At 40.4% G+C, this 72089-nt stretch overlaps 1 protein-coding gene across 5 annotated transcripts; it reads right to left on the reverse strand.

The window, feature by feature from the left end:
- Positions 1-9529: 9529 nt before the first annotated feature.
- LOC136850174 (uncharacterized) lies at positions 9530-60395 on the reverse strand. Of its 5 annotated transcripts, none has more exons than XM_067123802.1 (11): positions 60279-60395; positions 47286-47491; positions 46749-47013; positions 45419-45834; positions 41633-41815; positions 39891-40016; positions 39585-39681; positions 39344-39477; positions 35684-35831; positions 35286-35490; positions 9530-12827 (listed from the first exon to the last, which is right to left on the reverse strand). In XM_067123802.1, exons 1-11 carry the CDS (start codon positions 60322-60324, stop codon positions 10463-10465), a joined length of 4191 nt encoding a protein of 1396 aa, XP_066979903.1. In that variant the 5' UTR covers positions 60325-60395; the 3' UTR covers positions 9530-10462. The 5 variants fall into 5 exon arrangements, with proteins under 5 accessions (XP_066979903.1, XP_066979904.1, XP_066979905.1 ...); XM_067123803.1 differs by lacking the exon at positions 60279-60395 and adding an exon at positions 59992-60141; XM_067123804.1 differs by lacking the exon at positions 60279-60395 and adding an exon at positions 59869-59918.
- Between the last annotated feature and the right edge of the window lie 11694 nt (positions 60396-72089).

The raw sequence follows: 72089 nt of genomic DNA on the forward strand, positions 1-72089 counted from the left end.
ATCCAGTCAAAAATCAGAACTAATTTATGCCCTTTTTCCTCTCACCTCTTCCTCAAGACTTGGTTAAAAGATTTCACATCCTTAGCTCACAAAAACCACACAAGATCTTATATCGAAACAGCAAAAAAGTAATACCAACGACTTTCATGACTAAAAGAATAAGGCTGAGGCTTCTTGTCAGGGATCTCAGCCCTTTCGTGGTCGCCCTCAGGTAGAGGTTCCAAGATCTGCGGGGAGAAGATCAGCAAGAAAAGTGCCTCAGACAGGGAAGAACAGAGTCTGACGTGGGAGTCCCCTTCAGGCAGCGGTAGGTGCCAGGCTGAACAATTTCTGGCAGGTGTGGGAAGAAAGAGGAGCGGATCCTTGGTCCATTCAACTGACTCAAGGATGGTTACAAAATCCCTTTCCTAAGAAAGCCCCCGTCTGGCAGACAAACCAATAGATCTGTCTCCCAGATACAGAAGAAAAGTCCAAGGCACAGGCGATTCAACAGCAAGTTTCTCTTCTGTTGCAAAAGAAAGCCATAGAGAAAATTCAAAATCTGGATTCCCCAGGATTTTACAACCGCTTTTTCCTGGTTCCCAAGAGCTCGGGGGGTTGGAGACCAGTGTTGGACGTGAGTGCCCTCAACGTTTTTATACAAAAGACAAAGTTTCACCATGGAAACAACAAAATCAGTGTTAGCAGCAGTCAGACAACACGACTGGATGGTTTCATTGGACCTTCAGGATGCATATCTCCACATCCCTATCCACCCGGGCTCCAAGAAATACCTGAGATTCGTCTTCGAGGAACAGTATTCCAGTTTCGAGCTCTTTGTTTCGGCCTAAGCACCGCGCCCCAAATATTCACCAGACTGATGTCAATGTAGCGGGAATGCTGCACACGAGAGGCATCAGGGCCTCTCTGTATCTGGACGACTGGCTTCTCAGAGCTCCTTCCTTCAATCGCTGTCTGGAGGATCTTCAAACGACAATCTGTTTATCAGAAGAACTAGGACTTCTGGTAAACAGGCAAAAATCACATCTGACCCCATCTCAAGAGATCCTGTATCTAGGGATGAGGATTCAGTCTCGGGATTTTCGGGTTTTTCCGTCACCATCAAGGATGGAACAGACCTTAGTAAAATTAAAGGACTTTCTGGGGAAAAGATGTGCTCGGTAAGGAATGGATGAGTCTGCTAGGGACCCTTTCCTCTCTAGAACAGTTTGTTTCCTTAGGAAGACTAAACCTTCGCCCACTCCAATTCCATCTCAATCGGTATTGGGCAAGGAAAAGGCTGGAGAGAAAGAGTGTATCCCCATTTCAGTCCCGATGAAACAATGCCTTCAGTGGTGGAACGACCCAGTCAAGCTTCAGGAGGGCCTTTCATTAAAACAGAAGAACCCAGACCTAGTGTTGTTCTCCGGCGCGTCGGACTCAGGATGGGGAGCAACATTGGGAAAGTTGGAAGTATCAGGATTCTGGACCAGAGAGCAAGAGTCTCCACATAAATCAAAAGGAACTGACTGCAATATTTTTAGCCCTCAAAAAGTTACAACACTCAGTCCAAGACAAAGTGGTTCAGGTCAACTCCGACAACACAACAGCGTTGGCCTACATCAGCAAACAAGGGGAACCCACTCCAGGTCACTCTAACGGGACAACAGGCAACTTCTTATCTGGGCCAAGGAAAAATGTGACATTGTTAACACGTTTCATTCAGGGGAAAAATGTGAGAGCAGACAGTCTGAGCAGGAAAGGTCAAGTCCTGGCAACAGAATGGATCTTCACCAGGATGTCTGCAGAGAATTGTGGGCGGATTTGGGGTCGTCCATGCATAGACCTCTTTTGCCACAGCTCAAACGAAAAGGATGGAAACTTACTGCTCTCCTGTGCCAGATCCAGAGGCTGCTTACATAGACGCGTTTCTTTTGGATTGGTCCAAACCTGGACGTTTACGCTTTCCCCCTTCAAGATCATAAACAGAGTCATTCAGAAGTTCGTGTCCCACGAGGGTACCAGGATGACTCTAGTGGTCCCCTACTGGCCAACAAGAGAATGGTTCACAGAGGTACTGGAATGGATGGTGGACACGCCGAGAGAACTGCCGCTAAGGCCAGATCTACTCAAACAACCCCACTTGGAAAGGTATCACCAAAACCTCCAAGGTCTACAGCATAACTGCCTTCAGACTATCGAAAAACTCGCAAGAGCTAGAGGGTTTTCGAAGGAGGCAGCTAGAGCGATCGCAAGAGCAAGGAGGTCATCTACCATCAAGGTATACCAATCCAAGTGGGATATTTTTAGAGGTTGGTGTAAAACAACTCCTGTGTCCTCTACCAGTACCTCTGTGACCCAGATAGCAGACTTTTCTTCATCTTACCTTAAGAGGAACGTAAATTTTCAGTCTCAACTATTAAGGGATACAGAAGCATGTTGGCAGCGGTCTTCAGACACAGAAACTTGGACCTTTGTCTGCCAATAAGGATCTCCAAGACCTTCTCAGATCATTCGAGACATCCAAGAGAAAAGTCAAGATCTCACCAGCGTGGAACCTAGATGTGGTCCTAAAGTTCCTCATGTGATAGGTTCGAACCTTTACAAAGAGATTTCCTTAAAAGATCTCACAATGAAGACTCTTTTTTAGTTTGTTTAGCTACAGCTAAAAGAGTCAGTGAAATTCATGCCTTCAATAAAACCGTATAGGTTTTAGACAAGGCAAAGCTATCTGCTCTCTACAACTGGGGTTTTTAGCAAAGAATGAACGTCCATCTCAACCATGGCCCAAAGCTTCGAGATTATGAATCTGGCAGAGATCGCAGGTGAGGAGTTAGAGAGAGTCCTCTGTCCAGTAAGAGCTCTAAAATATTACCTGCAAAGGACAAAAGATTTACGAGGCAGGTCAGAGGGCTTTGGTGTTCAGTTAAAAAAGCCCTCTGTACCAATGTCAAAGAATGCGTTATCCTTTTTATTAGACAGTTGATGAAAAGATGCTCATTCAGAATGCAAGGGAATCAGACTTAATATTCTAAAGGTTAAAACCCATGAGGTCAGAGCAGTTAGCAACCTCTGTAGCTTTTAAACAAAATAGGTCCCTACAAAGTATCATGGACTCTACCTTCTGGAGAAGCAAGTCAGTGTTTGCCTCACACTACCTTGAAACAAGTTCAGACTGTTTATGAAGACTGTTATACACTGGGACCATTTATAGCAGCTAACTCAGTAGTGGGAGAAGGGACTACCCCTGCAATCCCATAAATCAATGCCCCTTTTGATTTTTGCCTTGGAATAGTTGTAATTTTATGGTTGTTTGTGGAGATTGGACGCAATCTTCCGCAATCATTGATTTTAGTCATTTACTTCAGTTTGTTCCTTGGTAGCGCCGGAACAAGGGTATTAAAAGGTTGTCTGTCACATAGAGGTTGGTATACACGGTTGACAGCCCCTAGAGGTTTTCAGCCCCCTGGGTGGATCGCTGGATCTCTTAAGGAATGCAGACATAATGAGGGGAGTTCATTGAAGTCAGCTTCCTTAAACCAGGTAAGAACCTTTAGTTGGTTTTTAAGTTTTTAGCAAAATTCCAAAGATGTTGGCTGTCTCTGACCCTCCACCAAAGGTGTCAATCAGCTATATTTATAACTACCAGGTAAGTCAGATGTTTAAAAATGTTATTTTCATAATAAAATAAATTTTTGAACATACTTACCTGGTAGTTATATATGATTAAATTCCCACCCTCCTCCCCTCTAGAGACTAGGGGCATGGAAGATCTGAGGAATATGTAGAATGGTTCCAGTTACCTGGGTAGAGGGGCGCACTAGGTGGACCACCTGACTACCCATCGGCGATTGCCGCGAGTTTTGAAATTCTGCCGTCACGTCAGGGACTTAAGCTATATATATAACTACCAGGTAAGTATGTTCAAAAATTTATTTTATTATGAAAATAACATTTTTTTGCAGTGAGGCACTATGGAGTGACATTTAGATATTTTACTTCCCAAGTTTGTCTGTGATTGGCTTGTTCTGTCACAGTTCTCAGTCACATGTGCATACATCATGCACATCACCTGAAACTTGGTCTCAGTCACATACCCAATCAACCTACATATAACCACATTATCACCCTCATGACACCAAGACTCCTGCTTGTATTTTACCTTGTACTGGTGATCTCTTGGTGACTGTCAACTAAATACAGTATGGCCATTCCCTGTTAACCAAAGATTCACCAATGACCTAACTGTGGTGCTTAAGCTCAAGAGCACAAGGTCATCTTCCACTAAGTCAGTAGACACAGCATGGTTTTCAAGTTACCCCGGGCATTTGATGCATTAACTATAACCATGCCTCTCAAGATATACCGTAAACACTAATGGACTAATTATAGCAATTAAGCTCTGGCTAGCTCTCAGTAATTGTTAGTAGACTCAGCATGGTTTTCACAACCACCAAGCTGGTTATTGTGCTACAACAGCCATGCCTGCTGAGACAAAAGCCACTAATGGACTAAATGCAGTGCTCTCTCTTGAGAGCTTCTAAGATTATCCTAAACACCACAGTTCTCACACATAAATCTTGTCGACCAGCAGGCTAAATACGGCTGTGCTGAGTTTTATTGGCATGATTTGGTAGGGAGAAATACCACAGGATATCCATGAGCAAAGTAACAAAAAAGAACACAATCAATCTCTGCCTGCCCCTTTTCTTGTTAAGTGAACTATCTGTTTGGGTACAAAGAGCAGACATACAATTCCACCTCTGCAAGGTCATGAGTTCAGCAAAAAAACAGACCATGTCCTTGAGGATATCCCAGATGCCCTCTTCTCTGGCATTGCACTTGGTTGGATGCACAGGACAAAAGGTTTGCATACGTTCTTACCACCACCCGCCTATGCCTGAAAAGCCATCGACTTGCTGAACACTCCACTGGGAGACACTAGATCAAACTGAAGTGTCCACTGACAGTGCCACAACTAGACACCAAAAGGAATCCTAAGAAGGACAACCTGGATAGAGATATATGGTTAGCCACTGGCCAACCAACATCTGGGGTGCCCTCCCCAACACTGAGGGCACAACCGTGGTGTATCTGTTGAAGGAGGCTGGTAATGTGCTGAAGGTCTCTAGTCAAAACACTGCACATGCAGGCCAGCACTGTGCAATAGTGCCCTTACAGCTGTTATGTGCCTACATCATACATCACTTTAAATTTGGGAAGGCAGCCATGAACTGCACCCTTGGATGCAGCTGAAGAAAAAAATGAGCAAGGCAGCCAGACAAGAAAATTATAATTTCCACCACAGCCCAAATGGACACCTATTCCTGTGGCAGGAAGTTCCTGGTGGACACAGGTGCCTTCAAGTCTATACTACGTGTCAAAAATAGACTGCTGTTGCCCATTATTAACCAAGCAGTGGCCAGCGGCAGCCCCAAAGCATAATACATACACTGCCACCTCACCCTCCACCTAATGGAGAAAAAATACTGGTAGGATATTATCTTTCTTTTTTTAAATCTTCAGCTGAAAACCTTTAAGGAGAGAGTCGAGAGACTAAACTTAGGAGGGCTCCAAAGGGAAATCAGCCAGCAGAAAAGTTATAGGAATAGGTTGTAAATAAATATGAAATAGAAAATAGAACCAATATACCTGAAATCAGGGGACTTAAGCAGAAAGCAGGACTGAATTTGTTCCTTGCTTAAACATCAGAGATCAGAAGATTCTACAACTGTGCTAGGTAAACTATTCCACATTTTAGTAGTAGCCAAGATAATTAAAACTCCTAGCAAACAGAATTGAATATAGAATTTAGGCCAAAGGCCAAGCACTGGGACCTATGAGGTCATTCAGCGCTGAAATGGAAATTGACAGTAAAAGGTTTGAAAAGTATAACAGGAGGAAAACTTTACAGTGGCACTATGAATCAATTTTTAGGAGGGGCTGGAAAGTAAGATGGAAGAGAATATGAAAGGAGGTACAGTAAAAGGAACAAAAGGGGTTGCAGCTAGGGACCGAAGGCACATAGCAAAGAACCTTAAGTAATGCCTGCAGTGCATTGCATGAGGTGCATTGACGGCGCTACCCCCCTATGGGGTCCTATCAAACTAAGTACTATTATTAATCCTGATACGCATCCTGCCCATGTTGCAAGCAAAAACAGCCAGGTAAAGAAGAGTGCATATGATTTTTGTTTTTCAAGTACATTTTATGCAATAAACTTAATGAACTCAGTTTACATCTTACCACAAGTCAGTGTTAAGAGTTGAGCAAAATAAACTTTTGTAATGTGTTCTATGTTGAGGCATACCTTTTTCCATTACAGTTTTGCCCTATATAATGAGACTTATTCTACTCACTGAGAACATTCAGGATTCAAACTTGGGTTGAGCTTCATGATCACTGGACTATGAATATAAGTATAAATCAAAATAAGACTCAGGAAGCAAATATATTTTGGCAAATACAACATAATTACTGGTGAATGTGGAAAAGTTGGGGCCAAGATAATTACATATAGTGGTTGGAATAAATATATGATTATAAATAGCAGTTAGCTTGCTGGTTGTGTGATTTGAAAACTCCAACCGATTTAGCCCCATTCTTTTGCGTCTCAAGTCAGGTGGGAAAATCCATAGATTCCAGGGATCCACCCACCAAACATTTTGTGAACATAAATCTAGCTTTCATACCACAATCACAGTAATTTTAGCTCAATCTCGTATTTTAACAGATTCGACTTCTTGCTTTCACTGATTATAAATTAACCTGTTTGTTACATCCTCAAATGAAAAATGTGCAGGTAAAGAACACAACATATATGTATATCAATGTTTACTAAAGTATAAAAGAATATAAGTTTTATATAGAATGTATCATATGTAATGGTACAAAGATTCTATTATTGCTAAGCTATACATGCTTTATACTGACCCTCACAATGTATTAGCACACTTGTAGATCTGAGTGTACGAAGTACATTCATAATGCACTGTCCTACAGAATTTGGCTATTGTTTACACTGTTGTACTTTTTAATTCTTTCCCTCATGCAAAGTACTCTCACAAACACAAAGGCACTCAAACACACCAGCTGCTACACTAACAAAATAGAGCATTCAGTGTCACAAGAAAAACTGAGAACATTCTACCCAGTATCAATCATTTCAGAGTACGGTAACACAATTCATTACAAAATTATAGTTTAGTATATTTTTTGATACATGGTTTCTTCTCTGGAGAAACAACTTAGGCTTCTGTAAATATCCCTACATACAAATTATATAAAGTATTTATAAAAAAAAAATTCCAATTCACTTGCATCATTACAAAATGTACTTCAGCTTTTTAATGAAGGCACTTTAAAATAATTCAAAGGGTTTGGCACCTAATAAGGCACTTCTTGATCTTTGTACAATTTATTTAAGCTGCAAAAACCAACATTTTAAAATTTCAGTTCAACACACAAACACAACCAGGACCAAAATATCCCTTGGGAAGACATCAAGAGGAGTAGGAGGAGGGCCTAAAAGGATACAAGATTTTTATTAAAGAAAAATTGTACATACAGTACATGTGCAAATAACTATCAAAATTCAATTTCGTGGCTAGTCTTTGAAACCTATCATTAAATTATTTAAAACTGACAAGTTAAACAAGTAATCGCAAGTGTTTTCTTTATGTAGGCTAACACAGTAACTAAGTATCCTTTCAGTGTACTCTTCAGAAAATATATTGAAAATAAAATACAGTATCTAAAGTAAATTACAAAAATAAATCGATGAACAAGTGGCTGAAACCACAAAAACAAGTACAGCTGACATATATAACAAATTTCACAATATAAAAAATGCTCAACTTTCTTTCACTGTAAGGTAGAAGATTACACTTAGGCATTAAACTTCCAAATCTTATGAATATTGATGCCATAAATTACACTTGGTGAACTCAAAAGCTCAAGGAACACCACAAAAATTATGCAACATACTAAATCAACCATTAGGCTAATACAAATAACTAGATTACTATCCACAGGTACATCTTTCTCCTGTTTGTAAAACATACACATGCTTTCAATAAAATTGCTGCACTGCTCTTTGGTGTGCTAAGGTTATATAAAGTGAACTTTCCTATACAGGCACTGTTTACGACGGTTCTACTTTTCGACGCTTTTCAAATATATTCATCAGAAATTATTTTGGCTTACATGACCATGTTATGATCACGCCAACCGACGGAAGAAATATGGCCCTAAAACGGCAGAATAATCATAATTTGAAGGTTTTTGATGTAAAACTAATAATAATGCAGTTTACATCGTTTCACCGCACCCAGAGCATTAGTAAGGTTTTCTTATGATTTTTTGACAATTTTCGACGATTTTCCGGCTACGACGATTTTCGGTTCGACGGTTACAAGAACGGACCCCTCACAAAACCGGGACCGCCTGTACTGTTTTTCTACTTTTATTTCAGTTGGTAACATGACCATATTACATGTTAATCCAGCATATTAGAGTGATGAATTAACTATGACAGCATATGCTTTGTGTTGAAGTTTTCATATTTTGATGTCTCCAATAAGTATGCAATAAAGAATAGATTTATAGCTAACAAAAAATGACTTACAAAGCAAGCAGTCTCATTAATGAAGGGACTTTTTCTTTTTGCAGCAATGCAGTATAAAAAACTAAATTTTTGGTATTACACAACAGTACATTCTCATTTACCCAAACATCATCATTGGCATTTTCACAATGTACTGTGTTATGTGATAATAGTTTATGCAACATAAAAGATATAGACATCACAACCTAAGTTACTAAAGAAAAATAAACCAGCATACTGTTTGTCTGTGCACTACTCCATTGATGATTATAATGCAACTTGAGCTTATCTTCAACTTGTATTTATACAGATGTGAGAACTTTACATACTATAAAATTTTCATAAAAGCCTATGATAATTCATGATCACTGTTCACTATACAGTTATTAAGTGTCAAGCTGTACAGCCAACATCTCTAAATTAATCTTTTTATAAAGATATGCTCCAAGATTTTGATTGCATAATCTCCCTGTAAAGAACTGCTGCAATACAGTATTACTGTATATATCACAAGATAAGAATACCCATTATAACTCAAAACCATATAAATTATACCATAATTCCATGCTTCAGCTCACTGAGTACAGCATTACAGTTTTCTTCTGCAAAAACTACAATATATTATTATACCATTTGGACAATAAAAAGTCCCCAACTTGAATGCAGTAAATAAAAGCAATATCCATATACCACTGCTTTTAGTGCTTTTATCCTTATATCTCACATATGATCAGTCATGATTTTATTTGGACTTGAATAAGAAAATAGGTTAGTCTTCGACATTACAAAAGACTTTTGCCAACCTCCCTTACAATCTATTATCACAAGAATAGTACTGAAGATCACATTGACATTAAGAAGGAAATATTTACTTACATGTACATACACACATGAATGTACTGAATACAAGATAGATCTTGAGTCGAGTATATAAATGCAGTATAAAAATATACTTTTCATGTTTTTGCCTTATTATATTAGAAAGCTATGAATAACACGAATCCATTATAAAGGTACACTAAAACCTCCATTTCCTTCAGGGGAAACTAAAGAAAAATCTTTACTAAAATCTCATCAAAACTAACATTTGCCAGACTAGTCCTACAGCTAATAAAAATCACTCACTATAAACACACCATCCTAATGCTCATACATAAATCCTTATATACTTCAAAAATGCCCAACATTCATACATGTGGTAACAAAAAGTATTGTGAGATGATGTCATGCTATATTCAGCATCAAGCTTGAAGGTTCATAATACAAATAATATTTTCTGTTGATTAACTGTTTACAAAGAATACCTACTAGGTAATGTAGAGAGACAAAGGAGCTGCAATGTGAAGATATGACTGAAGCATTAACCTGAACCTTGGTAAATATTTGCAATTAAATGCAGAAAATACTCTGGATCCCAACAATTCCATTTCTACTCAAGAGTACCCACATTATAAAGTATGTAAAAATAAAAAAAAAAAGCTTATTAAACTAAGCCAGCTTTGTTAATATAACAATCATTTCTCAAATAATCATTGTATAATCTACCAAAATGAGCATGGTTGGTAGTATGAATTCAAAATTATTCTTACTGTAGAGTAATACCATGTATTTAGTATTTCTGCTTCACTTACCATACACTTCCCAAACATCAGTATTCCAAAGGACACAAAATTGATGATCAATACATTTTAAAGTTAATGTCATGGCATTGGCAAATACAAATCAGTAAGTATTTTAACTAAGTAATCACACCTTAATTACAAGCAAGTGCCTTAACTTAAACTGTGGCAGAGGGACCAGATATAATGGACAGATGATGTAAGGCATTGCTAGGACGTATCAGTCAATGGCAATAAATTTATTGATGAGGAATCTCAACTAACTGTTAGAAATGCCTGAAGCTACTTGAAGTGGTATCTCATCTTGTATTAAATGGTCCACATAAGGTACATTCGAGTTTAAACCCGGCTCCAGTTTCACGTCTGAACTAGAAAATGTAACAGTACCATCCTTCTGCACAATGCCATTTACTGTTACATTCATATGATGGTCACTATCAAGGTTGTCAATAATTTCTACATTTTCCAATAACAGTTCCTCTTTCACTGTAACAAATGGATCTTCATCAGTATACAAGATACCATTATCTAAATCTGCCTTGTGGTCATCATTAAGATTATTCTTCATCACTGTAGATGTGTCGTTCATACATTCTGTTATGAAATTCCCTGCAGATGGTTGACCCTGCCAAGTCAAAACTGCCTTCTGACTGGTTTCACCTGCTGACACCCTGGATGAAGTATTCCTTGGAAGATGTGTTACTGAGGTTACTATATCTGAACTTGATAAAATTACTGGTGTTTGATGAGTCTGCATTGCATTTAGTGACACTGAGCTGGGAGAAACTGATGTGTAAACAACACTGGATGGTGGTTCCACTACACTGGAAGTGCCTCCTACAGATGTTGCTATTACGGCGGGTAAACTGGCTGACTTGTTAAGAGAAGTTCCTGATGTAACTATTATTGGAGATGAATGTACAGCACTAGTCACAGGTACAACAGATACTATTGGTAAAGTTGATTTCATATGCAGAGATGCATCTCTCTCTTCACATTTCACTTTTACTAAACTTCCATTTTGCACAATGTGATTTTTCACCACAACATTATTCACAACCTGTTTATTGATGATTATCTTATTATCACTTGGACTTATACCTATATTTCTGCGAGTTAAAGTTTTGATTGGTTTATAAATTACCTTAGGTGAAACAACTGAAGGCTTTACAGACTGAGCAGTCACACATTCCCTTGTAATTTTGGGCTCTGATTTGGCAGGTTTCACTGTGGTTCTGTTTTTTGATGACAATGGCAGAGAATCATTAGAAGGCTTTGACTTGCAACCAGTTGACTGAACAGTTATCTGCTGACTGGGTTTGCTAACAGAGCCATTACTTTGATGAAATACCTTAGCCAACCTACCATCCTGACCTTGAACAATGAAATATACACCAGGACTCTGAGAATCAACTTGATTTGTGGTTATTGTTGCACCACTTGATGACAGAACACTATTACTATTATCTGTGGAGGTATACCCAGGACGGCCATAACATTTCACAGGTTTCTTGACAGTAAAGAAGTCAGGTTTTACTCCAGCACTGCTTGTATGTGTTTCCACTAGAGGAGACAATACTACATCTTTTCCTCCACTGTCCACACCAGCACATATTGTAATAACTTCTTCAGGATTTATATTATCTCCCAAATAATCAGCAGAATTATCAGTCAGAACAGTTGTTGCTGGTACTGGTCCCTTATTAGTGTGATCAGTTTCCAAAACAGTTTGCTTCTCACAGTACACAACACTTTCTGAGGGCGAGTTAGTGGCTCTCTCTAAACTCTTTAAGTCAATATTTACAGTATTCCACGAAGACTTAACATTAACTTTCGGCACAGAATTATTCTGAGACGTTGGATGGAAGACATATGTACGAACATCCTCCACTACATTCTCTACAGCACCAGGTACATCTTTAAACTCAACATCTTTCTCTTTAATGTCAACTGGTTTGCTCACACCATTGGGATCAACATAAATTCCAAGGTTAGGCATAACATTAAATTTTGTCACAGCATTATTTTGTGATGTTGAGTGGAAGACATAGGTGCGAACATCCTCAACTGTATTCTCAACTGCACCCTTCACTTCTTCATTAAACTCAACTTCTTCCTCTGTTATCTGAGCAGTTTTGCTCACATTATTAGGATCAACATAAATTCCAAGATTAGGCATCAGTTCATTCTTGCTCACACTCACTTTTGGCCTCAACAAGAAGCCTGTTTTGCCATTAGGCATCGCTTGCACTCCCATACTTTCGAAAATAGTTCCATTCAGCTGCGTCAGAGGGAGGGATTCGAATTTCCCCCGTCCAACTTTCTTGGTAAGATCTAAAGGTGACTGATCCTCTCCATCATCATCGTCTTCCTCTTCAAACTCAAATTCATCTTCGTGATCTCCTTCTTCAAAATCAGTCCAAATCTGCTCTTCTTCCATCTGGGCAGCAGTCTCAGGGCTAATGATCTGCAAAGGCTGGCGAGGACGGCGAGGTTTCCTTCCTTGAGTCTTCTTCATACGATCTGCTTCTTCTTGTGACAGAATGATAATGGCACCCTGAGTTGTTAACAGCTTCCCATGGCGTGTCCGCAAATGTCTTTTATATGTGTTGCGGGTCTTAAACCTAAAATACATAACACCACATTATGGCAATTGTAATAATAGTTATCAGTGAAGAGGTTAATGATTATCATCTTGTTTATAACAATACCTTACAAAAACCTGACTTGTAAAATAAGAGAAAAGTATGTACAACTCCAGACATGAATGAACTTCATCCATAAACAAGACAGCTACTGGAGATTTTGACAGACATCAATTAAGAGATCAGAAGGCAAAATAACAAACTGCCAATAAAAATTTACCAAAGGAGTTATGTGCAGCTAAGGAGGCACGCTTAGTTAACTTTTAGGCTGCCTTATTCTGTTTATAAAAAACCAAAGGTTTCTAAACTCCTCTTCCCCCAAATAATACAAAACATTAATTATTTTGAATAATTTGTATTTTTCTAAGGTATACAAACCAGAGTATCAGCGCAAGGGAGAAACCAATCGAAACTTCGTAACAAGGCACAAACAGGTGGAGATAGAAGGCGAGTGGGGGACTATCCCACACTCACAGACTGTTGCACTCACTTTCCTTTTGGCTGCTGAGACTGAGTGGGGCAGTTGAGATGGGACTAAAGATTAAAGACTCTAGGTTGTATATCTAGTAAATAGTAAATTGTTATTACTGTTTATTATTTGTTCGTAGAGGAATACAAACCTCTCCTATTATAGTACACTGGCTTCTTAGGTGGGAGGTCAGTTCCCATAGACTAACTGAAGTTGAAAACCACCACATAATTGCCAGGATACTTGTTGCCTTGCAAGCAAGGGAGGTCATGATTCCTGGTCAATTATTTTGTCAGTGACAAAATAACTGACCTGAGTAGTAGGGTCTTGGGACTGAGTGGCCTTCCTAAGGCAAGAGAAGGTTAGGCTACTCAAGAAAAGAACCATGAAGTCTCCCACAGGAAACTTTGTCAGTTGGCAAGTGCATCTTAATACTTGCTTTAAAAAGTGAAGCAGCAAGAAGTCCGAATCAGTACTTCAGAGCTGTATCAAACAGAAATGAATGCAAAGGTTTGCACAAGTGATACAAAATACCTCATGGCATCATGAGACCTAGGACTACCTACCAAGGTCAAGAAGGATGTTCCTGCTGGAACAGGAACTGCACCATTACCACCCTAATCTCATTAACAAAAGAGGCCATCTAAATGGCACCCTCTGCTGTTGTGTGTTAGTAAGCTCTGGTACTTTACCTGCTGCTTGGGGACAAGGTTGTTCACTTAATGATCACAACCCTCCATTTGTGACAAAGTAAGAAATCCATTGAGATCTGAAGGAGTTGTGCCCTTAAAGGCACTGTAACTTTGTAACTTACGGTTACAGTGATAAGTTAAAAAAGCCCAAGCTGAACATAAGGCAGAAAGTATGTAATACCCCTTGAAAACTGCTGCCAGTCAGAAACAGTACTGTGAACTGGTAGAAAATTCTGCTTCATGTAAAGTTGAGGTACTCTCAAAAGTACTTGTCCGTCAGTTTTCATGAAGTAAGAAGTCCCCTTTCTATGACAGGTACTTGAGCCATGCCCATCAAAAAGAGTAGTAAAAATGAGTCTGTAACACAAACGTGGAAAGGAAAAGAGGTCGAACTCTGTCTAACAGGAACTCAACCATTAGACTAGGGAACTAACAGGAACTCAACCATTAGACTAGGGAACCAGAGTTTTACACCTTCTTTTGACACTTTTTCCAAAACCCCCTTTGCCCCTATTGACAAGACAGATATGTGCAAACCTGGAGAAAAACTGAATTTGTTTGGTACATAATGGAGGGAAGGACAGAGCCCTATAGCAAAAGCCTCCAGCTGTTCCAAAGAACTACTACTGAAAATGTGGGTCTCCTCCCTGCAACTGCCACTACAGGCAAAGAGATATTACCCCCCCATCACTGCAGTGGAGGAGGGGAACAGCCACATTTTGTTACACCCCATCCTTTTCCTCTACTCTACAGCTGGCACTGCCAGAGGGAGAGGGTAAAAAGAGTTAATCGTATTTTACTTGAGGGAACAGGATGGGCTCTATGCGTGTCCAACACTGAACAATTCCTGAGGGAGAGGCAACTTGAAAGTGAATCTTGTTTAGAGAAAAGTTGAGAGAAAGACTTCTCTTTCTCAAGGAGAACCAAGTTTGCCCAGTTGAATGGTGCTTAGGAGTACAAATCCTACCCTATGACTCAAATCACCTCCTCCAAAGGTTTCGCCTCCAGTAAATATGCCTCCTCTAGTGTAAAATTAGTGAGGAAAAAGTTTGCATAATCTGCTGGAGACAAAGGCACTTCCTGACCCGTAAATCAGGGCATTAGCCTTCTACATACACCATGTGCTAACTGTGAATGTAGCAATGCACCCAAAAAAGTGCCTCTGGAGTATACCCGAGGTTCAGCTCTGAAAAAGAGACCAAGGGCCAAAACAAAGCCATGATTGCCTCCCTAGGATATTTTGCTAACTACAAGAGAAATAAACCAGGTAATTGCCACTCCAGCATGGTCTGCAAGAAAAACTGGAACACCCAATCCAATCTAGTCCTTGGAAGCCATCTTCGCTCCTCCCTCAGCCTCAGGAGACTGCCAGAACTCTGCTCTCTAGTACATTTCCAAACCCATATCAAACCAGATAGGTTTCTCGTCAGTAAGTGTACAAGCTGCGGCGGAGTCACTGTCAGAACCCCGGTCTGACTTAAACACTGCTGTCCTTTTGTCTCGCAATTCTGTGAAAACTGAAAAACGGGAGGAACAAGCCCTGGCACCGCTTCAACTCGCCATCCCACTGCACACATGAGAGGTGGAAGAGTTCAAAGAACTCAAACAACTCAAGTATGGAATCAATGCAGGTTTACCCTACAATCCTTCCAAAGAAGGCTGGAAAGAACATTCCATGCTGCCAGCAGAATACCTTTCCATAGACCAGGTATCCAACTAATGAACGGGCCACATGCACCCTATATTAAACAGGTTGTGCAAACCCTTCTCTTTGTGACTCTGATGAGTCATGGCAAGAAGATTAAATCTGCTCACCAACCTTCACCGAGTGGAATTCTTAATCCCTTCTCTGTGCAACTCGTAGGAGCTTCGATGAGAAGAGGCGTTCTGCTCATCTTTCCACCAAAATCATCTGGCCATGGATGGATAAGAGAGAGACACCATTGCTAGTGGTAAACCCCATTTGCAGACTGGGTACACAACTAGTGAACAGACTGCACAAACCCCTTAATAACTGGGTCGTACAAACCCTTCTCTGTGTGACTGAAGAGTCATGGTGATAGAGGGATGACTCATGCACCAGGCACATGAGCCAAACAACCCTTACTTGTTGAGAGCCCGAGAGTTCACTGAGAGACAAGACAGGAGCAGACCTAGAGTCTAAATGGGCTGGCACCATGATGCTGATCCTACCTGGGGAAAGCCAGTGAGACTTCTCTTTTCCTGATGCCCACTTGTGCAGGAAATAAGAATATGGGCAATGTGGAGGTAGACAACTAAGTAACAGAGGAAGAAGAGTGCTTATGGCTCTCCTACCCTTCCCTCACCTGTCCTTAATTCCCTTGCACTGTAGGGCTGGTCAAGTAAAACATGGAAGAATAAGTCACACTCATCAGAAGAATCTCTCCCAGAAGGGCTACTGCAACCAAAAACCCTTTTCCAATGCAGCATTCATTAAAGCCAAGACCACCAGTAACTATCGCAGATCATAAGACTTCCTCCTCTGCTAAATTAAATTAGGATGGCCTTGACAGAAGGCCTACCTAATCCTTGTTAGACCAAACTTGTGCAAGACCTTCCATATGACTAAGCCTTATGAACACCTGAAAGTCAATATTTTTAGTATACAGTAATACGTTGATCTTACGCGCTTCGAGTTGCGCAAATTCACAGACATGCAAACTTTTCATTTGAACTTAACTAACTGGCATACTCAATTTTTTCACAGAAGCAACATTTCCTCCATAAATCCTGTAGAAGTGGTTATGTTTAATTTTTGAAGTAATTTAAAATTAAGTTTTCATGCTTTTGTGTCTAAAACTACTATGAAAAATTTGTATTAATTTTTATTTTTGTATATAAATACTGTATGGTACTAGCATACTTCATGTTAAAATACAGTACAATCAATCAGAATCACAAAACAGCTATCAATGTAAACATCTCTCTCTCTCTCTCTCTCTCTCTTTTGGTAATTTAATATTTGGTTTGACGTACAAGTTGTATTTTTGTTTTCTCTCTCTCTCTCTCTCTCTCTCACTCACTGATATAAGAGAGATTTTTTATGCATATGTAACATGTATATTTGTTTTGTATACTGTAGTTTTATAGATAAATGTAATTTACTGTTATTAATTATTTCGTATTTTCCATACTATAATTAAAACTTTTGGACTTCTATAGTAATAAATTTTAAAAGAGTAAAATATATTCCCCAGTCTTTTCTCCAATCCTTCGGAGCGAGGGGGTCGGGTGTCACCAAACTGTCAATTATCTTGACATACTGACCGTGAAGGGTAGAAAATGTTGCCCACTGTTTGTCTCTCTCTTCTCTCTCTCATAAATCATGAATATCCATCTTTTGATATCTAATGTAAGAATAACTTCTCTCCCTCTCTCTCCAAAGTTATTCTTGTTATCACTGTCTCTGTGATAATTCGTGAATAATTAAACTCTCTTGATATTTAATGTAAGGACAACTCCCCAATCTCTCTCTCAATATTTAATGTAAGGACAACTCCCCAATCTCTCTCTCTCTGTACAGTACTGTAATGAAATATGAATTACATTACAGTATTAAGCTAACTTTTAAATGAAACTGAAGTGCTTTGGGACCATGATTTCATCATAATTAGGGTTTAAACTCTAGAAATAAGCATATACTGTATGTATTAGCATTTTTAGTGACCATACCAAACTTACGCGAATCCTCACCTTACACAAGGGGGTTCTGTAACCTGACCTTGTGTAAGTTCGAGGTATTACTGTATAAGTCAGAGAATGGCACAGCTGCTGATGAACCCTCATTACAAGCTGCTGTTACCAGCAAATCTCAGAGAACTTTTAGCAAACAGTCTGTAACAGGAAATCATATTTACTAGAGAAGTAAAATTACCATGTTGTGGTAACGATGGGTGGAAGTTTTTAATCCATATAACTCAGTAAGCCACAGTATAAATGTAATTAAACAAAAGAGACTGGCAATGCGAGAATATTCATCCAAAATCCAAGAAAAGAAAAGTCAGTGCAACAGTCAGTGAGCAAGGGATACTCCCCCACGCACCCGATCCCCACCTGTTTAAAAACCTTGTAACAAAGTTGCTACTAGCTTCCAGCATATGCTGAGATTTGATTAAAGCAAAGTAAACCCCCCGTATTCGCAGGATTTGTGTACCCCCACAAATAGCTAAAATCTGCAAATACTGTACATAAAACCCTCTAAAAACACTTGGAACTGCCTATTTTGATAGTTCAAACAAAAAAAAACTACAAATGCTTATACCAGAGTATTTTAGTTTTATTACAAAAAGTGCATTTAGTCATGAAAAATATATGAAAATTAAGTTATTAGTGAATATTTCTCAGTGAAAAATACTGCGAATGGGCAAATTTTCTAAGAATAATGTATATATATGTTCCATAGAGAAATCCATGAATACGTGAGTGCAAATCGTGAAAACGTGAATATGGGGGGTTTGCTGTAGTTTGTATTACCATAGGAAAATATCCATTTTAATCTCTTACCAAATCTAAAAACTAGATGTCTTAAAGATACTCGGCCACATGAACATACTTAATAAAAAAATAAAAACTATAAGTAGGGACCAGAGAGAGAGAAAGTAAGCTGAAAACAACACTGTATCTGCATGTATTTATACAATAACTAACACATATTTAGAAAGAATAAATCAGCACAAAATGGAAGAGGTAAGCTAGTCAACTTTATTCTAGTAAATTATGCCATTAGTGCACCTCACCTGGTACAATGTAGGCGTTACTTAAGGTTCTTTGCAGCATCCCTTCGGCCCCTAGCTGCAACCCCTTTCGTTCCTTTTATTGCGAGGTTTTCTTCCTGTTACACCTTTCAAACCTTTTTACTGTCAATTTTTTTTTCAGCACTGAATGAACTACAGTCATACCTCGAAATTACGCGAGGTTAGGTTCCGGAGCCCCTCGTGCAAGGTGAATTTTCGCGTAAGTTTGGCATGGTCTTTAAAAATGGTAATAAATGTTTATTTCCAGAGTTTAAGTACCAAATCTGACCCTAATCATGCTCCCAAATTATTAAGCTAACTTTTAAATGAACTAAAGTTAGTGTAATTTTATTTAAAATTTAGCTTATTACCCCTAAAAAAGGAATACAGTAAATGGTTGACATAAAAATTGAATACTGCACAGTTTCATAATAGCGCATTTACAGTAGGTGCGTACGTATACTAATGTTACCCCTAATTCATGGGATGCCGTTTTCTTTGTCACTTAGAGTAAAAGTCGTTTTCTTTGCGTCACTAGGCAAAACGTGTCAGTCAACAAAAGTACAATTCCATAAAATATTGAAAACATGTACATAATGTTCGTAGAAGGTAGTACAGTACAGGTAAAATTCAATCAGTTTAAAATTATATACTATACAGGTAATGACGTACAGAGAATAATAAGTTGTAAACGTATCTTTGAGCGCTAACTACAAGAGAGAGAGAGAGAGAGAGAGAGAGAGAGAGAGAGAGAGAGAGAGAGAGAGAGAGAGAGAGAGAGAGAGAGAGAGAGAGAGATACTGTAATAAAGTAACTGTACTGCTTTTGTATCGTATTTATGTGCAAATATATAAATACAAATTTTCCATTCTGATTTTACACCTAAAAACACGAAAACTTAAAAATTATACACACTTTCTACAGGGGTATCATCTTTGAAAAATGCAGGGTATCACATCTTGTAAAAGTACACCAACTGAACGTGCTGTAATTACATGCACATACAGATTGCACCAGCACTTTTCTCAAAGGTGAACAGAGTAATTTTCAAAGAATGACACTTATACAACTCTTAGTTACATCTCTGATATTACATTAAAGAATTCATTTTATCAAATGAGCACGGCTGAACAACCTCATCTCAAGGTCATGTAAAGTCCTTGTGACAAAGACTATGCAAATGGACATAATACTTGTATGATATTTATGTACAGAAATATAAATATAAATTTTCCATATCGATTTTACAGTTAAAAGCATGAAAACTTATAAATGTACTTCAAACATTAAACAAGCATTTTCTGCAGGGGTATCATCTTTGAAAAGTGCAGTAATTTTGCAAATGGGTATCACATCTTGTAAAAGTACACTAAGTGAATGTGCTGAAATTACCTTTGCATCATATTTATGCATGTACAAAAATAAAAATAATACATTTTCGATACATATTGTACACATGAAAGCATGAAATGCATTTTTCATAGAGATTTTACACATGAAAGCATGAAATGCATTTTTCATAGAGATTTTGCACATTAAAACATCAAATGCATTTTTCATACAGATTTTATACATAGAAGCATGAAATGCATTTTTCATACAGATTTTACACATAAAAAGAATGAAATGCATTTTTCATACAGATTTTACACATAAAAGCATGAAAACTTGTAAATTACTTAAAAATTAAACACCCACTTCTGCAGGGTTTCTTGAGAAGTGTGTCTGTGAAAAAATCGCGTATGCCCATAAGTTAGGTTCCAGTGAAAAGTTCGTGTGTGTGTGAATTCGGGCAACTCGAATCGTGTAAGATCGAAGTATTACTGTAATAGGTCCTAGTGTTTGGCCTCTGGCCTACATCTGATATATTCCAACTGATATTTACCAAGCAGCAGGAGTTTGCTTCTACATGCTTCATCTTCCAAGACAGTAACGACAGATAACCACCATCCTCTGAAGGGGGATCTTAAAGAAAATAACCAGAAAAAGCCCAACTGCTTATAGCAAACAGTGGTGTCATGGACAGATGCACCAACATGAGGAGGGCAGCCTACAGCCTCAGCATCATGCCAATCCTTTAAATAATTCCTCCAATGGATACCACAAGGAAAGAAAGAAAACTAAAGCCTCTTCATTTCACTATGAAAAGATTTCAATCTGCTTCACAATCTACAGAGTGGGTGAAGCCTAACAGCTAGAATAAACATTCATATGACAGAACCCCCCCTTCAATTTCATTACCATAAAAACCCACACCTCCCTCCAGCACTGCAGCCTCAGTAAGCTTCAGCCAATGAGGTGCTGCAACATCAACTTCTGCTAAACACCATCCAACCCTTAGCATAAAACACAAGGTTAACTGTTGAGAACAGATGTTACTGAAACACATATCAAACAAGAAATCCACAGAGGATCCAAGGGCCTTACAAGAGGAGCTTCCTTCAGGAAATTCCTGGAATGGGTTTGTGGCATTTTTGCCCTTCAACACTCTCCTAGCCATCCAAAGAATGTTGGCCAGAAGAGAAAGACTTGATGGAAAGGAACTCTGACCTTGACCTCCTTAGCAAAATCAATCTCAACAATCCTTAAGGACATCATGCTGAGGATGAAAGGCCAAGAAACTACAAGGTAAGTTTAATTCTACAGGATACAGAACAATAATGCTACCCCAAAAAATCTTTAATCGAAAGTGATTGGTCAGGGTGTTCCAGCCACCTTCCCATCAACCTGATCTGTTGGTTTCTGGTGAAATTTGGGAGTTTGAGCAATTTCGACAAGATTCTTATTAGAACCAGATCTCAGTACAATAAGGGACTTATCAAAACTGATACATCAATTCAGCCAGTCTTCCCTAAGATCAACAGTCAAATCCCCAAGCTGGACCTTGGCTTTGGTCTTGAAGAGTTTAACCAGACATCCTCTAGAGCCATTCAGCCAAGCCTTTCTCAGGGACCTAACAATAAAAACTGCATTCATAGTGTCTTAGCCTCATTGGAAAGGGTGAGCCCTGTCAGACATCATTACCCACACAGAGAACTGCTATGTGATCAGCTAATTTTTTAGGCATGGGGAAGACTCAATAGGCAAGCCAGAGTTAAAAGGACATGCTCCTCCTCTTCTATGCTGTTTCTGAGCACAGAAGAGAACAAGGCCCTAACTCAACAAACACAGTGTCCCTGACTTTAATTAAAGTCAAGGTACATAAAGTTTGAATAATCTCTACATCTGTGGTCTTCATCCATAATACTGAATTAGCAAGCAACCTCAGGCCGGTTATGCTGACATGCAGCTCCATGTTCTCATAGTTCTCCCTCAGAAATACCACTCAAATCATCACATTTTTTTTATTTGCTTTTCAGGTTCCATGTCTTGCTTGTTTGCCTATACTGATGGAACTGAGTTCACACAAACTAAACAATAAAGAATAAAAAGCACCAAACAATTCTGCATCAAACTGTTAAAATAAAGTTCAATTATTTTTTTTAAATTCCTCATAAAACTCTAGAAATGAAGCTCAAAGGAATGTTGAAGAATTAATACAGAAAAAGTGCATGGAACTGCAAATCTTAAACTAAATAACCAACCTCAATCACCATTCATAACAAAAATGATATTTTTATGATAAAATAAAGTTTTGTACATACTTATTTGTGGCAGATATATACTTAGCTATAGTCTTGACGGGCCCGACAGAATTTCAAAACCTTCATTTTGAACATGGTAGGTCAGAGTGATCAACCATACCCGCCAGCTGGGTGGCGGGAATAGGAAACCATTCCTGTTTTCTAATCAGATTTTCTCTTCCACCTGTCTCCTGGGGAGGCTACCGGGACCATCATCAGAATATATCTGTTGAGACGGAAGGTATGTACAAAACTTTATTTTATCATAAAAATATCATTTTTGTACATGGGAAGAAAGGGGTCAGATATATACTTAGCTGAATGGCACCCTTTGGCAGGAGGCAAGAGACAGAAAATAACTAAAAACGGGAAACAACATATGTTGTAGGATAAACAAAAACCATGGTTCTACTGATTGGGCAGAAGACTTCATGGATACTGTCTATGAGTCTGCTTGCCTCAGGAGCTTCATTCTTGAGGATGTGACCTGTGACTGACAGCCCTTCTGGATCGTGCCAATGGGGATGACCCACTAACATGGCCGGAGCCTATAGCGGATCGTGTCAAGGGGCTGACCCACTTACATGACCGAGCCTACACCTGAATTTTAGATTCAATGGGGGCTATCCCTCTTACATGACAGAGGAAGGTGTCCATACAAAATACAAGGAACATGACAACCAATCCCGACCACCTGACCAATCCTAACCTTGTTAGTGATAAGAATTGAAAGGGGAAGCATAATTCCATCACCCTCTTTCAACCAACCATAAAAAACACACACCACCAAGCCTTAAAAACAACTAAATTAACTAAACTAAATAGGATTGGATTCAGCTCCTGTCCCAGCAGATAATCCATGGCAGATATGACGCTCCCAGAGAGAAGCACTTATCATACATTACTCTAATATCTCGTAAGTAATGAGATGCGAACGTTGAATTACACCTCCAATAGGTTGCCTCTATAATAGACTGGAGAGACAACGTCTTGTGAAAAGCCAAGGATGTAGCAATGGCTCTCACTTCGTGTGCTTTCACTCTAAGGAGCTTAAAGTGCTCATCTTCACACGAGATATGATTACTTCCTTGATGACGTCCTTAATAAAAAAAGGAAAGCGATTCTTTGAGATCGTCGTGAAGGATTCCTGACAGAGCACCAAAGACTTTCAACCGATCCTCCCAGTAATTTCTTCTTTTCTAAGTAGAATTTAAGGCTCCTGACAGGGCATAGAGTCCTCTCCAACTCATGTCCCGTCACAGAAGAAAGACCTTTTAATTCAAAGGTTCTTGGCCACTGGTTTAGAAGGATTCTCATTGGTGAAAGCTAGGAAGAATGGTTTAAAGGAGCATATAGCCGAACCTTCCTTAAAAACCAACTTTGAGTCTAAGGCTTGTATTTCACTTATTCTCTTAGCTGGAGGCAAGGGCAAAGAGGAAAAGTGGGCTGTGAGATCCCTGAAGGAAGCTTGATGAGGAGGTTCCAATTTTTAGACATTAAGAATTTCAAAACTATGTCTAGATTCCAACTGGGAGGTTTCAGTCATGAATTTTGACGTTTCAAAAAGACCTTATAAGGTCATGAAGGCCTCTGTTCTCCGAGATATTCAGATCTCTGTGTCTGAAAACTGAAGATAACATACTCCTGTAATCCTTTAATTGTGGATACAGCGAGGTTGCAATGTTCCCTCAGGAAGATAAGGAAATCAGCAATGTTTGTCACAGAGGTACTGGAAGAGGATATCTTATTGGTCCTGCACCATCTTCTAAAGACCTCCACTTTCGACTGGTAGACGAAGGGTTGAGGATCTCCTGGCTCTTGCAATAGCAGCAAGATTTTGTGCATGAAAAAACCCTTCGCTCTGACCAGACCTTCTGATAGTCTGAAGGCAGTTAGACTGCTGGGAGATTCTTGTGGAATCTGTTAAAGTGGGGCTGTTTGAGAAGTTCCTGTGTGGAAGCCGATCTTGAAAATCTACTATCCATTCCAGTACCTCTGTGAACCAATCTTGAGCTGGCCAAAACGAGTTACATGGGGTCAGTCTGCCTTCCGATGACTTTAAACTTTCTTACCACTTCTCCCAGGATCTTGAATGGGGAAAAGCATACCCGTCTAATCCTGTCCAATCTAGAGAAGAATCTATTGCAACCGCTCTCGGTCCGAAATCGGAGAGCAGTAGTTTTCAGCCTTGCATTCCAGTGGGTTGCAAATGGAGTCGAAATTCGGCCTTCCCCACAGGTTCCACAGTCTTTTGCAGACTTCTGAATGGAGAGTCCACTCTGTGGGAAGGACCTGATCCTTCCTGCTGAGAAGGTCGGCCCTCACATTCCTCTCTCCCTGTACAAATCTGGTGAGGAGTCTGATCCTCCTCTCCTGAGCCCATAACAGCAACGTTTTGCCGTTGAGTAAAAGGAGAAGGAGTGTGTTCTCCCCTGTTTTCTTATATAAGCCAGGGCAGTAGTGTTGTCTGGAGTTCACTTGGACCACTTGTCCTAAGAAAAGGAACTCGAACCTGATGAGAGCCAAATGTACTGCTGATAGCTCTTTCTTGTTGATGTGCCAGTTCACCTGGTCTCCTCCCAGGTGCCTGACATTTTTCTCGACCCTAGTGTTGCCCCCATCCCGACTCCGAGGCATCTGAGAACAACACTAGGGTAGGGCTTGCAAAAACTGAAGAGACAGTCCTTTGATAATTTTTGAGGGTCTAACCACCAGTTGAGATCCTCTTTTATCTTGTCCGAAATTTGGAACAAAGTTGCTAAGTCCTGAGACTTCTGGTCCCATCTCTCCTTTAGGTAAAACTGAAGAGGTCTCAGATGAAGTTTTCCCAAGGAGACGAACTGTTCCAGCGAGGAAATGGTCCCCAGCAGACTCATCCACTCCTCGCCGAACAATGTTTTCTCCTTAGAAAAACTGTCACCTTTTCTATGCACAGATCTATTCTCTCTTGGGATGGAAAGGCTAGAAAATCCCGAGAATCCATCAGAATCCCCAGGTAAACAATGCTCTGCTGCGGAACAACCTGGGATTTCTGTAGGTTTACTAATAGTCCAAGGGACTGTGTCATATTTAGGTGATCGACAAGTACTCCAGACAACTGTCCTTTGATTGAGCAAAATCAGCCAATCGTCGAGATACATTGATATCCTCACTCCCTCTGTGAAGCCAGCGTGCCACATTCCTTAAGATGCCCGTGGAACACTTGTGGGGCCGCTAAAGACCGCACAGGGACCTGAATTGAAAAACTTTTTCCCGAATCATAACCTCAGGAACTTTCTTGATTTAGGGATGAATGGGAATGTGGAACAAAAGCGTCCTGCAGGTCCAGGAGACCATCCAATCCCCTGACGAAGAGCTGCAAGAACCAAGAGGTAGTTTCCATTTTGAATTTGTCTTGATTACGTAAGAAATTCAGGCGCTTACATCCAGAACCGGTCCCAACCCCCAGGATTTCGGAACCAGAAAAAGACGGTTGTAAAACCCGGGGAATGGAGTCTTGAAGGTTCTATTACAATTTTCTAACATTTGTTCCACTAATATAGAAAAAATGATATTTTAATGATAAAATAAGGTTTGTTCATACTTACCTGGCAGATATATATATAGCTGTATTCTCCGAAGGTCCGACAGAATTTCAAATTTCGCGGCACACGCAGTGGCCGGTCAGGTGGTTAGTACCCATTCCCGCCGCTGGGAGGCGGGTATCAGGAACCATTCCCATTTTCCATTCAGATTTTCATAGTGCCGTTGTCTCCTGAGGGGAGGAGGGTGGGCACTATGAATATATATATCTGCCAGGTAAGTATGAACAAACCTTATTTTATCATTAAAATATCATTTTGTTCATGAAACTTACCTGTCAGATATATATATAGCTGAATCGCACCATTGGAGGTGGGCAGAGACAGCATAGGATTGAGAAACAAAACAATGTAGATGATTACACATCTTGGTTCCTTACCTTTTAGCATAGCTGACTTTCGTGATTACTGTCACCCAAGTCTGCGTCTGCTTTACTGGAGTTTCCAACGAGGTAGAGACCTATAAGGTTGGAGAGTTCCAGACGATCTGTCAACGGGACGTGACCACTATGTGCCCAGATCGTAGCCCTCAAGAAGGAAGCAAAGAGACAAAATAACCACCTGACCTACCAAACATCTTGACTAGTAAAAACTAAGGAAAGGGAAGACTGCCCCCACAGTCTACCCACAACCATAAAAACACAACCAAAAATTTTTAAAAACTATTCCTAACCATACATTAAAGGATAGGATGGGTACTGCCTCCTTCTCCCAAGATCGTACCAGCCGAAACGTAAGGTCCCAATGAACAGCAAGACTCATACACTGTTCTTACGTCCTTTAGGTAATGAGAGGCGAACACAGAATGACTTCTCCAAAAAGTGGCATTCATAATCTCGCTCAGAGCCATGTTCTTTTGAAAGGCTACTGACGTTGCCACAGCCCGAACCTCATGCGCTTTAACCTTCAAAAGTTCGAAGTCACTCTCCTGACAACTTTTATGCGCTTCCAGAATAGTGGACCTCAAGAAGAAAGCCAGCGCATTCTTTGACATGGGGACGTCAGGTCTTCTCACCGAGCACCATAACCTGTCTGCAAGACCTCTCGACTCTTTAGTCTTGTTCAAGTAGAATTTTAGAGCCCGAACAGGGCAAAGCAGTCTTTCTGGTTCCTGGCCCAGAATACCCGCCAAACCTTTCAATTCAAAGGACTTGGGCCAGGGGTGAGACGGGTTCTCATTCTTGGCAAGAAACGACGGTTGGAGAGAACACACCGCATCGTCTCCTTTAAAACCAACTGACTTAGATATTGCATGAATCTCACTGATTCTCTTTGCAGTAGCGAGAGCCACTAAAAATAAAGTCTTCTTTGTTAAGTCCCTCAAAGAAGCAGCATGAAGGGGTTCAAAAGGGCTTTGCATCAGGAACTTAAGAACCACGTCCAAGTTCCAAGATGGAACCAAAAACTGAGGCACCTTAGTCGTCTCGAACGACCTAATGAGGTCATGGAGGTCCGTATTGTTGGCGATATCTAATCCTCTGTGTCGAAAGACCGCCGACAACATACTCTTATATCCCTTAATAGTAGAGACTGCCAGCTTCGAACTTCCCTAAGGAAAAGAAGGAAGTCTGCAATCTGGCTCACAGTGGTCGAGGAAGAGGAAATCCCTCTGCGAGTACACCACTGCCGAAATACGCCCACCGATTGGTAAACTGCGATCGAGGATGTTCTCCTGGCTCGCGATCGCTCTTGCCACCTGCTTGAAAAACCCTCGCTCTCGCCAGCATTTCGATAGTCTGAACGCAGTCAGACCGAGAGCGGAGAGGTTTTGATGGTATCGTTCGAAGTGGGGCTGTCTGAGTAGATCTGGACGAAGAGGTAACACCCTTGGAAAGTCTACCAGAAGCGACATTACCTCCGGAAACCACTCCTTGTAAGGCCAAAACGGGCGATCAGAGTCATCCTCGTATCTTGCGACGACGCTAACTTCCTGACCACTTCTCCCAGGATCTTGAAGGGAGGGAAAGCGAAAAGGTCCAGACGAGACCAGTCCCAAAGAAGGGCGTCTATTGACACTGCTCCTGGATCCAGGACAGGAGAGCAGCAGCGGAAGCCTGTTGTTCTTTGACGTTGCAAACAGGTCCACTAAGGGACGACCCCATAAACCCCACAGTTTTTGGCACACCTCCTGGTTCAGAGTCCACTCTGTCGGGAGCAGTTGATGACGACGACTTAGCAGGTCCGCTCTCACGTTCTGAACGCCTGCTACAAACCTCGTCAAGATCGTAACGTTCCTGGAACTCGCCCACAACAGGATCTCTTTTCAAGAAGAACGAACAGGAACGAGAATGAGTGCCTCCCTGTTTTTTCAGGTAAGATAGAGCAGTGGTATTGTCCACGTTTACCTGGACTGTACGACCGGACACTTGATCTTGGAAGAATCGAAGGGCTAGAAAAATCGCCCCTAATTCCTTCATATTGATATGCCAGGCCACCTGTTCCCCTCTCCAGATGCCTGACACTTCTCTCTTGCCCAGTGTTGCTCCCCACCCCGACATTGACGCTGCCGGAGAACAACACTAGGTCGGGTTCGGAAGGCTGAGAGACACGCCTTCTGAAAGCCTCGAGGATCCAACCACCACCTGAGATGCTCCTTCACTTGAGGGAAAGTTTGAGAGACAACTCTGAGATTTTCCTTGTCTTCCCAGTTGTCTTGCAGGAAGAACTGAAGAGGCCTGAGATGTAGTCTCCCTAGAAAACAAACTTTTCCAGTGAGGAAATGGTCCCCAGCAGACTCATCCACTCCCTCACCGAACAGGTTTCTTTCCCTAGGAAGGCCAGGACTTTTTCGTAGCACAGCTGTTGACGTTCCGGGACGGAAAAGCCCGAAAAGCCACTGAGTCCATCTGAATCCCCAGATACACGATGGACTGCGTTAGGGGTCAGGTGTGACTTTTCGAGTTGACCAGCAGGCCGAGTTCTTTTCGTCAGGTTTAAAGTTGCTTGAAGATCCTCCAGACACCTCTCCCTCGATGACGCTCGAATCAGCCAGTCGTCCAAGTAGAGCGACACACGACGCCTGCCAGATGCAGCCACCTTGCTACATTCCGCATGATGACGGTGAAAATCATGGGAGCTGTGGACAGGCCAAAGCAAAGAGCTCTGAATTGATACACCTTTCCCCTCAAGACGAACCTCAGGAACTTCCTTGACTGAGGATGTATCGGCACGTGGAAGCACGCGTCCTTGAAGGTCGAGGATACCATCCAATCCCCAGGTCTTAAGGCTCCTAGAACAGACTGCGCCGTTTCCATCTTGAAAGTTTCTTTCACGAGAAGCGGTTCAGGCTGCTGACATCAGCACAGGTCTCCAACTTCCCGACTGTTTCGGGACCAGGAACAGCCTGTTGTAGAAGCCCGGGAATTCAGGTCTAAGACCTGTTCTATTGCTCTCTTGACGAGCATTTGCCGCAGCAGGTCGTATAGGATCTCTTGTTTTCCTGGACCGCACGACTTGGAGAGAGGTCCAAGGGCTTAAAGGCTTAAGGGAGGGGAGAAAGGAAAGGGATCTTGTATCCTTTCTCTAAAACCGAAAGGGACCAACTGTCTGCCCCTCTCACTTTCCAGACTTGAAAACGCAAGAAGCCTGGCACCCACCGGTATCTGGAGGAGAATCACATCACTTTTTGCCCTACCTCTAGCAAGGGCTTTACCTCTCGAGAGGATCTTTCCTCGAGAAGAAGGCTTCGAGGATGCTCCGCACGAAAGGGCTTCTTCATCTTGGGAGAAAGTTGACGGTTTGACGCGTCGCCGAGGTCACAGGAACCGCAGGGCGCTTCGATGACTGAGCCAACAGGTCCTGTGTGGTCTTCTCTTGCAGGCTTGCAGCGATGTCCTTTACCAACGGCCGGGAAAAGATGATTGGAAAGGGAGCAAACAACAGTTCTCCTTTCTGTGCCAAGGAGACGGACTTCGACTGAGCGAAAGCCGAGCAGAATAGAGACCTCTTCTTGAGCACTCCAGTCGCAAAGTGCGAGGCCAATTCGTCAGAACCATCTCGGACCGCCTTGTCCATACAAGACAAGACGCTCAAAAAGGTCCGACAAGGAGATCGAGTCCTGACTCCGAGACTTAATGTCCAAAGCTCCAAGACACCAGTCAAGGAAGTTGAAGACTTCTAACGTCTTGAAAAGGCCCTTCAAAAAGATGGTCCATCTCCGTAAGAGTCCAGGGAATCTTGGCCGTCGACAGATGAGCCCTCCTACTCGAATCAACGAACAAGAGGCGAAGTCTCCCTTAGATGAGGAAGGAAGACGAAGCCCAAGTCTTCTCCGGTCTCATACCACACGCCGCTTTTCCCGAGAGTCTTGAAGGGGGAAGGGCTTAAAGAAGACTTTCCTTGAGCCTTTCATGGGAGTCCATCCACAAATGGACTTTCTTGAAGGCCCGCTTAGTGGAGAGCGATTTAGTCATTTTCAGAAATCCCGAGCTTTCCTAGACTTAGAAGAAGTCAGTTGAGAAGGAGGGGAGAGAGGAACTGCGGCAGAAACTTGTCAGGAAACAATTCCTTCAACAGCTTGACGAGGATCTGTAGTCCGACGACGAGGACTGATCCTTCAACTCATCTTCAGACTCCGAGACCCTGAGTCTATCTCCAACATCGGGCGGGAAGAGCCGAGAGAAGTTGGAGAGGAAACACGCCGCAGGGACCTCTGCTTGGAAGAGGAACTGGCGTGCAAAGCAGCTGGAGAACCAGGAACCACACGAGCCGACAGCAACGGCAGGTGGAGCGTCTTGAAGGGAGTCAAAAACGTCCATCGGGCGTCACGTCTGGCAGCATGACGAGCTTGAGCGTCGCCCAGCCGGGCGTCCACGCCTGGCAGCATGACGAACGTCATAAGCAAACGTCAGGAGCCTGGACGAGCGTCATCAACAAAATGGAGAACATGACGTCTAGAACGAAGGGGGAGGACGTCCTGGGGTGACGTCAAGACGATCCTCCCCAACACCCTCTGGGGGACGAGTCTAGGGTTCCTTCCACGACGAGTGGGCGAAGCAGACGAAGGTGACGAACGAGGAGCAGGAGAAGGAGACCGCCTAGATCTCTTCACTGGAAGTCTAACATCCTTCCGACGAGGACGGGACCTGGACTCTCTCTCTGCAATGAACGAGGAGAGTTGCTGCTGCATGGAGGCAATAAGGGTCCTCGTTGGTGACGCCTCTCTCTGGAGAATCACGGAACCTAGAGGCAGAAGGACGAGGGGGCGTCCTAATCCTCTTCTCTTGAGGAGGGAGAGCTCTTGGGCGCTCAAAAACGTCTTCTTGGGATGACGTCCGGTACTTTTTTGGGGGAACGATCCACAAACTCTGGCGAGGAGCACAGAGTAGGAGAGAGAGGACGTGAAGCGCCCTCCTCCCTAAAGCTTCTCTTAAGAGGGCGAGAGTCTATCTGACGGTTCCAACCCTGCGTGGGGAGGACGTGTCAGAAGACGAAGCAGTCCTTCAGGACCCGAACACGAGATCGAGCCTGGGCAGCCTGGGAAACGTCTTTCAGGACCTGCCGAAGGGACGCCAGACCGGTGGGGTTCCCCGTCACCCTCCTTCGGCTTTTCGACATGCTCTCTCCCTGAGTCCTGGGAGTCCAGCAGAGGTCCAGGCCTAGAGGCATGATGGGGCCGGTCTGACGCCCCCTCCACTGCACTGGGGGCACTAGTCACTTCACAACACTTATCTTGGAGAGCTGACACTTTAGATTCTAAAGCACGAATCGATTCCATCATAGCGGAAAGCATATTAGTCTCCACTGGCACGATCTCAGGGGCAGGAGACAAAACCACAGGGTTAGGATCTAAAGGTACAGGGAGTTAGGGCCGACATCAACACTTCCCAAAGAGAAGCACTCCTGGAGGAAGACCTCCTCAGTCGATCACGCCCAACTTCCTCACATATTTATCATACGCTCTCCATTCATTTTCAGACAAAGAAGCACATTCATCACACCTATCATTCAACATGCATATATGCTTCCTACAGTTAGAACAAATAGTGTGAGGGTCAACCGCAGCTTTCGGCAACCTCACCTTACATTCAGACATCACACACGCACGGTAACTAGCAGAGCTAGACCCAGACATAATGATAATCTAAATCAAAACCCAAAGAAAAGTCAAAAGCGTATGCCGATCTACCGATCCAAAGTCAAAATACCAAAAGACAATGAGATACTCAGTAATTTAGAAAAAGCAAATCCTATGACGGAGGTGCAGACAACAGTTGTTGACAACACCGGCGACAGAGAAAATCTGAATGGAAAATGGGAATGGTTCCTGATACCGCCTCCCAGCGCGGGGAATGGGTACTAACCACCTGACCGGCCACGCGTGCAGCCGCGAAATTTGAAATTCTGTCGGACCTTCGGAGAATACAGCTATATATATATCTGACGGTAAGTTTCATGAACAAAGAGCCTGGTTCTTGATGGATCCTGTAGCTGGCGGATAACTCCCTGGGAGTTGATGTTAAGGAGGACTTTCCCTGAAGGGGATAAGGTAGCCTCTTCTTAAATGGAGGGGACCAGTCGTCCGCCCTCTCTGTGCCCAGACCTCGCGAATTGTAGCAGTCTGGCACCCACTGTCGTCTGGAGTACTCGTTCTTCATTTGGTCCTTCTGATAGACGAGAGGAAGACCTTCCTCTTCTCTCTGGTCTTTTGCTCCTGAAGGAGGATCTGGGAAGGACCACCTTAAAGGGCTCCTGAAAGGGAGCCTTCTCCTTCTTGGCGAAAGGGACGGCAGGTCTGACCCTCTTCGATGACTGGGCCAAAAGGTCCTGTGTCGCCTTTTCAGATAACGAGCGAGAAATCTCCTTCACCAAATTTTGAGGAAAAGGTGAGGAGAAAATGGAGCAAACAGAAGAGAGGATCTCTGAAGAGGAGACACAGACTTGTGGAGGAAAGAGCTGAATACTGACCTCTTCTTCAGAATAGCAGCTCCGGATAAGGCAGCGACTTCCAGCTGGAACCGTCCTCACTGCTTTGTCCAAGCAAGACAAACACTCATCAAAGTCATCCATACACAGGAATTCGGGATCCCGAGTCCTGTTGGCCAAAGCTCCAAGAGACCAATCCATAAAGTTGAAGACCTCCACAACTCTAAAAAGACCCTTGAGGAGATGATCCATTTCACTCATTCCCCAAGTCGCCTTCGCTGAAGAAAGGGAAAGTCTCCTGGAGGAGTCAACCAGATTAGAGAAATCTGCGCTCAGCAGATGGGAGCCCCAACCCCATAGGCTCCTTGGTCTCATACCACATTCCTGATTTTCCCAAAAGTTTCAAAAGGAGGGAAAGAGAAACCGTCTTGCTTGCATCCTTCTTAGATTGCATCCACTCCCGACTCCTTTAAAGGCCTTCCTCATCGAAATCGAGGGCATCTTGACAAACGAAGAGGGGTCTAGTTGACTTGGTGCTGTCCCACAAAGATCCCGGAGAAGGAGGGGCAGCATGACAAAGAGAATCTCCAAACTCCTGAATTAGAACCGAAGCCAACCGTTTGTAATCCGAAACTCCAGCGATCCTTAGGAGAATCCTCTTCTGAAACTTCCTCCAAAGCAGCAGGCGGAGAGGAAGGTTTAAGAGAAGAAGAGGGCCTATCAGGCTAAGCGAGCCTGGAAGGAGAAGCACTCCCTGTCCAACGTAAGAGCGCCTACCAGGAGAATGGCGCTGACCCCGGAGGCGCCTGACAGGAGAGGGGTCCTGTCCACTGATGAGAGCCTTCCAGGAGAGGAGGCCCTAAAACGAGGGCGCTTGGAAGGAGAGCGGCGTCTGCCGGAAGGAGGGAGCTTGGAAGACCACGAGCGCCTGCCCAAAGGGAGAAGTATGGGTGAGGAAGTGCGCCTGGCAGGAGAGGCGCTTCTCTCCGATGACGAGCGCCTGGAAGAAGTGCGCCTGCTGGGAGACTGGCGCCTGTTTGCGAAAGAGCGTCTACGAGGCGAAGAAAACTTGCTGGAAGAAGGAAGCTTGGCAGGAGAAGAGCGGCGAGTTGAAGACGAGAGCTTCCTGGAACTCTTGACAGGAAGAAAGTCATCCTTCCTACGAGAAGAGGAGTCCTTAGCAAGAGATCCAACAAGCGCGATAACTGCTCCTGGAGGCCGATCAAAATCTTCTTCGTCGAATCCTTCACCCCTGCTGGAGAGGAGGAGGGGATCTCACGAGCTCTCTTCCTGACAATAGGAGAATCCTCCGGGAAGCGCTCAGGGCTCGAGAGTCCAAACGCTCTACTCTAGGAGCCTTCCAAGATCTCTTCAGAGGGCGCGACTCCTCAGCCGAACTCCAACCACGCCTCGGAGAAGACGCGTCAGACGACGCAGAAACACTTTTTCAGGATGCCTTTCTATGGCGATCCAAGGCAGCCTGGGACGCAACAACAGGATCTGCCCGAAGGGACGCCTGATCGTTGGGGATGCTCTACATCCTCCCTGCGGCTTTCGACATTCCTCCTCCACTGGTCCTGGGAGTTTGGAAGAGGTCTAGGCCTAGGAGCAATGCGGAGCCGATCAGACGCCCCCTCCACTACACTGGGGACACTGCACATATCACTGTCACTCTTACCTTCCTTCATCGCACGCAGTTGCGATTTCATACTGAAGAAGTTCCTTTCATCGCAGCCATTTCAGAGGGCTAATCCACAGGTTCGATGAAGGGAGAAGGGGCTGAAACCAAAGGATTAGGAGAGTCTACTGGGTTAATCTCTAAATCGTGCTCAGCAGAGCGAGACCTACTCGAGCTTCTGGAGGAAGCCTTCCTAACTCTATCCTTTTCAAGCTTCTTCAGATAAGAAGACAAAACCTTCCATTCTTGATCAGACAATTCTCACACTCCTTGCACCTATTGTCCAAAGAACAATCATTCCCCTACACCTCATACATACAGTGTGAGGGTCTACAGCTTTCGGCAACCTCACCTTACATTCTTGCCTAGCACACACACGGAACACAGGCGAAACATTAACGTCAGACATCTTAATGAACAATCCAAAAGCAAATCCAAAAACAGTCCACAATAGCGTATGCCAAACCAAAAGATCCAATACGTCACCAAAATCAGGCCAAATAGATCCTCAGCAAGCGAGAAAACGAAAATCAAAGCAGGAGGAACCAACAACAGATGTTGCCGGAACCAGCGACAGAGAAAATCTGATTAGAAAACGGGAATGGTTCCTATTCCCGCCACCCAGCGGCGGGTATGGTTGATCACCTGACCTACCTGTGCGTGTGCCGCGAGTTTTGAAATTCTGTCGGGAACGTCGGAGACTATAGCTAAGTATATATCTGACGGGTAAGTTGCATGTACAAAAACAGAAAATAATTTTGCAGGACATAACCTACCTCATTAAACAATCGGAACATTCATATGGAGATTCTCCGGTGTGCCTTCTGCGATGCTCCTTGAAGTGTGAGGGGTGGCGAAACTTGCGATCACAGTCCACACAAGTAAAGCGTGTCTGATTTGTATGGATGAGCATATGGTAGTTGAGAGAATGCTGTCTAGTAAATACAGCTTCACAAATGCGACATTCATAAGGCCTTATCCCTGAAAAGTTTCATAAAGGAAATATTACCTTTGGAAAGAAAGTCTTTATCAACAAAAGTTTTCTTCAGGAAGAATTTTGTGTCACCAACATTATAGGATTTTTTAAAAATAAATATGACATAGAAAGCCTATGAACACTAAAGGATAAACTTGAAAGGCCAAAATTTTCTTAAAACTACACTACACAATTCACCTGCATGACTGCGATAATGTGACAGCAACGTTGAAAGGGCTGTGAAAAGTCGTGAAGGGTGACAGATCTTGCATTCCAACGGATCTAACGACATGACTGACTGTGACCTAATTTCCGTGATAAGCTTTAAAGCCATCTCTTTCTCAGCCTGAAATAAAAGTCTCATTCAGGTACCATGCCAAAGTCAAGGATAAATATCAACCCATTGAGATTCTGAGGTCTTCATATCCTCAACTATTGTTTGGCTGAGAAAAGTAATTTTACAGCAAGCAATAAAAGAAAAATAATACTCTCATAAGGCGCCTGTGATTTTGCCTGTGACTGTCTACAGAAATTTTACGGGGGCCCTTTGAATCTCAAAAGGTTAATTATAAAATCAGTAAGTCCTGCAACATGGTTAACATTAATGGACAGCAATATAAACTGTAGTTCTAAAATGAATAACAAATTTAGTGAGAAACTACTGATCAAAAGTGTACTACATATGGTATGCAACTAAATTCTATGATAACAAATATTCATTTTAGCCCTTCAACTTGTCATGCTTCAGAGCCCCTAGAATTTTGATAGTGACAAAATCTAAGTAATGAAAACCTTATAGTATAGCTTACACTGGCACATTTCATGATAACCCACAGGTAGTAGTAATCTTAAATATTTTTACACTAAAGTAAAATGTATCTTTACAGTTAACAACCAAATTAAGATTTATCCAAAATTAAATTGCACATTGCAAAAGGTAGATCAGCAAAAAATCATCATACTGCTGCTAAGAAGTGAAGAGGTCTGATGGTTTGTAAAGCTGATATGTTATTTTTAGAGAGTGCCTATGAAACTAGTGTTTGGACTCATGGTCTGGTCATTACTACTACTAACAATATCCATTAAGCTTTAAAATAAAAAATATAATTTTTAAAAAATTAATTTGTATTTTTCCTAGGTATATAATCCAAGGGGAGATGGGGCGAATGGGGAGTATACCTCACTCTCCAACTGTTACACTTACTTTTTCTTTGAATGTAGGGACTGAGTAGGGCAGCTGTGGTGGCTTCAAAGTATACTAGACCATCTGTGACCCGTTGGGTCACTTAATGTTGAAAAATTGGGGAGGAGGGGAAGGGAGTAGGAGGGAGGGTGGAAGGATAGGGGATGATTGAAAGGGAGGGGGAGGGGAGGGGGGGGAAAGTCTCTGCACAAAAGACCAAGAGAGAGAGCAGATTGGGATCCCACTCGCCATACTACTAATAAGGTGACAAACACTCTTTATCACCCTGCCAAGAAGCTTGAAAGTTTGAAATGTATTTATGTCCACATTGTCCCAGGGGTGCTAAAATTTATCTTTCATCACCACCCAGGGAACTGAAACTGAACAAAAAAACATATAGTTTTCAAGCATAGAACCCCCAAAACCCGAACAACTTATCCACTACTCACATATGTAGGGACCATTCCATCCCCACAATCTGACCCTGACAACAGAGATGATCTTCAATATCATTCCGCCTTCCCAGAATGTATCTTGCAGACAATGCAACAAACCATCCACCCATTCATTAAAACTGCCAACTGACACGAGTGCATGACACCCTTCCCCTCTGCCTGCTGACGTAGGCCAAGACAGTCCTGTTTTGTCATCAACACTACCAAGTGATCTTTCAACCATTTTCAGACTCGAGATGTGGAGGGCTTTGTCAGACCCATAGGTTCAGCCGACACTACCTTCATACCCGTGGATGATGGAATCTCTGGAGTCCGCAACCCTGTGGTCCACTGCAGCCTACGCACTATTCTTGGGAAAGAATAGCAAAGAGCCCAACAATGAACTGTCTGTGGCAAGAGGCTACTATTGTGCAAATCTTGCCTCAAGAAATGAGAGGCAATCATGTTTCTCCTGAGAACTCGTTATGCGGGCTGGCTAACTCTGGTGTCTCTGGTGTGCAAGGAAGGTCAGAGCCCAACCTCCTGAATACTGCCTTCTTGCTTACATGACATGACTGACACAGGGTAGACCATTAATTTGTTTAACCCGAGGTTGAGCCACAAAACAGTCTGGATGGGCATCATGGACACTGTCTCCAACAAAGCACCCTTGTTGTGGTGAACAAAACACCTTCCTAACAAAGCCTATCCATTGGGAGGTCGTTCATCAGCCTGTACACTGATGTATCCAGCACCAAAGGAGTATCCTCCACATCCTTCAGCACATAATATTTCTGGTATGAAAGTGATGGGGGGAAGGACTTTGCACAATCAGCTAGGGGCAAGGGAAATTCCTGACCCACATATCAAGGTCTTAACCTCTTCAAAAACACTAAGTGCTAACTGTGACCATGGCAACCAGCACAAAACTGCAGTCACCTCCCCCGATGTGCAAAATCATTGATGTGAAGTGCTGCTCTACCTCAGCCTGCAGGGGGTTCAAGAGGATTGGAATCGTCCGGTCCCAATAGATCCCCTGGGACATGAGTTGCCTCTACTTCAGCCAAAGATAGAGTCGTACCAGAAGTCCACTCCCTAGGGCATTCCTGATCCCATTCAGAACCAGATGAAGCGCAGCTACATGAAAGGTAAGCCACACAGCAAAGTCACTATCAAAACCTAATTCTGATTTAGACACTGCTGCCTCTATACTCCAAAATTCAGTAGCCACTGAACTAGGGGGCTGAGGTGAAGCAACAGCCCTTGCACCACCCCTTCTACTCCCCTCTCACCCATACAGCACAATCCCCTCTCTGTGCGACTCCCAAGCTGCAGGAGAAGGCTTGTCCCATGCTTGTCTTTCCACAAACATCTGATTGTGGTTGGGCAGAGCAAATGAGACAGCCTCATCCCAAAGTGAGCCAGAGCACTTAAGGTGGGAAGAAATGAGCTAGCATTGGGCACCAGCCCTACTCAGGGAGACAGATCACAAAACAATGATCATGCACCTCCACTCTCCCCTAAGCAGGGAAAAGGCGTTAAAGAAGCCCTCCTGGACTTCTTACACAAGGCCTTAGATTTCCCCCCCCCCCGACAGAGCTGGGGAGTGCCTTTCCTCCTCCTCCACCTTCCCCAACCTAATTCACTGGGGTGAGTCCCAAACAACACAGTCTTTGATAGAAGCCCTATAAAAGGGTTCCCTCGTAGACAGCACAAAAGTAGTGAGGACTAGTTGTTACAGGTGACATGAACTGCCCATGAGGGCGATCATGTCCCTTGTAATAACACTTCATTTTCATCTCCATCCACATAAAAAAAAAAAAAAAAAGATGAAAGGCAACAAAAAGCACACACAAACAGAATTCAATGGCAATGAGCAAATTTTCATCCACACGCTCGCAAGTTCTCAACCACCATGCATGGAAAGGAGAGAGCAACATGTCTGTTCTCTACTGTGGCCAAAAAAAAAAAAGTTAGCAGGACAGCCAGAGAGAGAGAGAGGGATATCCCTCTCACTCCCCATCTCCACTTGTTAACTACTGTACTTTGTTACTAAGTTTTCAAAAACCCAATTCCAGCTTGAGCTGAAGGATACTCACCCTATACAAAAGGCAACATTTTGTATTTCCACAGGAACAAATTAACTTGATTTTAAGGAGCTCAACTGTAATAACTGATGATAATGTAGTCATGATTTCATAACTATCTTACAAGGCTACTAAAGTCAACTGAAACACTTACCTTACTCTGACCAATAAACTTGGCTCGACCCTTTGGTTTTTTGCGCACTTTGTATTCATCTCTCTCTATGACTCTGGACACTGCTTGGAATTTTGTCAGAGGATTGTTATGGTCATAAACAACTGGAAGATCAGCTGTAAATCAAAATATTGGACATAAAGAACTTGGTATATCAACTGAAAGTATGAAAGATGTTATTTTAAAAAGTAAGCATAAAAAATTTAAGGATTCTTAAACATACCAGAACGCATAACTTTGTACTGCTGGTCTGGAGTGAATTCAACTTCGCTTCCTACCACAGGCAGTGGGGTGGCATCACAGCTCGAGTCCTGGGCCATCTGTGTCAGTCAAAGATTTGTCACTTGAGTAGATAACAATATAATACTAAAAATAATACATTACTTTATTATTTTCCAACCTATTGTTTTCTACTGATTAGCTACAATTCTTGAATTGTGTCTACCAACTACATAGTAGTTTCCTAAATATTATAGAAAGCCTAGCTCTATTTATAACAGTCAGGAAAACAAAAAGGATAGTTACTCACAATTTCACCTTCCAATTCCTGATTCATATGTTGATGAAGAAGTGTATTTTTATCTTCCTCTGGAGTCTCTTTAACACAAACACTAATGCAGCTTCCTATACCACTGTCATTTCCAACTGTTGTAACCTACAATTGGGGAACATGAATATTGAAAGTGAAACAAAATAAAACTAAAAAAAACATTAAAAATTTAAGTTTCTAGACTCTATTAGGCACCGTAAAACTGGAAATTTGTTAAATATAATGCAATCAGTTCAAAAGTACAGTATATTCAAATTTTTATTTGAAAATGTAAAATTCAAGTTCTGACTTTCCTTACAATTGATGCAATAAAACCTTTCTCAAACAATGACTCTGTAACACAGTAATGGATCACAAATACTTGTTACACTGGAACCATTACTTTCAAGTATCAATTTCTTGTATGGATAAATAACTACCAGGTGGCTTCAACCAACCACTAAACACAAAGCTGGCTTAAAGGGTTCAAAATTAATGACATGGAAATCTTGAATGGGCAGATTTTCTACCAAGTACTATTATCTGACAAAACTTTTTCATGTACAAAGAAATACATCAGACCTGACAGTGCTTTCTTAGTTGAATAAAAAAATTCTGTCTAAACTCAAGTTATAAGATAACAAAAATGTCTTCTAAACACAAGCCCTCATATCTGACTGAAAGATTCAGTATATGACTTTTTACATAACATTTGATAACTCTAAATTCCCAATCACCAAAATAGTGCTAAGCATAAACCTAACAAAATTATTTAACATTTAATTTTCAGTTACAAAATCTTAAAACTAAGAGTAACAAAAGGATTAATACTTTATTTAATTAATCACAAGCTATAACAATCATAAATCTATATTCTGCATATCTATGGTTATTGATTGACTGATTTATGAAAATTTAGCTATAAAACAAAGCACTGGGGCACTTTTGACTATTCAGTGCTTTAGACAGTGAAACGAGGGAACTAGGATGATTGGACAGCAAGACTGAAGGGAGGAAGCACCATGAGGTGAAGTAAGAGGGGAAAAAAGAGAGTGGGTGCGGTAGGGGGCCAGAGGGCTGCCACTAACCATAGGTGATATCTACAGCCCATCACATGAGATACACTGAATACATTGTTTGGCTAAGTTAACTTAAAGAAAAACAAACATTTGGAAAAATTCCACATTATGGAAAAGGATTTCTTGGGAAGGATTCTGGAAAAATTCTGAATAAAGTCAAGTTTACATTCTTTTATGATTACATCATCAAATCAATGTAATGAGATTTAATTGGATCTACAAGCATGATGAATAAACAAATCAAGAAATGCCGATAGAAGAAAAAGTATATCAACTTCAAAACGTGAAGTCAATTTTAGTCATAAAATTTCAAGGGAAGTGTTATCCCTAAGTAGGCTTTAGTGTAATCAAGTCTACAAAATTGGTAATTTTCACTGTAACAAATTAATCTGGTTACAATACACACTACACTGTTAAGGCAAGCATGTCACTGAAAGCAATAAGTAGGTAAATCTACTGTGTATTAAGAATGTTTTCTAAGAAACAATAACAGTTTATTTGACACCCACTTTCCCTGAATTCTTTGGACATTGTAAAGGTTAACCATTATGAATGTTAAAATAGAAACATACGTAACATAAGACAATAAAGCTTTGATTCATAAAAGGTCTTTGCTATATACATGCACCACTGAAAAACAAGCAAAACAAAAACCAAAACTACCTGATTTAGGTGGGATTTGGTACGAGGAGGGGGAGGCTCTTTGTAAATTAAGGTTGATCCTTGGATGACATGATCCTTTGATCCTAAGGAGTCGGTCTTAATGGACGTTGAAGCTTTTAGGTATCCATGATCATGAGACACTATTTCTTGCATAGGCGGAGTGGAGCTAGGTTCAATTACATCCTTTGAAAAACAAAAAACCAAACAAAACTGTGTAATTCTAAAAGGACAACAATGATAACAAAAATTCAGCAATGCTGTCTCCTACTAAGGCAACTTAGCAAATAAAAGTGACTGTATAACAGTGTAGTATACATAAAAAAGCTATATCTAAATCTTTTAAGCCATGTGCAAACTTTTACTCAACAACCATGCATTGCATAGAGGGAAAACTGCTTAACACGTTTAGTGGTACAATTACTATACTATGAATATGAATAACTTCATTAGCAACCATGCAATTGGCCAAACAATTGCCAGACTAAAAAAAAATAACTGACAGCTGCACAAGTAAATTTATACCCCTTTCCAAGGTTCATCTGAAGGCAGTCTTCCAAAATTACCCCCTTCCTTTTCATTCATTAGATGGCTCTATCAATAACTGACTAAGCATACAAATTAATTTGACATGGCTTACACTGCATTTCAAAAAGAAAAAATGCAATAGTTTAAATATGCTTTGCATCTGGTATTGTGTGCACGAAATAACAGCAGATAAGAATAATAACTTTACAACTAATTTAAGCAACAGCAAAAAGATTAAATTCCTATGCTGGAGAGTTAATCCCTGTCAGGTTTTTATTTGCCTCCCAGATTTTGTACAAGCCTTTACGACATCTTGTGAATTTTTTTTTACATGTTCAGTAGTTTACAAGTCTGAAACAAAAATTTTTTAAGTAAAGTACACATGCAAACAATATGTCTAACTATTATTTGCCTCTGATGCATCAAGAACATATTATATTGTATGGTAACTCTGATAAAATCCATAGACAACTTAAATAGCAGAATATCACAGTGAATATTAACACCAAGGTTCCCCTTAAACAAATATATCAAGGCATACCATATGTGCAAACACACTAACATGACTGTCCTATATAGTTAAATAATTGGTATAAAACAATGCAGCCAAGTCTTAAAATTCATAACTTTCATAGGGCTGGCCCACAGGGTTTGTTCTTTTAACAAAGGTTCTATTGTGGTTTCATAACTACTGTTCAGTTGCCTGTTGTTTGAAATTTGACTACATTATTCACACAAAATGTCTTTCAAATAATTATGCATGGCATTCTTTATATATGATAACTGGGTTATGAGGGAAGGCCCTTAAGTGAACACATGTTAAAACTGGTGTGTCCAAGTTCTCAAACAGATAAGATACGATCCCTGTAGGGGTTACCACTTACAAAGTGGTACTCTAAGCTCTTAGCAGTGGCTTCACCCACATTTGCATTGATGTCCAACTCAATATTCTTTTATTTCCAATGGTGTATTCCTGCTTAGCGTTAACTTTTTTAACCCCTTCCCCATATTTTAATTTTTCTCTCCTATTGATGTACAAAATTGTTTTAACAAGATGTGTAAAAGAAAACTCTAAGAGGAAAAACTTATCAAACTGATTTAGCTAAAGATCATAAGTCTTTATGTAAATCAGTTTAATAATTTTTTCCTGGGAGTATTTTTATATATCTAACCACAGCACAATTTTGTACCTCTCTATAAGAGATGGGAGTTTAGCACCCAAGTTCACCAATATATTTGGCATTGGTAATTTTGTTTATAGAGGACAGCTGTTACTCACATAGGGCAACTGGATTTGATATTTTTCCTTCACTAGTTCACTTATAGTATTTATTGAATAACGATGATTAATACAAAACTGACAACTTAGAAGATAGTCAGGAATGCTGTCCATGATAATTCAAGAGAAGAGAGCATGCCACACACAATGAGTTTAGAAAGTAACTTATGGGATTTAACTAGTCTTCATTTTCATAAATACAGTAATTGTTATTTTCAATTTTGATACTGTAAGTGACAACTACAGTACAAGTATTTTGAAAGATTGTGGAAGATTATGTTTTGGACTAAACAGTTATGGAGACTAACAGTAATACTGAACAGAAACTAAGGGGGAAAAGGTATGAAGCAAAAACTAAAAATGAAACTGTACCCAATAACAAATGACAAAATGAGTTTCCTTGTGGATTATAATACTGTACAGTACTTTGGAGTATAAAAAAAAATAAAAGCAACTAGATTGGACTAAACATCAACAATGTCTTGGAAATATTTCATAGTGTAGGTCAAGTAATATATAGCAATAATCACACTTTACTGATAAACTTATCTGCCACTCATCAAAACTTTAAATGGCCGTAGCTTAACGGAACACACTACACTTGAGTAAGATGTTACCATTGATGAGAGCTACATGCTTTATAAAGGAACACTGCAATCCAACTAAAAAATTTTTAAACACCAAGTTATGCTGCAATAGTAATACCTACCTATTTTGACAAACAAAAACCCAAAAGTATACCACTTATAACAAAATGTTATTTAGAAAGGTATTTCCAAAACTATAATTACATGCAATTAAATGTTATTTAGAAAGGTATTTCCAAAACTATAATTACATGCCATTAAATAATGTTTTTTTAGTGAGCAAAAATGTGTAAGGAAGGAGTTAACTTCATCTTGTTCCAATTTGGAACTCTCATTTCAGAATAAATTCTTCAAGCAAACCTATTGTCTCAAAATGAGACTCTGGGGTGTTGTTGAAATAATTCACAGCACAATGATATTGCAATCTCAATTTTGTCATTTATACTGTAAATTCTCTTTGATCTAGCATAAACAGCTGCAGATCTGGCTATTCTATATGCTTTCTCACCTTCTTTACTACCTACAAGAACAGAGATCAAGCACAGTTCAAGATCACTGCCAATGATATACAGGTAATTTATAGAAAGATGATCTGATCTATCAGGCAAGAATTTTTAAAGCAACTTTTTACTATATTATGGCACAGTTAGAATAAAAAAAAATCCTAAATTCTCAACAGCAGATAAGACCTCACAGCTCTGCTGTGAAAACAGCCAAAATTGGGCAGTGAGCACCAAGATTTCATATCAGAAGATACTGCAGCAAAAACTTGTCTTGTAGTTACTAAATGACTCCATCTGTGGTATTCCAAGGACAATACTTATTGACTTTGTATGTAGTGTATTTTACACCAGTTACCTCTTTCAACTGAGATCAAAATTTCAGAAAAACAAAATATTTTAGTAAAAAAAATGCAGAATACAAAACTAAAAATATGCAGAAAAAATAAAGTGAAACTAGATTTTAATATATGGTTAATTTAAATTGCACAAATACCAATCACTTTACTAAGAGGCATATTATATCTATGGCAAGGCCTGACCCATGATCTCAATCTCTGTAACTTGTCAAAATTACAGGAAAATACCCTGCTAACCTAAAATTACATTTAGCTACCACTGACTGTAAACTGCAATGAGGTTAATAAAAGGGAAAAAGATGTCTTTCAGATCACATCTTCCATCACCTATACTAAAAGAAGAGATGTGACAAACCATAGGTACTAAAGATGAGCCTACAAAATCATGCTAATGAAAAAAGATGAATTCACACCTAAAAAACCATGCTAATGGAAGAGAACATGCTACAAAAAATGTGACGACACCTAAGGAACATCCTTTAACTAAAATAAAGATGCAGTGCACAAACAGATTAGAATAATAAAAGTAAACTTACATTAGCATCAGATTTGGCTTCATTATTATTATTAGTATTGTTGTTGTTGTCATTAAAGTCATTGGTTATTATAGGTCTTGCATCAGAGTTCTTTGGTTTCTTAATCCTAACTCTTCCTTCACGATTTTCCGACTTTCTCTTCATTTTCACTTCCATTGCAGGTATTTGTACAGTGATATTTACAGGTGATGTTTCCATTCCCTCATCTACAGTTTGAACCTTTGGATTGTCTATTACTCCTTTCTTGGTCTTAGAGGTTCCCTCAAGGTTTGGCGGCTTTGGTGAACTAGCAGTTTTTGTATTGCGACTTGCAGATGGCACTGTCCTTTTCTTGCCACCTGGAGTGTCCTGTTCAACTAAACGTCTATTTCTGGCAGGAATTGATTCAAGAATGTAGGCTTGCCTACTCTCCTGACCTGTATCAAGTATATCATAGCAAGATATCAGAAAAGAGTTGTTACAAATAATTACTTTTAATAGAAAAATGCTAACAAAATGACAGATGATACCCTTGATTTTAGTACCATATGAAAATAACTTGCAAAAGTTCAGTACCAAACACTTTCACACATCATTGAGTCCCAAGTGAGACATTAAAAGAACAGTAAAAGTAAACAAAAGGAACAAGAACCACCACATGATTAACTGTCCAAGGAAATTCAGTCACAAAATGAAACATACTTAAGGACTTAAGGCTAAGCACTACAGGAAGGTTAACATACAAACATACAAAGCATGTATAAAACTACATAATTTCTGTGTATATTTATCAATAACAATATTACCGTAATTAAAAAACCATCAAATTTAAGCAGCCCAGGGCTCAAGTTTAAACATTACCAATCACTGACATGATAAAACAAAATTCAAGGATATTCCTTTTAACCATGTTGTTTCACAGATCAATGGGCCTTAAAATCTCTCTTATGTACAAATATGCAGTTGATGTTTGACCAGTTCTTAAAGAATTTATTGATACTTGAATTTAAGTGCTGGTGATTTTCCAGTTTTTCCACAATATTTTTTAATCACAGTTTTTTCAATGAACTCCATAAATGCAACCTGAGACATGATTTTGGAGAATTTCTTAATACCAAACACTTACCAATAAAATAATTGAAAACAATATTTATGTTGAAAAACTTCTAAAAGCCTTGGAATCTAAAAACTTTTCATCATCAAGTATTCCATTAGGGGTACAATACCTATCATAAGATTAAGATAAATGTTTAAGCCAATCCTCTCACTAATAATTCAAAACCAGAACTTGTAATATAATTTACATATAATTTATACCCTACTTATAAATGAAATCTGACAGGTGACTTACTTGTATGAACTTCCAGAAGGTTTTTCAGATGACTCTGCAAGTGAGCCTTCATGTCGGCTCTTGCTTTATGCTCGCTTCCAAAGCTCTGGAAACACTTGGAGCAAGCTGCTGGCAGCATACGGCAGGAGTATGTGAATCTCTTCCACATTTCATTTGATTCAAACTCAGCAAATAATTTAACTAACAAATTATCAGTCATCCCCGATACTTGGTCCAAGGTCAAAATTTCACAGTCGCTTGGCTTTCGACTCCCAGGAGGGCTTGCCTAGAATATAAAATTAAGGTATCTCAAAAGACAACTTAGTAAGACAAATTCCTGATAGAACATCAATAAGGTTCAGTCTCCTTACTGTTGTGTAGAAAATACATTGGATTTCATATGCAAACTTGAACAAGTACTTGTTCACTTGACAAGTGAACATAATCTAATTTTACAAGAGCTGCAACACTTCAAAAACTTTTAAAGCTATTGGCTCTCACACATTTGTTGTCTTCCATACTTCATACTTGAAAAACTAAAAATAAATGCAGTCTTACTTTTGATTTGTGGTTGGTATTTGTATCTGTTACTGAAGGGTCAGTATGGAGAGTCACAGAAGCAACTTCAGCAAGCATTGTCAACATTGACATTGAATTAGAAGCAGCACAGCTAGTGCTGCCTGCCCGTGCCCCCTTAACAGGAGAGCGTGTGCGGGGACTTGAAACTGGAGAATCTTCCGGCCGAGGCACCATTGTGTTGTCCTCTGAAAAGTTTAAAAAAACTCGGACTTAGCAGTGAAAATAAAAATAACTTCATAACTGAATTACCGTACTCTCCTAAAAGTGCAGTACATGTACAAATCAATATGAAAAAAAGGACTATGATTATAGTATTAATCTTTTTTGTGATACATTTCATTATCTTTCACAGACATTCTCTAGTAAAATAACACTCGTGTGAATTCTGAGATATTGTATTTACAAGGAGTGAGTTTTAGTGTAAATGATTTAAAATTCATGAAGACCTACTTGAAACATATTTATAACTTTTATCTCACGGAGGAAAAAATACGCTGATCCAGTTCCATGAGATATGATGGTCTCATTTAGCCAGTCATTTTTAAATAATTCAGTAGTATTGTTAAAGTAATAAATGTCCCCTACCTATCCCTAACCATCTTTTATCTAAATCATTACAACCTATGAAATGTTAAAGACACCATTATAGCTCTTGCAAAGGCAGATAACTCCTAGTTCTCTTCCAAGATGATGAGGTTGTGAAACACAAATACCCCAGATGCTGCTGTTAAATGGAACTCTAGCCTTATGCGTAAAATGAACCCAGCTACAATGACCTTAAACATTGAAAACGGTTTCATCGAGCATGCACACCCAACATTTCACCATCTGCCACCATCATCTCTCATTCTTGTGTGTAGCTGACTACAACAGATGTGTGTGGTGATTAATAGACTCTGCACAGCTCTTTCTCTATTGTGCTGCTACATCCTTTTTTTATTACAGTATGTGCTTTTTCACATTCTCTTTTTTGTAGTAGACTAGAGCACCCATCTTCACATGATGCTTCCAGTGCAAACTCATTACACTTGGAAGCACTCCTTTTTGCCTTTTCCTTGTAACCCCATCATTTTCCTGGACAGGACTTACAGCAGCTATATGTTCCCTCCTGGGCTACATCCTCCTCCTAAATTTTGATTAAAGTTGCATTAAACCGTTTTTTAACAAATCTAATCTTTTCAGGGGGAGCTTACATTAGTAGAATATTTGCAAGGATTATGACATCAGCTAGACATGTGCTGAAATAATTTTCTTTGAAATACTGTAGTACAGTTTAAGGCTATTTTACAATTACTATAATAGGTTTGTATAAAAATGACATTTTTATAATAAAATAAAGTTTTATATTTACTTACCCAGTAATTACATAGCTATTAGTTTCTTTTACCTGGCAGCTTAAAATTTTGAAATTGCGGGTCACGCTAGTATGTTTTGGTTATGGAGATATGCCCCGCCCACTTTCGGGTGGAAGAAGAGGCACAACATAGCAAAGAGCTTCAATTTGTTTAAGCCCTTATGTCCAAGTGAGGGGAGGCGTGCGGGCTTCAATCATGTAATTACTGGGTAAGTTTATATAAAACTTTATTTTATTATAAAAATGTCATTTTTATATAAGTAACTTACCCAGTAATTACATAGCTGGTTCCCACATTGAATGGAGGTGGGAAGGTTGGACGTATCTACCTAAAAAAAACATTATTAATAGTAATGAGTTTGAGAATAGAAATTTGCTAACATTGAATCAATGTTGTTGAACCTTACCTGATAAGAGAGCTGCTACAGGTAGATACTGCCTCTGGTTGGCGCTCATCCTATCCAGTAGAGGTGAGGCAGTAAAGCCTTGAGGGCCTACTTCTACAGTGGGTGCTTTGTAGCGATGAACTAATTTCCGAGGGCTAGCAAAGTAAAGCAAGATGCCCCTGTCCAGGGTGGAGTACCACACAAAATAACCAGAGCAAATAGTCACCACAACCACCAAAAACCATACATGTATTAAAAACACCAATACCCAACCATTAAAACCAGAAGACTGGAGGGTACTCCAAGTAGGCTATGTAGTACTCCAAGGCTCCCCAAAAACTCAACACCCTAAGCAAGGCAAATAGATAAAAGAAAGGACATTGCTTTCTATGTTTCCTCCCCCAACACCATGCCAGCTGCGTAAAACGGACCCAAGGTACTGCACTGATTGTAAGTAGTTTCGATATCCCTTAAGTGATGCAATGCAAACACCGACTTGCACTTCCAAAACATCGCTTGCACAATCGACATAAGGGATAAATTGCGCTGAAACGCCAACGACGTAGCGACCGCTCTTATCTCATGGGCTTTTACCTTGCAAGAGAAGAGTCTTCGCTTACCATGGAATGTGCTTCTGAAATCAAGTTCCTGAGAAAGAATGCCAGGGCATTCTTAGACAAGGGTTGAGAGGGATATTTCACAAAACACCAAAGTTCCTTGAAGTACTGTACCACGAATATTCTTCGCTCTGTGAAGATAAAACTTAAGGGCCCTTACCGAACAGAGAGCTCTTTCTTCTTCAGATGGGCCTACTATCTCGGACAAGCTCTTGATCGTAAAAGAATGAGACCATGGATTCGATGGCGATTCGTTCTTAGGTAAAAGTCTAGGGAAAAAGAGCAAACTGCATTCCCCTGAGGAAATCTGATATTTCTGTCCAAAGCATGGATTTCACTGGATCTTCTGGCAATGGCCAAGGCAACCAGAAAAAGTTTTTCAGGTAAGATCCCTTAAAGAGACAGACTGCATGGGCTCAAAACAAGAACTGGCCAGCCACTTAAGTACCATGTCTAGATTCCAGGACAGCAAAGGTTTTTCCTTAAGCTTTGTGGTATCAAAGGACTTAATAAGGCTGGACAAATCCTGGTTAGACAATAAGTTCACTCCTTTATGGTGGAAAACTGAGTTAAGGATAGCTCTGTAGCCTTTAATGGTAGAGGTGGAGAGTCCTTTAGTGGAGCGTACGAATAGAAGAAAGTCCACTATTTCTGCTACAGAGGTATTAGAAGAGGACACATTATTTTGTCTGCACCAAGACCTGAAGATGGACCAATCAGCCTGGTAGACATTACCTGATGACTATCTTCTGCACTTCACAATAACGTCTGCAGTTGCTCTTGAAAAGCCCTTCTTTTGGAGCAGCCACCTAACCGTTTGAATCCCGTTAGGGCCAGAGAAGACAGGTTTTGGTGGAACCGTCGGAAGTGAGGTTACCTGAGTTGTTGTTGTTTCTGTGGCAGCAGTCTCGGGAAGTCTGTAAGAAGTTCCAGCAGATCCGGGAACAACTCCTTTGCTGGCCAGAAGGGGGCTATCAAAATCATGGATAGGTTCTGATGAGACCGGAATTTATTGATGACTTGTCTCACTAAACTGAATGGGGGAAAGGCATACAAATCTTTGCCCGACCAGTCCTGCAACATTGCATCGGTCACCCATGCTAAGGGATCTGGAACTGAGTCTCCCCTGGATAAACTGCGTTGTCACTTCAGTGTGTTCTACTGTAACCAGAGAAGATCATCCCTTGCAGCTTTTTACAGGGAGAAAGATTGAGTTCCCCCATTTCTTGATGTATGCCAGTGCCGTCGTGCTGTCTGAATGCACTGCTACTGTCTTCCCCGAACTTCTGAAGCAAAGCACTGTAGGCCCAGAAATATCACCTGTAACTTCTTTACATTGATGTGCCAGTTTTGCTGTTCTCGGGATCAGGTACCTGACACTTCTTTTAACCCCAAAAGAGCCCCCAACCTAGGTTCGCCACATCTGAAAAGAACTCTAGGCTGGGGTTCAGAGGTAGAAGAGATTTCCCTTCTGATAGCCTTTTCCTGGAACTCCACCAATGAAGATCCTTCTTGATTTCCACCGTTATTGGGTACACAAACGAGTCCAGGAACTTTTTCCTGTTCCAGCTGGCTCTGAAGAACAACTGCAGAGGTCTCAGGTGAAGTCTTCCAAGAGTGACGAATTGTTCCATGGATGAGAGGGTACCTAGAAGACCCATCCATTGATTGGCCCAGCAAGACTTTAGTTCCAGAAATTCTTTCATTGTCTGGAGACACTTGTCTATTCTCTTCAGGACTGGGAAAACCCAAAAATCCCAAGAGCTGATCATCATTCCTAAATAAGGAATCTCTAGAGAAGGCGTCAGGAGAGACTTGTCCCGACTGATGAGGAGACCCAACTCTTGGGCCAAGAGAAGAGTTGTGCGAATGTCCTCTGTATGTTGAGCTTTCGAGTGGGAACATAGTAACCAGTCGTCTAGGTATAGGGAGATCTTTATCCCCATCAAATGAAGCCATTTTGCTAGGGGAACCAATACCCTGGTAAACACTTGCGGAGCTGTCGAGAGACCGAAGCACAGAGCCCGAAATTGGAACACCTTGCCCTGAAACACAAACGCGAGGTACTTTCTCGAAGTCGGGTGCATTGGAATATGAAAGTATGTGTCCTGCATGTCGATGGACGCCATCCAATCTCCCTGGCGAATGGATGCAAGGACCGATTGGTTTGTTTCCATCTTGAAAGTTGTCTTTTTGACAAAGACATTTAGAGCACTTATATCCAAAACGGATCTCCAGTCCCCCGTTGACTTGGGTACTACAAAGAGACGGTTGTAGAATCCCAGAGAATGAATGTCCTCTACTACCTCTATAACTCTATAGCCTCTTTCTGAACAAGTGACTTGACCTCTAGCAAGAGAGCAGCAAATCTCTCTGAGCCTGGAGAGTAAGCCGTCAATTCGACAGGCTCACAGACTAGAGGTGGTTTGTTCAAAAAGGGAATAGTGTAGCCCTCCTTCAGGACAGACACTATGCAGGGTTCCGCTCCCTTTTGTTCCCACCATTCCAAAAAGCTGAGGAGCAGCGCTCCTGAGTATGGAGGACTATAACTTATTTCTTGGTAGAAGACTTGGAGGAAGACTTCTTGATGGAACGCTGTGGGAAATAGGTATATGCTCTTGTTCTAGCATATGTTCTAGAACGAGAGCTCCGAATAGGAGTAGGCTGCAGCGGAGACAAAGATCTGGGAGGGAGAGCCAAAGAATCCTTGGGGCGTCTCACAGATTGGGAGAGCAGGTCCTGAGTGTTCTTTTTCTGCAGGTCAGAGGCAATGTCTAGTACTGTAGCCTGTGGAAAAAGATGCATCTTGTCCAAGGGGGAGAAGAAGAGGGCCAATCTCTGAGACGGAGTGACGCCTTTTGAAGTAAAAAGAGCCCCAAAGCTCTCTTTTCTTAAGTACACCCATGGCGTAAAGACCAGCTAACTCCTGTGTACTGTCGCGAGCCCTCCTGTCAATACAGGAAAGTAAAGTAAACCCCTGTATTCGCAGGGATGCATACCGCACCCCCCACGAATAGCTAAAATCCAAGAATACTTAAAACCCCTCTAAAAACACTTAGAACTGCCTATTTTGATAGTTTGAACACAAGAAAACCCTCTAAAAATGCTTATACCTGAGTATTTTAATAGTTTTATCACCAAAAGTACATTTAGTCATGAAAATGATACGAAAGTACAGTAATTAGTGAATATTTCTCAGTGAAAAATACTGCAAATGGGCGAATTTTCCACAAATAATGGGTAGATACGTTCCACAGAGAAATCTGCAAATACGTAAGTCCACGAATTGTGAGAATGTGAATATGGGAGGTTTACTGTACTCTCAAGAGGTCCGTAGAAATGCCTTGAGGTAAAAAGCAGCAGTCTCTAAGCTTGCGCGCTAGCGCGCCCACTGCCCAGTCTAGGAAGCTCATCACTTTGAAAACCTTAAAAATATTCTTGAGAAGGTGCGCTAATTCCGAAGCTGAAAACATAATTTTGACCAAGGAGAAAGCTGATCTCCTAGCCGAGTCAATAAGGCCGGAGAAGTCTCCCTGAAAGGAGGCAGAGACTCCCAGGGAAGGCGCTTCTCCCGTTGCATAATACCTATAACTCGACCTAGACAACTTGGAAGGCGGGAAACAAAAAACTGCTTTACCTTGCTCCCTCTTCTCAGAGAACCACCCTTCTACTTCGTTCAGTGCCTTTTTCGCACAAGAAGAGAGAACCAATTTTGGTAACTTTGAAGAACCAACTGAGGGCGTTTCCATAAAGAAAGTCGAAACAGGAGAGGAGCGAGTAGCTGGTGAAAAGAAGCTTGGGGAAGTCGCTAGCAGGAACCTCAACAACGTAGAGTGAGCCGACGAAGGAGCATCTTGATCTGGAACGACCTCTTCTTCAGAAGAAACAGGAAAAAGTGATAAGTCCGCTGTCATCTGAGCTGTAGGAGGAGCTTTCTGAAGCAAACTTAGAATAATATCAAGTTTGCTGAATCTGGTCAACCGAAGGGGGAACACTGTCTGAGACGACACTACCATGATGCGGTGGGGAGTGGGCACCAATGGGCGCTCAGGGAGCACTGTAGGGACGGAAACCAATGGCGAACGGGCGCCAGTGGGCGCTCATCTGTAAATGGGAGTTTGGGCTCTTCGACGCTAGTTGCTGGCCGATCGGGCGCTGATTGTAGAGATGAAGTTGCTGGGTGCGCAACTCCTGATGAAGGGGTTCCCTTATGCAATGAAGAACGTCTACGCACCACAAGGCGCTTTGGTGCCAACTTACAATTGCCGTCTGATGTAGCAGAAGAGAACTGCTCTGTGCTATCCCAGTCACTGCACAAGGGGCACGCTGAATCCTTGCCCTTCTTACAAAGCACAGGCGAAGAAATCTCGAAACCCACCGCACGCCTTTCCAGTGGGCGTGACTTGTCTGCATAGTGCTGTGAATGCCTGGGACTAAAATCTCCGGAGCTGGAGGACATACAGTGAGTACTCACTTGAAGACTTTTCCAACGGCCTTTGGTTGCAGTCTGGGATTCAACAGACTGAACCGAGGGGGCGACTGCTCGGGGGCAAACCCCACCGACCTCCTTTAGGCTACCAGCTTGACTCCTCCCATGTGCTGGGGAGTATGTCAAGGGCCTTGGTCTAGGAGAACCGGCGGGCCAAACAGCCATCTCCTCCACTACCACTGCAGTTGCACTGGGCGCCATGGGGCGCTCTGACTCACTTTTATCCATTAACACTTTCACAGATGACGCTAATTTAGCGATCGATTGCACTATTAACTCAAAGCGAAGTGTCGATTTTCGACTCCAGACTGACGATGGTGTTGGGATTGGAAACGTGAGAGCTGGGTAAAGGAGAGGATTGCACAGGTGGAGGAGATGGAACAGGATCGGAAGAAATTACAGGTGCAATTGCATCCGACACAGTGGATGAATCCTGACTAGCCAAAGCTTTAATAGATTCCCTAGCAATAGCTTTCCTCTTCCTATCTCTATCTAGTTTCTTAAGATGTGAATCTAAAGTCTTCCACTTCTTTATATCCCAGTCACTACATTCCTCACATCGTTAATCCACTGAACAAGTTTGTCACCTACATTGAACACAAACAGTGTGAGAGTCATAGGATTCTTTAGTCAGTCTAGTATTGCAGCCTTTGCTACAATACCTAATACTAGAACTACTAATGTCAGACATCATGGAAAATTCTAAGACAAGTCCAAAAAACGAGCAAAAAGTCGTAAACCAATCATCAAAACTCACCTAACACTATCTAAATTGTGCCAAAAGGCTACGAAAATAAATACTTCACCAATCGTAGATAGAACAAACATCCAGCAAAGTATAATTTCAAAATTCAAGCTGTTGCCAACCACAGTCCTTCAACCACGGCCAGCAGAAACAAATTGAAGCTCTTTGCTATGTTGTACCTCTTCTTCCACCTGAAAGTGGGCGGGGCATGTTGCCATAATCAAAACAAACTAGCGTGACCACCAATTTCAAAATTTTAAGCTGCCAGTTAAAAGAAACTAATAGCTATGTAATTACTGGGTAAGTTACTTATATAAAAACTAGCTTTTTTGTAAGCATTGTATTTTAACCCCCCTCACATGTATTTTTAAGATTATTGTGACACAGCTTGCCCTGTCACACTCTAGTGGACTTAACAGTTCTTTGCCAATGATGCCCATACAGGCCAACCTGGAGAAATGTTTTTGCAAGATCATTACACTAATTTAAGCACAATGGTCTTGGGGAAGCAACCAGAGAGCTAAGTGAGTTTACAACCAAGTCCACACTGTCCTTCCAGTTGCCCTGGACCCCCCTTGTGCAAGAGGTTCCTGAGGGAGGATGATTCCGTCGTCTCTGGATTGATGTCATTACTTTCCAGTAGCTCTTCCAAGCTGGTTCCCTTGCATAGCAGCAGAAGTATTACATCCCAAAAAAGAGAGGACACCTGCAAGTCAGTGGGCTGTTGAACAACCTTATTAAGGATTGGCTTTATGTAGAGGGGATCTTTTTCTCATCCAAAGCAGGAGCCACGGAATTGGTTGCCATGGCTTTGTTCCTAGCTACTTCATGGACAGCTCTACCTAAACACAATGGTGGACTTTGCCTTTGTCAGGTCTCTTCAGAGGCAGAAAATTATATTTTCATAATATACTTACCAAACAATTACACAGCTATAGTTTTAACCTCACAGGGCAGCCTTTTATTTAAAAATCGCAGTAGCTCTTTGATAGTTAGTGTAGGTGACAAGCCCCACCCACTTGACGGGTAGTGTTTGAACAACATAGCCATTAGCATCATTCTGTTGTGCCCTTATGTCCATTAGAGGGGGGGGCTCTGATTCTGCAATTACTTGGTAAGTATATATGAAACAATTTTATTATCAAAATATCATTTTCATATAAGTAACTTACCAAGAAATTACACAGCTGAATCCCACATTGATAGGGTGTGGGATGAATGGACATATTCTGCTCCAAAACATTAAGGTGTGATAATGACTTTGAAATAGAAAGGATGGCTAGCATTGAAACAATGCTTGTCATTTCCTTACCTGGTAAGAGAGCTACTGCAGGTGAATAATGCCTCTGGTTGGTGCTCATCTTAACCTGTAGTGGTGTGGCAGTTGAGCGAGGGTCAAATCTACGTAAGTGGGAGTCTTTCAATGGAGGGTAGGCCTGATCACTGACAAGACATATATAATAAATGCCCTTGCCTTGGGCGCAGTACCAATAAAACAAACAACCAGACAACGCTGTCACCTACACTAACGAAAAACCACTACCCATCCACTAAGACTGGTGGGCACTCCAGGTACAAAGTACCCCCAGGCTCCCCAAAGCTCGACACCTTACGTCAAGGCTAGGAGGCAGAGGAGAGAAAGAATGCTTCCTATGCTTCTTCCCCCCCAATACCATGCCAGCCACTAATAATGGCACCAGGGTACTGCAATTCTCAAACACTATTTCAGCTTCTTTTAAGTAGTAAGACGTTAAGATCGATTTGCACCTCCAATAGGTCGACTTTAGAGTGGACAAAAGGGACAAATTATGCTTGAAAGTGAGAGAGGTAGAGACTGCTCAGATTTCATATGCTTTCACCTTGAACGACAGCAAAATGTTCCCCTGAATCCAAAAATGCACCTTGGAAATCAGGTCCCATAGGAAGAACGACAATGCATTCTTCGAAGGAGGTAAGGATTCTTGACAGAACACTAGAGGCTGCTGGATGGCACTCTGATCCTCTTGGTCCTTCGCAGACAATATCTTGGGGCTGTGACAGGGCCAAGAACCCTTTCCTCTTCCTCTTGGCCAAGGATTGTTCACCAGTGATGATGGTTTTGGACAGCAGCCGGTGATGGTTTTTTGTGGACAGCGGAGGACCTTGACCTAGTTCCCGAGGAGATGGTATTGGCATGAAAGTGTGCGATGGTGGCTCCTGAGGATTTTGTTCCCAAAGAGTAGTCCCCAGTTTTTCCAGAAAGTGTTCTCCTGTGGCAGCTGAGAAGCTGTGGTCAACATGGAAGTGTTCGATAGTCGTCCTCGTGGTTCTTAGTGTCTCTCTCAGTGCGTCTCACGAGTGAATCTTTTGTGATTCCTGTGGTCATTAATATATGACGAGGTTATGGTTGTCATTAAGATATGACAAGGTTATGGTTGTCATTAATATATGACAAGGTTATGGTTGTCATTAATATATGACAAGGTTATGATTGTCATTAATATATGATGAAGTTATGATTACGGTCATTAATATATGACAAGTTTGTGTGTCATTAATTATGTTATGCTTATAGTCATTAATATATGACGAGAGTTAGGTTATGGTTATTAATATGTGACAAGTTTGTGATTATGGTCATTAATATATGACGAGGTTATGCTTATAGTCATTAATATATGACGAGGTTAGGATTATGGTTATTAATATGTGACAAGGTTATTGCTGTAGTAGAGAACGAATCTTTTTTGGTTCTTGGAGTCATTAATATGACTGTGATGTCGAGAAATATATTGTTGTTATTATTGTTATACATGTTGGAGTGAGTATGACCCCTGGTTATTTATGATTGTTATTGTTGATGAAGCAAGTGCGCCTCATGTTATCATTATTATTATTATTGTGCTAAACAAGCAAAATGACAAAACCACCACTGTATAAATCTTACTGTCTAAAATCCGCTTTTCCGTCAACTGGCATTACAAATTTCCCAAAAGGAAAAACAAATCATATTCGAGTTAAAAATATAGTGTCAGTCATATAAGGCTGTTTTTCAATTTTCAAATTTAAAACAGACTCAAAACTTGTAGTACAATAAGTATGTGAATAACTAACATATATTCCCTTATAATTAGTATCAGACATTTGTAGGAGTCTAAGATATGTCAAGGTGCACTCTTAAAATTGCTAAATATCCTAAACCTCATAGCTACATGCACTCTTATAATTGCTAAATATCCTAGCCCTCATAGCTACAAGAAGTATAAAAAAATGTGTTTATGAAGTTACCACCTTTTCTGTTAGTTTCCTGCTAAACTTCATCTTGCAACATTCATGCAGATGTACGGAAGATATATTTTATGCCAGTCCTAACTGTTCAGAAAGGATCCCAGTTAGGAAAAATATTGCACCCTATGACAGTTTTGGCTAAGACAGGTCGAGTTGGGTACTTCAGTATTTAGTATTTTGACACCATTACAACTGACAAAAAACAGCACTGATATTATTATACAACCTATCCTAACTTGGGAACCAAGTCCTTACCAGGCCCAGGAAGAACTAACCTCTTAACTTGATAAAAAGCCATAAAACATTAAAGCGAAATTCAGAAATGAATCTCGGCCTAACCTTACACATTGGGCCTAAATGGCAAGGTGGGCAACCCCTGTCTCCACCTCAGCATTACACCGAATGTTCCTCACATTGATGTTAGGAGGTGGAAGTTTCCTCTTGACTCAGCATAGGTATGTTTTGTATAGGGGTAGCACTTACCAGCAAAGGGGTTTTACATCCAGATAAAATATATACCTGGAGTAGCAGTTACCAGCAAAGGGGTTTTACATCCAGATAAAATATATACCTGGAGTAGCAGTTACCAGCAAAGGGGTTTTACATCCAGATAAAATATATACCTAACTTAAAACCTTCAAAAACACTTCTAACATACATTGTCAACTTTAGAAGCCTTTGTGAAAGCTTGGAGGAGTGGGAAAACATGTGGGTGCTTCAGTATAAGAGGTTATGAAATTATAGTTGGTGAAAAAAGATAGGCAATTGTTACTAAATAAAAAAAAAATGAGCACCTCAGAAGCAGAACTTGCGCTACAAGCAATTATCAATGTTTTAGAACTCAGATGGAAGGCCTTTAAAAACAATAACTGAATTTTATTGTGATAGCCTTCATCTTTTTATAAGTACATACCTAACTAATTTGACCACTTATTAAATATAAAATATAGCATTAGCAAATAACTTTCTAAGAAGTGTTTTGCATAACAAAATTTTATAAATTACAACTTCTAAACCTAATCTAACTGTACGCTTGGCTAGCTTACTTCACATGAAATAATGGCAAATTAGGCTAAGCTACACGATGTGGCTGACATCATGTAACATGAACTACAGGTTATAATAAGGAATTTTCAGGCTCAGTCATTCATAAAGACATCAGAAGTAATATCCCAAATATTATAATAACAAAAATTATATACCTACTGCTTATACCTACAGCATAAACTTCGACTTGCGTATTCTAATTAGAGCAAATCCATTTTCTTTGGCTAGGCCTACCTACACTACGGTACCCACACGTTAACAACACAGGCCTATGCAGCTTTTAACACGCACGCTTCTTAACATCTCAAAACTCATCCATTCCCTATACATCACATTCGTACCACATGGTTCTGGGTTCCAAAAGGAACACACACACACTAGCTGTGCCCAGAAGTACCCAAAAATTGTGGCGGGGGGGGAAACACGAGGGGTATGCGGACCTGACTCACCCCACGCACCGCGCCAAATATCTCCCATGCGAATAATAGGGTCGTATCCCTCTGGGCATCCTCTCTCTTTCCCTTGTTAATCGCGTATCATGGCTTAAAATTGATATATACACCAATGCTCCATATAAGACATTACCCTCTATTCGAAGGAATACCCAATTTTGATTATTAACCCCAGGTAAACGGCCATTCCTCGAAAACTTTTTACCTTATCGTCTGCTACGCGAAAGCACTGTGTCACGACTCTTTCTTGTTTACCTCCATTTCAACAGGTCTTTTGGTATTGCCTCTTCTTACATATAAACATGGACTCCTATTACAATTAACTTACCTTTACGTAAACTGGAGTGCTTTCAAGATCCTAGTTCAGTTGAAGAAATGGCGAAGAACGTTCATTCACGCAATGAAAAAGCACTTCTCAGTCTGCATATTCGAGTGAGTGACCAGTTCGCGCGTTAGCTACAAAGCAGACGCCATTAGCGCTTATAGCAGCCGACGCTAACTTGACAGATTGTCAAACTTTCTACGATACAAATAAATCTGATCTGGTGAATGAAACGTGATTAATTTGCTGCCATTTAAAAACTGACTTCATCTTTATGCTTGTTATTCACTTACCTCTTTCTCTTTCGTCCGTTTCATTGTATTTTCGGCGGGTTTTCATCGTGCGGAGAACTTTGACACTTGTCCACTGCTTTGCGAAGGTGGCGCCACGTGCGGCCAACAATGCGATTATTGTTGTCACTTCCTCACAAAACTTTTTAAAATCTTATTTAAAGTAAGTTTTGTGTGTTGTTTCAAACAAATTCCAAGAAAAAGTATACCCCTGCGTGCTTATAAAAAAATTTTGAAACTAACCCAATGTTTTCCATAAAGTATACTATTCTCGTTGTTCTTCTCGGAGTGTACTGTAGAAGCATCCACCTACTTGTTGCTTCACCCTTCGTAATTTAGCTTCACCTACAGCGATTTTTTCGGATAATTTTCATAAAGGACAACGTAAATATAGAGGAATACTTCGAAATATCTTGTTTAAAATAATAATTTCTAAAGGACATTGGTGTGAATACCAGAAAGTATTTAATGTAAATATACCAGCTAATCCATTCTAAAGTATTTTTTGCAAAGTGTTGATACCATTTCAGTAAATATTCAAGTGACATGATATTTAGAAAACAATTTTGTATATATCTATCCTTTTCATTTCCAACCACTAGATTCTGATAGACCGTAAAAATATAAAGGAAATGGCGGGAAGGTCACTGGGAGCAGCTGGCAGACGACAGCCTTTGTTTACATTGGAGAGAGGTGCCACATCTTACGATAAATTACACAGCAGCCGAATTCACGTTTCCACAGAACTTTCCCCATACAACAAAGGTTTCTTTAACATCTATAGGAGGTTTAAACACTTTTGATAACAAATGAAAATGTTTCTAAATTGTTGTGAGTGGCTAGTCTATGAACCATTCATATTGATTTAAGAATGTTACTTATGCGATCGTATATTAAAACTATTTCTTATGAGTACCTCTTAGTCCTAGGAAGATTAATCATTCCTCTTCAATCCAGGTAAATAAAACGGTTGCTCCTTTAATATGTTTATTAGCAAAAGTTACTAGGGGGTATCTGCAGAGTTTATTGTTTATAAATAACAGGCTAAACTCTTGCTCTCGGAGCATATAACTACGGCACTGATTAGCAACGTGTATAGTGTGTAGTCACTGACACTGCCTTTATATGAAGGTTAATTGATGAAAAGTCAAAATGTGCGTAGTATTCGGATTGTTCAATGCTGAGTTTCGTGGCAAAGCAGCGAACGTGTCTTTAACAGCAGTCTATCGTGTCCGCACAGATATGGACTGTATACATATCAGTTATCGTTTAACTGAAGTGCATGTGTACTTCCGAGTGTTGCTGTTAAACGGTACAATGAATCGGGACATTCTTGGAACGTATTTACTCTGTTATTGTTCACTGAATGTTTGTCTTCCTTGGTCGTATTACCAGTTGTTTTTCGTCACGGTTCTGTCCATTAACTGACGTCGGTGCTGACGGAACTCCGCCTGAGGAAACGTTGTACATTTAACGACAACATTCTAAGCAAAGGCATTTTTGGTACTGGGTAAGATCAACATTTTCAGCATTGCCAGGTAAGACTGCTCTAATAAACATGCGTTCGTAGCCAAGCGTGTATTTATTCATTCCTCTTGCAGTAGTACCTCATAGGAGAACGGAAGAAAATCACCTTTATTATTGAATGAGAGGGGATGGCCGGTAAATAACGACATCGCGGGTCAGTTCCGACTTTTTCGCCATGCGTAAAAAGTACTTGGAATTTCAGGAATTACAGTTTTTATGGTCCCTGATACACATGAACCAAAAATCAACGAAGACAATATATTTATAAGGCAACTTTTGTTCATGAGTAGAAATTCTTAGAAATTAAACGAACAAGATAGCTTAGATCAGTAACTTTCCAGCACAGTCTTGAAACGTGCTACCAAACCAGCGAGTAATGGGTAGAATACTCTCATATAAGTAAACAGAACCAGTACAACTACATTAACCTCCAATTAAGCAAGGGTCAACATACAATCAAAATGCAAAAGTAATTCATAAAAAGGAGAGGACAAAAAAATTAAGGCGCACCTGTATGATGCTTCAAAGTAGTACCACTGCGTCAGTTAGACCTCGTGTTGTCAATATTCGGAATGTCTGGGAGACTGTCCTGCGATTTTGCGGCAAAAGAAATAAAGAACTTGTAGTAATGGGTAGCGTGGCTTAGAAAATGCAGTGATTTTCTTTCACTTTCGAGATTTTGGGTATTGCATTAATCGGATGGAGCCATCTTTACGATTTGAGTACCTGCCTTGAAAAGAGGAAGATTCTGGAGTCGGCCATTACAAGCCAAACGGAAAACTTGTCGGAAGGGCATGGGAAGGCACTCATCGTGGATAGAACCATTTATTTGAAAAAAGATAATCCGGCCAGACCTACTGCTAGATAACCACGGCAAGGGCTAAATGAATCTCAGGTCAACCCAAGGTCCAGAGATCTGCTGTAATCCAACCCCTGTGTTGTTGTTGAAGATTAAGCCAGCCTTGTGCTTGCTCAATGCTGGCTTAATCTTAAACAACAGCAGCACAGGAGTTGGATTACAGCTGATCTCTGGACCTTGGGTTGACCCGAGATTTAGCCCTTGCTAAACAATCCGAACCGGTTCACTCTAAACACCTTTCGATCCCTTATAAATATGGTCGCTCTATTCCACTTGTGGGCTACTCGAGGTGGAAAGCGCCTGACCAAAGCACGAGGCAGACAAACAACGACAAACAACACCTTTCATTTTCCACCGAGACGACCGTCGATGTGTATTGGGCGAAATTATCGGTTCATTAAAATCTGTTTGTTTTTTGGACTTTTTAAGGAAAAAAACACTAATATATATATATATATATATATATATATATATATATATATATATATATATATATATATATATATATATATATATATATATATATTTACATAGGCTCAAACGCCTCATTTATTTTACATCATATGATTGCATTCGTAAATGTATGTTTAATTTTTGACAAATGACTTTCAACAGTGAAACCTTTCACCTACAGACATTTCACCAGAGAGATGTCTCTGTAGTGAATATATATATATATATATATATATATATATATATATATATATATATATATATATATATATACAGTATATATACATATATGTATGTGTGTGTGGGAGAGGGGTGCAATTTGTCAAGCTGAAAATGTGCAGAAAACGATTATGAGCGGTATCTCTTGGTGTGATTCTGTGGAGAGAAAAAAAACACTGATCGTCAAGTAGGTATGGATTGTTTGCTGAGTATTTAAGAGAAAAAATTAAGAGTTTAAGCTACAAGTTAGCTCTTTATCTGCAATAATAACAATAAAAAAGAATAAAGAAATGCAAGACTGAAGGATTCTGGTAAGAAATGTTTCAGAATATATTGTGTATAATAAGATAAATACTGCAAGGACCCTCTGTTATAAAAAAAAACTATTAACTTTACCATGTTGATTAGATTAACTTTACCGTGTTGATTAGATTAGATAAAATCTCTTAAGATATTGCTTGTCATGTAAAGTTAGAAGTATACTTAACTTGTTCATGAGGTACGCAATTAAAGCAGTTTTTGAGGTTTATACAAAAACTATCATTGACAGTGGTGGGAATAATATACATGATTACTGACATGCAGTGGTGTCCCCGTCTTAACTTCTAAAAGTTCTAGGAAAATAATGTTTCTCTCTCTCTCTCTCTCTCTCTCTCTCTCTCTCTCTCTCTCTCTCTCTCTCTCTCTCTCTCTCTCTCTCACCCGATAATTATGAAATGACTTGGACAAAACATGTGTGCATGCATGAAAGTTTCCGTGCAGATTCAGGGGGCTTTATGGTGGACCGAATGAGTATCGATAAAAGGTTATACAAAAGTAAACTGTATATATATATATATATATATATATATATATATATATATATATATATATATATATATATATATATATATATGTGTGTGTGTGTGTGTGTGTGTGTGTGTGTGTGTGTGTACATATGTGTGTGTGTATATGCATATACATATATATATATACACGTATGTACTGTATATATAATATATATGTGTGTATGTATATTATATGATGGGATGATGATGGAGACAATTCATGAGTAATATCCTGGGGCTACTATGACAACGGATGCCGGATTTTCCAAGGAATCAAGATTTGCTGTGCCTTGCTATTAAGGTTAGTGTGATGTTAAGCTTGCCAACGACTTCCTTTTGCAGTCTTGACATAGTGTCCGTACGTGAATGCATTATGTGAGAAATTATGCAAGTAAGTAATATGCTATGTGTGTAGATAATCAATCATGGCTAACGTTATAAGTTGTTATTTGATGAATACCTTTATTGTTGTCAAGAACCTTATGGGAGCTGGTATACGCAGTCTTTCAATCTTCCTTTCGCCCCTCTTCCCTTCTCTACTCTTTCGTCGACTCTTTCGTCACCGATTCTTTTTCATTTTAATTCTTTTCTCGTTTAAAAGTGTCATTTCTCTGTGTACGATATTCAGTGTTTGTCCAGAATGATACATTTCTACAACATACACATATATACGTGTAAGTGTGTGTTTGTGTGAGTGTGTGCGTGTGTGTCTGTCTGTGAACAGTTGCAGTGCACACAATATTCCTGCTTTTACGTATTTATTCGTATATTTGTTTACGTATTTGACTGTTTCATGGTAACGCCAGTTATCTTGTTGACGTAACAATAACTTGCAATTATTGTCTGCATTCTACTGATAACATCCATTGGCTAAGGCCAGCCTTAAGTGCGACCTTCTGACTTAATGATAGGAATGTGATATATATATATATATATGTATGTGTATATGTGTGTGTGCGGAAAAGTATATCTTGGTTTAACCAGACCATTGAGCTGATTAAAAGCTCTCCTAGGGCTGGCCCGAAGGATTAGATTTATTTTACGTGGCTAAGAACCAATTGGTTACCTAGCAACGGGACCTACAGCTTATTGTGGAATCCGAACCACATTATAGCGAGAAATGAATTTCTATCACCAGAAATAAATTCCTCTAATTCTTCACTGGCCGGTCGGAGAGTCGAACGCTGGGCCAACAGCATGCTAGTAGCCGAGAGCTCTACCCATCCCTCCAATGAAGAACTGTGTGTGAGGTAGCAAAGCCGAGGATATGCTGGCGATGATACTCTGGTGATAAAAAAAAACAAAACTTCAAGAGTATTCAACAATGATCCTCTATTCGTAGGCTGGATCTATGTAAGAAATTTAACAAGTTAGGCGTGAAGAAAGCTCAAAAGGTTTAATTTGTGACTACTGCTTAAAAAAATCAGAAGGAATTAACCAAATTTTAGCAAATTTATTTTCCCTATTATTTTTCCTTCCCCTTATCTTCAGTCCCTTGTGCTCTACATTGGATTGTAATAAAAGTTCCCTATTTAGTAACTTTCGTTCAAATTACAAGAATAGAAAGTTTTATTTTTAATTTACACAAATTTGTATTTGGTTGTCTACGTTAGTCAGTGATAACATTTTCATTACTTTTAACAGTAATTTTAAAATACTTTTTACGTACACCTTTTTGCCCACTATAGTATGCATGCACTATATGTGTGTGTGTGTGAGTGAGTGTGTGTATGCGTGTGTGTGCGTGTGTGTTTAGCCACGTAGTGGTGAGGTTTGTTTTATAGTATTTTAAGAAATGTATTTTTATTTTCATAATTGAATATTTTATGTAGTGACATTCATTTTTATTAAACAATAATATATGTAATTGCAGCCTTGACAATTTATAAATGTGTTTTTATTATATATATTCCTTTTTATAAACAATAATATAATATATATATGAAATATATTATTATATATATATATATATATATATATATATATATATATATATATATATATATATATATATATATATATATATATAAGTGTATTTGACCATATAATATATATATATATATATATATATATATATATATATATATATATATATATATATATATTTAAGATTAACAAAAGATTTAAAGCAACACACTGGATGTTTTCATTCATTTATTAAAGTTATTGTCCATAAACCTGCACCGAATATGTCATTTAAAAGCAAAAAATATTGACGTCACTGAAACGATGAGCATAGAGAAGACTACTGGAGGCGATTAATAAAGATTAGTGTGGTTTGATATTTCTAAATTATAGTTGCAAAGATAATTTGGGTGAACCGAGTACAAAGCTCTCTGTGTGCAGTTGCATGTGCTTCCAAATTTGGCATGGATGTCAGTGGGCGGACTGGCTGCTGCGTTGAAGCTAGAAAATTTAGGTCAAAGGTTAAATGAAACCAAATGAATTCGCTGTTTGTGCAGTTGCTGCGTTCTTTATGTATTTATTGCTTCTGTAAGTCATCATGATTTTATGTGATTTTTAAAAAGTTTATCCACTGTGTGTCCAAAAATCAACTGGAACTATTTACTTTTAGGTACCAGTGTTTGTTATTATATTTACGTTGATATCATAGCTCTCATAATGATCTGTTGCACCAAAGGCTGGGCGTCAAAGATTTTATTTAAGAAAAATGAAATGATCATATGCAAGCAATCTTCTCTTCTCTCCAAACAGCTTCAGAGCTTCAATGCTGTTTTAATGTATCTTTTAATATCCTAATAAATAAAATAAGATACGTTAATACGTGTCATTCTTGGCTTTGGGTGACACATTAATTAATGCTCCTCTGTTAGTGACGTCTGTATTTCTGCTTCCCCGTAGGGAGTTACTGCCGCCAGTGCACCTCACGTGGTGCACTGTAGGCATTACTTAAGGGTCTTTGCAGCGTCCCTTCGACCCCTGTTAATAGCTGCAACCTCTTTCATTCCTTTTACTGTACCTCCGTTCATATACTTTTTCTTCCATCCGTCTTTCAACCCTCTCCTAACAATTGTTTCGTAGTGCAACTGCGAGGTTTTCCTCCTGTTACACCTTTCGAACCTTCTTGCTGTCAATTTAAGTTTCAGCGGTGAATGACCTCATAAGTCCCAGCGCTTGGCCTATCTATCTGTATTTCTGTTTTGGTAGTATCGTGGTGTTCTGCCATAGTCCTCAACCATTCTCTTGGCTACCGTTTTACTAGAGTTAACAAATATTGATTATGCGATAACTTTTTACTTAATGAAGTTGTAGAGAGAAAAGGGGAACGTGTGAACAAACATTAGTTGCACCGTAACATTTCTTACTTAGTTAAGTTGAAGAGAGAGGCAAGTAAAAAATGCTCCGAAGTATCTTCGGCGCAATCGAGTTTTCTGTACATCGTATAATGCTGCATGAAACTCTCAGCCACGGCCCATGAAACTCTCAGCCGAGGGCCATGAAACTTTCAGCCACGGCCAGGTGGTGGCCTGTGTTGTTGGCACCTGTAGCGGTGCCAGACGCACGATCATGGCTAACTTTAACCTTAAATTAAATAAAATAAAAACTACTGAGACTAGAGGGCTGCAATTTGATATGTTTGGTGAGTGGAAGGTGGATGATCAACATACCAATTTGCAGCCCTCTAGCCGCAGTAGTTTTTAAGATCTGAGGGTGGACAGAAAAAGTGCGGACGGGCAGACAGGTAGCCATCTTAATAGTTTTCTTTTACAGAAAACTAAAAGGGAAACTCTAAATGGTTACTGTCAAGATTTCAGATACTATCAAGTCTGTTTGACGAAATCGAGATCAAAAGGTAAGTCGTACTGTACTCAGTTTGAGAATCTTTCATGAGACCGACGATGTGTGCACTCAGTCTCAGATCCCTGTCTCGTTCTAATTTTTGCAAGTTGAAACTTTGATAATCTAAGAAAATGAAGCGTAAAAACTGGATATAATTCTTACATTTTTTTTTCTTGATGTTAAGATCGAGGGCAAGGAGGTTGAATCAAAGGGCCGAAGGAGGTATTTAGTCCTAATCCAAAAAGGTACACTTTCAGGATTAACCTCGAGGATATGGTTAATCCTGAGAATGGACATATTCGAGCGTACTGTCCAGCTATTTGTTTTTACTTATAAGTGACTGTTTTTAAGTAATGTACGCATGTGTATGGATGCTTATACACACACACACACACACACACACACACACACATATATATATATATATATATATATATATATATATATATATATATATATATATATATATATATATATATATATATATATATATATATATATATATTTTAATTAAAGTTTATATCGAGTCATATGAAAGTAAAATGCACAGCAGGGTTCAAGTATAATGTTTTGATGTTTGTGTTTTGCTCTTTCACTAACGAATGGAAGGTGACAGACAATCCCTTTTATTGTGACCCTTGGTCACTTCACTTAAACACGACGAATTGACACCGCCACTAAAAAAGAATGCCAAATGTACCAGATTATAACCCTTTTTTCCCTGAAAAGTCTGAATGGTATAAAGAAAATATGGCACCAGTGCTGATCGCCTTTGAGTCTCAACCTTTTGTAACCAGACTATAGGTGGAATTTTTGAGAGTGGCAGTTACCCTCCAAGAGATTTCCTGTCTGGCCATCTTCAGCAAGCTTAATTTCAACAGGCAACTTTCACTTTAACTTTTTGTGCCCTTGTCTCGTGATTCAGTGCATGCTACTCATTTCTCAAGGTATCGGAGTCATTTCGAAGTGCAACTATACTACTTTGTCCTTTGAGAGGGATCTTTCGCTTCCATTTAAAGTAAAACGTGGGACTCTCTTTTGGCAGTGGTATGACTCACGATGAGCGTAAATGCAAGCGATTTTTTGTTTTGGGTGTTTGTGTATCGGAATTTATACGAGTTTTTCGTTTCTCACTCTCTATCGGTTTTAGTTTGGTCATCAGGGAAAGTTTTTATTTTTTCTAGCAGTCCGAAAATGCAGAGGGGAGAAATGCTGTGATATGTTTATGTAAAGGTGAAGAGTGGCGGTTAGGCCCCGTCTGACCCCACGCGGATTTACATTTCAAATTCCCAGCCATGCTCTGGCCGAGGGAAACCCTATTCCGACCAGGCGTCACATAGGAATTTAGGGTTGTTGTTAAATTATGCTTTCCTCGTGTGTGCACGGACTCTTGCTCCTTGAATAATGTTACAAAATAAAGAGATAAAATACCACAGTTCTCACAGAGATGATGTATTAAGAAGATGAAGGAGTACTGAGTTTATAGAGTACATAGTAAGCGAAACAGACTGCCAGTCATCTACAAGTGGACCAGAGCTTAAAATACCGATCCGACAGAGGGCATATTATATTGACCAGATGCAGTCTCATCTTGATCCTGTCTTAGTATTATGTAAAAGAAAACTATTGAAATGGCTATTTGTCTGTCCGCAATTTTTCTGGTCGCCTTTAGATCTTAAAAAATACTAAGGCTAGAGGGCTGCAAATTAGTATGTTGATCATCCACCCTCCAATCATCAAACGTACCAAATTGCAGCCCTCTGGCCTCAGTAGTTTTTAATTTTATTTAAGTTATCGATGATCGTGCGTCTGGCACGGTTATAGGTGCCAACAACACAGGTCACCACCAGGTCGTGGCTGAAAGTTTCATGGGCCGCGGCTGAGAGTTTCATACAGCATTATACGCTGTACAGGAAACTCGATTGCGCCGAAAAAAAACTCTGCGCATTGTTACTTGTTTATTATTAGTATTAATAATATTATTGTTGTTGGAAAATCCCGTACAGCAAAATACCCACGCGCAACAAAGAAGGAACAAAAAAGCGAGTAGAATAACAAGGTCACTTTTTGTTGTTTTCTTAGGAATGTTCGTTATTACTACACTGTTCAGATTGAGGAAATTGAATATTAACCAATTCCCCTTGTGATACTGATTAAGGAGAGAGCTTAATTTCAACAGACAATCGACGTCCCGTGTTCGAGAAATTAATAGTAACTTAAAACGCAACAGAATCAACGCAGGTACCTGGCACGTTTTGTTACGGTATGTGGAGTTCAGCCATAGAGTTTTTTTTACTCCTTTGTCCTAACACGGGGTTCAACAATGCTGAGAGAGAGAGAGAGAGAGAACAACGCTGTAATCATTCTAACGAATAACTTAATGTAATTAAAACTATTCCATCAAGATGCCTTGCAGTATTCAAATTTACATGATAGTCTTCCACAGATACCCGTAAACTTAAATTACAGCACCGCAGAATAATACGATTGTGACCTCCGATCGTATATTCTTTGTGATAAGAAAAGATATATAATCAATATTAAGAAAAATATTCATGTTAATCCGTTTTTGCTTCTGCCAACGATCGGAAGTCAGATCCGCACCCGCGTCTGTTTGTTTGTTTGTTTGTCTCTCCCTCCATAACCATCTCTCTGTTCATAACCATCTAAAAATCTTATGAAGGATTTCAGTGAAGGCCTGTGAAGGAGTGGGCTATGGATCGAGAAGGAGTGGATTAGATTTCGTTGATCGGTCGCGTTGCGGATCTTGGGATGTTTTGGTGGGGATGGAGTAGGGTAGAGGGTTCTGGCGAGGTGTACGTTCTCCGGATGCTTTTTGGTTAAAATATATTTCATGCATTATTCATACAAGGGCATAAATGGCTTATTATCTTTACCAGTAATATTGGGAAAATACATGTTTTTAACTACGTCCGTGTATGTGATAGCAAGAGATCTCAAGAACGGAAAATGGATCTTGTTGAAACCTTGGGTGAAACAAGCCTGATTAATTCGTCAGACGACTCGCTCGCTCGAGATGGTTAACATTGGGTCGAAATCGGCCTAGAGTTGGCGGTGTGTTGTCGTGGACACCATGCTATCCACTATGAAAAATACGGAACTTTAGCTGCTTAAATGCTTCACAGTCAGCTACACATTTTTGTCAAAAGATTTTATGACGTTCTTTTCTGCTGTATTTCATTGTCTCTTAATCTTCCCTTTACATTTATTCTTACTTGTTTCCGTCATTTGTCTGGCTCTTCGACATTCATCCCACCAGAGCTGCAGCTAATTGGAAGCTGAAAACAAGAGAGCATCTGTGACATATGATTCATAGGCTTGTTTGTGAGCACCTTCCCCCTTCCATCTGCTCCGGGCCATCACAAAGGTCACTCATAATGGAGATATTCCAGTAGATAACCGATATATCACTCACAGTTCCTACGCCGGGCTTGTCCAGTACAAAGAGAAATGTTAATGGCTTTGTTTTTTCGCCGACATGAAAAAGGGAATAGGTGTGATAACTTAGAGATATCTAAGTTTTTTTTTGTAACTGTACTGTACTCATGAATATTTGCAAATGTAACAAAATATAAACTGATTCATTCTTTAATGAAATAATGACGTCGTTTTTTTAAGAACAATTTACTATGTTGCTTCCAAATATGTTCATGAAGCATTATGTTTATGATCAATAGAAGCGTTTCACAATTTTCTACCGTCTTGTTACTTCGGAATCATAACTAATTCGATAGACCTGACATATGCACCGTCAGCCTAATACAGAATGAAAAGATATGAAAATATGATGTATTACAAACCTTCAATATTCAAAGACATGCAAAGACTCGGCTAAACATTTCGGAGCCTGGTGTCACCTCTTTGAGGGGCCAACCTTATTTGATGACGTTGGTTAAAAAAAAAAAAGCCACAGTTATCTAAAATGTGAACTAGAATTGAATAGCACTCTTGAAATACAGTTACTTCCTCACCCGATCAAAATCAGGGCAAAAGGGGATAACAGCAAAAATTAGCTGATTTTTAAAATTTAGGTTGTCAGGCCAAGTACTGGGGCACTTTCGGCCAATCAGCTCTTAGGACAGTGAAAAGAGGGAGTTGGGGTGGTTG

The sequence above is a fragment of the Macrobrachium rosenbergii genome, chromosome 21 (assembly GCF_040412425.1).
Source record: "Macrobrachium rosenbergii isolate ZJJX-2024 chromosome 21, ASM4041242v1, whole genome shotgun sequence".
NCBI classification, from domain to species: Eukaryota; Metazoa; Arthropoda; class Malacostraca; order Decapoda; family Palaemonidae; genus Macrobrachium; species Macrobrachium rosenbergii.

Coding starts and splice junctions, on each gene's coding strand:
- LOC136850174 (XM_067123802.1), bottom strand. CDS start 60,324: ATGAAAACCCGCCGAAAATACAATGAAACGGACGAAAGAGAAAGAG. Junction 47,492..60,278: donor AACGGACGAAAGAGAAAGAG/GTAAGTGAATAA, acceptor TAAACTTTTCAG/AGGACAACACAATGGTGCCT. Junction 35,491..35,683: donor ACATTATCGCAGTCATGCAG/GTGAATTGTGTA, acceptor GAAACTTTTCAG/GGATAAGGCCTTATGAATGT.